This window comes from Chlorocebus sabaeus, chromosome 25 (genome assembly GCF_047675955.1).
Source record: "Chlorocebus sabaeus isolate Y175 chromosome 25, mChlSab1.0.hap1, whole genome shotgun sequence".
NCBI lineage: Eukaryota > Metazoa > Chordata > Mammalia > Primates > Cercopithecidae > Chlorocebus > Chlorocebus sabaeus.
In genome coordinates, this window is record NC_132928.1 from 8,549,908 (window position 1) to 8,621,996 (window position 72,089).

At 43.9% G+C, this 72,089-nt stretch overlaps 1 protein-coding gene and 1 long non-coding RNA gene across 2 annotated transcripts; one reads left to right on the forward strand and one right to left on the reverse strand.

Annotated features, from left to right (window-relative positions):
• Positions 1–32,912: 32,912 nt before the first annotated feature.
• On the reverse strand, positions 32,913–38,597 carry HLX (H2.0 like homeobox). The gene is made up of 4 exons (XM_007988390.3): positions 37,488–38,597; positions 36,563–36,742; positions 35,602–35,786; positions 32,913–33,785 (listed from the first exon to the last, which is right to left on the reverse strand). The coding sequence occupies exons 1-4, from the start codon at positions 38,095–38,097 to the stop codon at positions 33,270–33,272; spliced, it is 1,491 nt and encodes a 496-aa protein (XP_007986581.1). The 5' UTR covers positions 38,098–38,597; the 3' UTR covers positions 32,913–33,269.
• Positions 36,651–39,737, forward strand: LOC103230053 (uncharacterized). Its single transcript, XR_005236065.2, has 2 exons — positions 36,651–36,959; positions 39,015–39,737. It is a non-coding gene; the product is annotated as an uncharacterized lncRNA (long non-coding RNA).
• The last annotated feature ends 32,352 nt before the right edge of the window (positions 39,738–72,089 follow it).

Genomic DNA, 72,089 nt, shown 5'->3' on the forward strand with positions numbered 1-72,089 from the left:
CATTTGATTTAATATTTCCTAATAATAGTTTAGGGGAAATTACCCTGGATGGTGGATTGATCCCCCCTAGAAATAAACACTTTGGGAGTCAGGGGTGGGGCAGGGAGGGGGTGATTGATGGGGTTTTTGTATATCCCTGTTGCCCGAAGACCTCATAAACTCAGGAAAGCTGCCCAGGCATCAGTCTGTTTACCTTTTCACGACTTTAAAGGTGATTTATTTGACCTTTGAAAACTGGGATCATACTTCTTGCTGAAAACAGTGCACATTTCAACATAAATGGTGACTGTCAAGATGGTGAAGTTTCCAGTTTGAAGTCTTTTATGACTTTTTTTCCCCTGTTCTAATCAGAATTGGGAGTGTCTTCTGGATTCTTAGTACAAACATATTTGAGGGACATTGTCTAAATACAATGAGATAAGTGTGTGTTTATGTGCCATCTGTACGTATAGTTTCCATAACGATTTTTAAAACTATTTATAAATGCCCCGGATATTGGGTCAAGAAGAAGTAGCACAAGTAGAGAAATAGCTTGAGATTTGAGCTAGGATCTGAGTCTCTCTCTTACCATCTGGTTCACCCTAATTATATAATTTAGCCTCTTACAAGTGAGAACTCTGGAGCCACACCACCTGCATTGGATTCCCAGCTCTGCCCTTTACTTACCGTATAATCTTGGGCACGACACTTACCCTCTCTGTGCCTTGATGTCCTTATCTATAAAATTGAATCAAAATAGTACCTATACCTCAAAAGTTTGATGTGAAGATTAAATGGGTTGAAATGTAGATTGTTTCAACTAATGCTTGACATTTAGAAAAAACAAAAGTTATTACATAAAGGGGGTAAAAGAATCATACATACAACAAATAGGTAATGTCAGAACTAACATAAGACAATGCATATTAACCACTTTGTACAAGGCAACCTGCTATTCAAATGCTATGAAACCCCTGAACTAAAGACAGCTCCTCAAAATCTCCATGTATCCCACTAGTACTGGATGCTGTGACTAGATAGGATTTCACAACTTTTTTAACCGAACTGTGAAGCAATATGGCAGGTCTTCCTATCTTCACTTAACATATGAAGACACTAAAGGTCAAAAATAAAACAAAGTTACTTATTCAGTGTCACATAGCTCCTCAGAATATAGTATTAAGAACATAGTGCCCCAGAATACAGTTATTAGGAACATTCTAATTAAAGTTCTATAGCATAATATTATTTATTTGTTGATGAGTACGGGATAAAGTAATAGCTAGTTGTTCTTCAGTTTTGTAACTAAACGTTGCTTCCCTGCAGGAACAAGTTTTCCCTTCAGAGAGATTCAACCAGCAGAGGAAATGGTTCCCAGAACAGAGAGCATGTCATTAGCCAAGGTCAGTGCTTCCCTGAGATTTAACAATCAAGAGAGGAAACGAGGAAAAGCATTCAACTGCACAAACTGAATTAAGAGAATTGCTTTACCAACTGGTTTTACTTAGGGACATCAGAAAGGATATTTGGTATCAATAAGATTTCTATTTTAAAACGTTTTACGTCTTTTTAGAACTCCATCCATCAAGAGAAGAATGGACCACTGCAAAGCAAATCCATTCTGTTAAAATAGAAGTGGCTTTATTTCCACTGATGACTTTACAAGCTTTCCCAACAACTGGTCAGAAGGAGAGGGTGGGGATAGGTGAGTGTCTGGGGGACACTGACATTGGGATCACCACACATTTTGCAAGCCCAGTTAGGAGCTTGTGGTATGGCGATTCTTTGGAAAACTCCTGGGAGTCTCACAGGTGCTAGGTGGGGACTCAGGATTCAATGAATTGGTAGGATCAAGAAAGCCACATTTAAAGGGCAGAGGGAGGAAGCCTTCTAGGGAATCAGAAGACAAGTCCCTGGGAGAGGTGAAACCATGCTTTCCCAATCACTGGAATAGGTAGTAGCAATGAGTAGCTGTTCCCTAGAAACCAGTTAGTGGTCATCCTTTATGGGAATCTACCTACCTGCCTCCAATTCCCCTAGAGCCTTGTTGTTAGAAACTGCTTACAGTCTACACCCTTCCTATGGATACAATATCCCAGTGTCTCCTGCACCTCTCAGAGGTATCAACATTCATGGGTACTGCAACAAAGTGCCCATCTTTGACCCTGCACATGCCTAGCTCAAAACCCCGTGAACTGAGAAGGACTCTGGGGTTGCCCACCAGCCTCTATGATGACAGCACATAATTTATTAGCCCCTGCATTTCTCTTCAGGACGTGACAATTGCATATGTTCTAAGGGGACAGCTGAAGGCCCATTAATCTTCACCCTGCTGGGGAAGAGACTGATGGTAATTTAATTTAACTGGATGGGTAAGGTAGATATAAGAGACCACAAGGTAAAAATGACAAGATTATTAACTGCACCCAGGGCCGTCTGTTTACCAAGCTGCCTCAGTAAATGGAAGCGGGTTGGTTAAACGTGAACCAAGGTTCAAGCAAGGTTTACAGAGGGGAGTTTCTGGCAGATGTGGGTAATGGCAGGGCTCCACATTTCCAGGGAGAAAGCAAAGGACTTTTGTGGTTAGAAGAGGAACTTGGGCTTCAACAAGCTTAGCAAGCAGGCTAAAGTTTAAAAGGTCAGGGCAAATTCAGAAATACTTCTCTCCTACACCCACAAAAAGGAAACGGTTGAACTTAATCACCAAGGTCCCCCTTTGAGTCCTCCCTTGACAGACCTCCCATTCCAACTAACTCGATTTTTCCTCCTGTCCAAGTTGTTTTTAAAGGTTGAGCTACAGCGCTTTGCCTGAGGGGAGGCGAGTCTTCTGCCACTACACTCACCAGCCTGCAGAAAGACTTGAGCAGGCTATCTATCTCTGGGGAACTTTCTATTCAGAAGCCCACACCCAGCAGAGAAAGCATCAAGTAAATGCCTGCGAATTCACCATTCCTCATTGTCAACATCCACAGACCATTGCCAGCAAGGAAAACCACTTTCCCAATTCCTGATCTGGTTCAGGATTTGTGCACAGAAATGTAATGACCAGCTTCCAGCTCTTCCCAATGTCCCAGTGTTGTGCCTAAACTGACCCTGGTCCCAGCCCTGTTGAGGCCCTGCCCTTTGCCCCACTTCCATGCCCAAATTCACCATGCCAAACTTCAGATCAGCAGGACGACATAGGTTGTCCCATAAGGGACAGTGTTTACATTAAGACACTAACAGGAATAAGTGTTTAACACCTTAGGATTTACAAAGCACTCATCTAAAATGATTCCTATTTAGCCCTGTATCTGGGCAAAGTTACTAATTTCTCCAGTTCACAGGTGAGAAAACTGAGACTCAGAGGGTTTAGGTGTACTAAGGCAGCAGGAAGCACAACAGATATTAGAATCCCTCTGTAAGTACTTATTTTACTTTTTTGTGGATAGAGAGAGAGAGAGATTTGTATATGTGTATATCTCTCTGTGGCAGACACTATTACTTGCCTCTTCAAAAGTCATTAGCCTCCTTAGTCACAGAACTAGAATTTTATTTAGTATGGCCAGAGATTCATTGGTGTCTGGAAGTGGACCCAACTTCTGGTCTAAGAATGGGCATATGATCCATTTCTGATCTATGAGATGAGAGAGGAAGTCAGCTAGAGGGTTTCTGGAAAGATTTTCCTCTATGATAAGAGGGAAGCACCATGAGGGGAAACTTTCCTGCTACACATTGCTCATTGTCCCGTGCTTTCCATCATGGATTAATGAGGGTGTGATGACCAGAGCAGCAGCAACTTTTTTGCAATAAAGAGAAAGAAGGCCAAAAACATCCAAAAGACGACAAGCCAGAGCCCTGTGATCTTTAGCTGATAAGCTAGCATCAGCGACTGCATTCCACCACACTTCTAGTTGAAGCCATTTTTAGTTGGGCATTTTGTTTACTGGGGGTAAAAGCCCTCCAAGATAATATGCTTCCCCACCAATTGATGAGAAACTCAAGGACAGAGATGATATTTTATTTATGTTTCGGACCCCTCTGGAATTTAGTCCAGAAGTAGTCACTAAATATATGTTTGCTAGAATAAGGGCAACAAGGAACTAAATAGTGTATTTCTAATAGATAGACCTTATTGTGATGAACTTCTCAGAACCAGTGAAGTAGAATTTTGGGTCTTTGCTGAGATTTCAGTTGGTTCTGTGTTAACATTATTATTACTGCTACCATTACTCTGCCTTCCTTCCTAGAACTGTTCTCACTATTTCCATATATCCCAACAACTAAAAACATGTTTTTTATAACATTGAAAAAGTAATATGCTTCTGCAATGAAGATTTTTTTCTCATTTAAAAATAGAATCACTTAAAGATGACATTCAAAATCAGTAAAAGAGAGATAAATTATTCAATAAGTGATGAAATAATCTAATAACTACTTGAAAAAATCCAGTAAGATTCAGTACTACACACCAAAATAAATTCCAGATAAATTTATATTATATTATATTATATTATATTCATTATATTATAAGGCAAATATAATATTTGTTCATTATATTATAAGGCAAATTATTACTGGATTCCATTTAAAAATCTGAAGAACCTATTAATAAATATTTATATAATGTCAGCTTTGGAAGAACTTTGTATAGCAGAAATCATAAAGAAAAAGTTGAAATATTGACTACATAAAAAGTTACATTTTCTGAATATTAAAAAACATCATAAACAAAATTAAAGGAGAAACAACACTGGAAAAAGTATTAGCATATGAAGAGTTAATGTCTTAATTTATATAGGAATCTTACAAGAAATCATAAAAGAAACAACACCCCAATCACAAATGTGCAGAAGACATTAGCTCAAAATTGATTCAAATAAAATAAAAATACCAATAATTAATACACATATGAAAATATAGAACCTCACTGGTAACAAAAGACATTCGAATTAAAATGAGATCTCCTTCACCATTTTTGCCTATCATATTGGGAAAGATTTTTTCTCATTATTATATCAAGCATTTGGGAGAGGTTGGAAACATGTGCTATTCATAAGCTCATGCTAGAACCAGAAAACAGAAAATAAAAATTCACAGCAAACAAAATAGCAAAAAGAAAAGAAAACCTTTGGGCCATAATATTATTTTACAAATATATCCTAAGGTAATAATTGTAAGATGAATACAAAGATTTATTATAAATATACTTACTGCAGCATTATGCTTAAGAAGTTTAAAAGTTTGATAAACTTTTAAATGTTTGTTAAATGATAGCATAGCTGTTCAGTGTTGTTACAGGGCAAATACTGCTACAGGGAAAAGCTCCCCACCTCAATGGTAAGTGGAACAAGCAAAACGAGCAAGTCGTGAAATAGTACAAACACCTTCACATGAAAATGGAAGTTGGTAATGAGGTAATGGAAGCACAGAATTTTTTTGGTGGGGTCTATCCTAAGGTTTCTAAAGTTTTCTGTGAATTAAACCTATTATGTTTATAATCAAAAATTGTTGTTTTTGATAGGTACTAAAGGCAGGGAAGGGTAAGGTAGAGAGGAGGGGGGATAAAAAGAAGTATGGGTATGAACACACAGTTAGGTAAAACGTATAGGATCTATTGTTTGACAGCAGAGTGACTACAGTGAACAACAATGCTTTGTATATTTCAAAATAGAACAGAGTACTTGAATTGTTCTCAACATATAGAAATGGTAAATGCTCAAATTGAAGGACACCTCAAAATACTCTGACTTCATCATTACACATTCTATGTGTGTAACACAATATCACATATACCCCATAAATATGTAAAATATTGTATATCGATAAAAATGGTTATTTTTATGTAAGAAAAATAATCACAACCTCTCTTATTTGAATATCGCTAGCCAAGAAATGTGCTGCTCCCAATAATATTTCAAGTCATAGCACATTAGTTCCTAGTCACTTTACAAAATTGACCTAACAAAGATAGAGTGCTAATAAAAAGAAGTCGTACTGTATTAATAATAAGCTTTTTTGAACAAATACCATTAATAAAACTGACAAAATGTCCATCTCCACAACGGCTTACACGGACACTATTTTGTGTAACCCTACAAGAGCCCTCTAAGGTGGAAAATGAGCAAACTGAGGCTCAAGGTATCTAAGTGACTTGTCCAAGGGAAGAAATAATAACTGCCACGCCAGAGGACCAATGGTTTCACTGCACAGTTTGGCCTTCATGCAAGATTATAGATGAAGGAAGAATGGACCTGAGTGAATCCCATCAACTTCATGGTTTTCAAGTACTATGGCCCCAGGAACTGGAGGCCTGAGAGCCCATTCCAGTCTCTGCATAGCCCCCAGCTCCCGGCATTGCATATGCCCCTGAAGGGGCCTCCTGGATTCTCTTTCTGCCTCTGTTCCCCAGCTATAGGAAAATAGAGCTCAGACCTGCCCCTTCGTCTTAAAGAAGGGTGGGCCAGCTGAACAGCATCCATAGAGAGCCCAGAATGGGTCAGGGCTGAGCATGGTTAGACACAAAGCCTTCTGTATGAGTCAAGTCAAGCAGGAGGTCATAGCTCAGCCAGAACTGCCAAATTGATCTCGGTGTTTCATCACCTGAAGCCCTTCTCCTTAACATTATGCCAAGAACCAGCAAGGGAACCTAAAATACAGCTCATTTTCAGAATCAAACTCATAAAATTTCTTCTCTGACTGATACCTTAGTACAGACTGATCTGTACAGGATATCAGAATCTATGCAGGATGTAGGTTTTCTGAGTGTTAGCATCCTATCTTTGTTAGGTGCATGCATCAATTTTGTGAAGTAACTAGGAAGTAATGTGACAGGAAATATTACTGGGAGCAGAATGTTTCTTGGTTGTATTCAAATAAGAGAGGTTGTGATTATTTTTCTTACATAAAAGTAGCTATTTTTATTTTAATAATGTTTTACATATTAATGGGGTACATGTGACATTTTGTTACATATGTAGAATGTGTAATGATCAAGTCAGTATTTGAGGCATCCATCACTTTGAGTATCCCTCCTTTTGACAGAAAATAAAGCAAATTCATAATACAGATCTATTTTCGTCCCATCTACTCATATGACATAGAGACCCAGCCTAAGATGCAGGCTTTAATCAGATCTCCCAGGTGACTTAGAGCCATTCCACACTTTATCCACCTGGTCAGCAGTGCCTTGTATCCTCTGAGGCCCAGTGCCCATGTCGCCTCCCTGAAGCCACCATTGTCCTTTCCGCTTCTCCACAAGCCAAGCAGATTTCACTGAGTTCTCACTAGTGTCCCTGAGGGACACAGTCACTACACAACCCCCACGTGTTGTGGCATTCACTGATTGCGCTATGATCAGCTGTCTGCTCATCTCTCTTCTCCACTGTGCTCTGAGCCCTTGGAAAGCAAAAAGACACATCTAATTCCCACAGCACCTGGCACAGAGGCTGGTACATGGTCATTGTGACGCTTTATTGAGGAAGTTAACCCCTTTGGTAAGTTCAAGAATCCCTGCCAAAAAAAGCCAGAGGATAGGAACTCATAGCCAAATGACAGGGAAGAAATAAGAATTGCAGACATTCCTGCTGCAAAATAGACAACATAACTGTAAAGACTGAATGATGAATGAATGCATACATACATACTCTCCCTGGTCTGAGAATGACCAAAAACACAAGGAAGGTATTCACCGGAGAAGTGACACAATTTGATCACAGAAACAAAGTGCCAAAACTGAGGGTGGGGAGCCTGGGTAGGATATCCAGAAAATTATCTTCAGTTGTGAAACAAATTATATCAGAGGAAGCTTGATTATTTTGATTATTGAAGTACCACATGAACCAACCCCAGAAGAGGCAGTGCCTGATGGTGCCATGTCTTCATATTTTTGAGTGAGTTAAGTGGTGGCCATACAACAGCCAAATAATCAACCAGATACAGAAGAGGGTTGCAATGCTGTTATTAAAACCTCCATATTTCACAAATGGGGAGCTAAAACCCAGAGGAAAGAAGAGACATACTTCAAGAAATATTGTAAGTTATCTGGGTCTAGAACCCAAGTCTCCCAGCTCTCAACTCACTGGGAGAGGGAATTCCTTCCTCAAAGTGAAGCAAATGGCAAATTAGAAATTACAGAGAACTTGGTTGCAGGGAAACATACTTTTGGGATATAAGATGCTTTAAAGGCTTTTCTTCATCTTCCTCTTCCAAGAAGAGCTGTTCATGTCAGTTTTTCTGCCCACCTACAAATACCTGGATTATCACAATTCAAGAATTAGTGAAGAAGATACCAAATTATACCCAAGGTGTTGTTAGAACAGTCGCTCTGCAATGGTGATTGACTCCATTATTGTTTGTATAACCTCATAAAAAAGACATACATGTCTTCATCTTAAAACCAAAGCTGGAGGACCCAGACCCCAATACCAATTCCAACTTCACCATGAAGGATGGTGAGTTTGGGGAAGTTACTTTACTTCCCCCCACGAAGCCTAGTTTCCTTAACTTTGAAATGAAAATCTGCTTCATATAGACTATTTCTGAAGATTAAATCAACCATTGTGCAGAGGCCTGGCACATGAAAGCTACTTGATTAAAAATTAGCTCACCCCTTCCATTTTCCTCCTCTGCAAATTATTCAGAATGTACAATCAAAGCATGAGGAAACTACCACCACCTGGTGTACGGGTCTCCAAACTGCATAAGCAGCAGCAAAGGTGAAAATACAACTTACACTGAGGAAACTGCAAAATGAAACTTCACAAATGACTGAATGCATCATACAAAAAATACATCAATTATTCTGGGATAGAGGCCATTGGCCATTCCAGGATGATAGGTAGAATTAACCAGGGCAATCTTCCTGGAAGAGGTACACTTTATTTTAAAACGTAAATGTAGGAAAAAGGATGTGGACTGATTGGAAAGAAGGAAGAACAATTTTCTGCACAGTTGGAAAAAAATCTTGGAAGCAAAAGAGGAATGTCCTGGTGGCAAATAATGTCAACTGGAACATTTAGCCCAGCCATGCCTGTTAAGCCTTTAGGCTCTTTGATCACAGAAGAACAAGGAGGGAGAACTGGGTGTAAGTCACTCCCACTAGGAGGCTGCAACAGCCAGCTGGTAGTATTGGAAGCACAACAGCTCTAACTTAGCTGGTAGTATTGGAAGCACAAGAGCTCTAACTTGTGCATGTCAGCCTGTTGTTCAGGACTTGCTTTAATGGACAGAAGGTGTTGGAGGCAGGTAAGACCATTCTAACAAAGAGAGGTCCCTCCCTGTAGAGCCCCAGAAAGGGTGGAAATGTGTTTCTCCTCAGACATATGCGTAACGGGCAGAGCCCACTGAAGACAGCAGTTCTGTCTGACCCATCTTGGTGATCCTGACAATACCTAACTCAGAGCTCAGTACCTGGAAGAAGCTCCATACATGGCTAAGTTGATTTTCCCACCTGGTAGGGATCAGAGGTTGTATTATGCAGCAAAGTTTCTAACCCAGCTCTCTATTCTGCGTCCTTACTCTACATTCTGGGATGCGCCATGCCCTCTCTTTCTTCCAGATCTTTAAAGATGTTTCTCTTTGTGCCTGAAAAATATTCTAAAGGTCCCAGTTGAGATATGGCATCTTCCAAAAAGTCTTCTCTGACTTCCTGCAGCATTCAGTAATTCTCTTACAATCCTAGCATGTATTACCACATCGTATTACGATTTGTTGTCCTCTTATCTGTATCTAGGTTTGACGCTAAGTTCCATGAAAGCAGAAACGATGATTCTCTTGTTGGTTGCTATTTCCCAAGAACCTAGCATAGTGCCTGGCACATTAGAGGTTCATAATGATTTAAGTTGAAAGTAGCAGGATGTCCAAAAAACCCTAGTCTGTGTAGCCTACATATGAAGGAACTCAGGAGGGAAGGTAGCTCCCCTAGAAGTGCCCACCTCAGCTCCCTGAAGCTTGCCTCTGATACTTCTTTGGTCCAGAGCAGTGCTGTCGTTGAGTCTAGCACCATCTTGGCAGGGCCGACTTTGGTCAAAATATCCCCACCTGCTGTAGGGTTATGGGGGTCCAAGTTACCCGACACCTTACACCACACTCTGAGCATGCTTCCATATGTTGAACAGCCTGGGTAACTGAACTGGGTATGGTGCCTCAAACACAAGGCTGACCAAAATAAATAAGGCCATGCACAATTGTTTACCAGGGAGTGCTCACCCTGATTCTCTAACTCCAACAAAAAGAAGAGAAAACCATGAAAGAATGAGGTAGGAAGGATTAACCCTCACAGGACCCAGAGTTCAGGGCCCTAGACAGTCACAATGGGCACTTCCACATGTTCCAGGTGACATCAGGTTAAAAGAGGCGTCCAGGATAGCCCCAGAATGGGAAAGAAGTCACCCGAGCAGCTTTTGGAGGAAAGGAAAGGATTAAAGCAGGGAGAGATGAGTACCCCACAATGGAAGGCCTGGCAGCACCAGCCAACTATTTGTACATGGCCCCAGGCATTTCTAGCACCAGTGGCCTGCCAAAGTAACTACCTCCTCCCTCACAGCAGCTTCTTCTTCCTCCTCCTATCAGCAACATGAAGAAAAGAAATCTATCTCCCCAAAGCTAGAGGATGCATAATGGGGCCTTCCAGAGGGGAGAGTCTATTCTGAGGTGCATGAGAGACATCACAGGCATGTGGCAACTCCCAGTAGCAGACTTCAAAATCAGCCTTGCTTCTGTAGTAATATTTTTCCCTCCTCCTTAAATTCAGCCCAGTTATTTAATAATATGAACTTACCCATCATGTGTTTCTCCACAGGACTTACCCTTCCCTGCAGCTAAGCATGACCTAGGTGGCCCATTTCTCCCAGGAAACCTCCAACACTGCTAGATCACTTGTATTTTGCAAGCACTGATGGTATTAGGCATCTCTGCTACTTACTACACCCAGGCATCTACACATGGTGGTGGAACTGTTGCAATAAGTGGATTTGGCAAGAGCTGGCTGCTATAACAGAGTTTGGTCCTTTTGAGTTCTTCACCCTTATACTCCCACCCCTTATAACAATCCCTCGATTCCAGATTTTGCCTTCAAAAGTGGACCATGGCCTTGGCTGGGTTCTGCCGCATAGACTTCTTATGACATAATTACTCTTGCCCTCTGACCGTGAGTCTAGCCAAGCCTGACCCTCATTCTATTGATTCGCCCTGAGTCATTTGTCAACAGAGTGGCTGATTCCCCTTGTCTAGGTAAGCACGGGAGGCATTTCATCAAGACATTTGACACCTTCCTTTGAAAGGTGAACGACAGAACATATGAATACCTCTGATTAACATCTAAAGGCAGCCTGGCCCCCCTGAAATTGCCCCTCCATGGAGTAGCTCTCAAGTAAATCCACTGTAGGGACCTCTACCATTTCAACTCATTTATCAGCAATTCCATCTGCTTCAATTTGGGGCACTCCATGTATCTGTGGTTCCATCATGTCTGCCTGGGGTTGCTCCCTCAAGGGTTTCTGGCCTCCATGCAAAGCCTAATCCAGGCTGTCATCTTTGCCTGTGATATAGCTGGGGCAGCTGTTGCTCCTTCCTCGATAGTAGAGAGGTGGTTGCCAGAAAGCCTGAGGGGCCCACCATCTAATTTCCATGCTTGGAGCTAAATATGTGTGTGCATGATCTTTCCTTGAAACTGTAGGAGGGGACTCAGTCCTACTACCTTTTACACCAAATTGATTTGATGTCTTCTTAAGGAGTGGTGAGCTCATCCCTGCTCCTATTCAACTTCAAAGGCCAACAGTCTCATTAGCCTAATTGCCTGACTTTGAGGAACTTGCTTAAATTACCAATTAATGGATGGCCATTTCTGTCCAAACAAAACATTTTAGAGCATTCCCACTGAAAAGAAATTGCTTCCAGCCATGACAAATGAGTGTCTCCCTGCTGATAATTGTAATAACTATCGTAGGTACGCTTCTAAGCCCTGAGAAATTTGTAAAAGAAAGGTACAAGTGGCAAATTTATATAGATTACAAACAGTGGAATCCTTTTTCAGTGATGGAATTTTGAAAAGTTTTTCGTTCAACCAAGCTACACTAAGAATAAAGGCAATTAAATGTCAGGGCTGTAGAGCATTTGTCCTTTGGAGAGGGGGAATCCCTTAGGAAAAAGAATACTGAAACTGTCAGTAGCCCCTGTTGGCTATATTAAAGCTAATAAAATTACTAATGATACATTCCTCGTCAATGAGGGGTCCCTGCTGGGCTGCTTCTGTCTGCTTTAGTCACAGTGAACAAGGCAGGAAGATTGAATTATTGGCTGGATTCATTTTATTGGTTTAAGCTTTAGGGGGAGGGAGTTATACGGGAGATTCTTTTCATGTTTTGCTTTTTTGCTCTCAAGAAGCAGCTGGTTTTGTCTTTAGTTTCAAATGTCTATTTAAAAAAAATCAGGGCAATCATTAGAAGGCAGGAATTTGGACATGGACACTTCCCAAAACACCTGATGTCAATCCCAGCCGGGTTTGCCAGGAATGGCCTCTCAAGTCTCAACTGGGAGAGATATGGGGGAGAAGGAGATAAAGGACTGAATTGATGGCTGCAGGCATGGCTGACAGGTGGCCCTAGGAGAGGAAGGGAGGGGGTACATGTTAGGAAGTGGCAGAGAGGAAGAAAAGCTGTGGACTCAGTGGACCAAAGCTTCAGGGCAGAGACTGGGCCTGCAGCCCTTGGACTCACTGGCACTACCACGGTTGGATCCCTGTCCCTTGCTGATGCAAGCTCCCTTTTAAAATTTCTATAGGGAGATGGCAGCTACGGCATGCAAGATATCACAATTCCACTTGCCTCAAGAACAGCATGGGCTTCCTGAAGACAAGATATGCAGTGTAATTTCCTGGGAATGGAAACTTCTGACAGAGAGAGCTGGTGCTGATTTCAGAGTGTAGTTTCCTGAAAGCCTGGGATCTTATTACTGCTCATTCCCTTTAGCATCAACCAAATAGCCTTTTTCCACCATAGACTGGGGCACTGGGGATAGCAAAGAGAAACTCAAAACCTGGACTGAAACTTGGCCTCCAATCTCTGGGACTGTCTCCTTCTAACTAGAAGGGCCTAGACCCAAGATGCCATGAAAACTCTGGAGCATGTGTCTGTGTACCGAGCAGCCAGCTCTAGCACTGGACGTTTCTCTGAGAACCACTGCTCAGAGCCCAGGACTGTGATCATGCCCACAGCTCGACAGTGGTCTGGTATTTATGCCCATCTGCATGCTGGCTTTCCTTTAGATCCATTCTCTGCTCTTTTCTGCCCTGTGCTATACCCATGGGGTTGACTTCAGTGGATCTCATCTTCTGGTTTAGCTGATGGGATGCACCGGCAGGAGATTGGGGCAGGTGGTGAGGGGTGGCTAAGGAAAGAGAGGTCAGCATATTTCTTCCTCCTGCTCCCTCCCTAAGGTGATAAGGGACACCATTATGACAGTGGCTCTGCCCTCTATCCACAGCCACAACTGGATGCTGTCTCTGCCTCAGCTCCAGGATTCAGCAGCAACATTCCTCATGTGGGAGGCTGAATAATGGCACCCAAAGATAGCTCCTGATCTCCAGTACCTGTGAATGTTGCCTTATATGGCAAAAGGGACTTGCAGATGTGATTCAGTTAAGGAGCTTGAGATGAGAGATTAATCTAGATTGTCTGGGTGGACACTAAATACTACCACACGTGTGCTTATGAGAGGAAGACAGAGGAACACTGGATGCAGAAGAGGAGTCTATGTGACCAGAGAAGCAGAGAATGTAGTGACACAAACACAAGAGAAGGAATGCCAGCAGCAACCAGAGGCTGAAGGAAGCAAAGATTCTGGAGACCTGGAATCTCCAGAAGGAACCAGCCGGGCCAACACCTTGACTTTAATCCAGGGAAACTCACCTTGGACTTCTGGTCTCCCAAGTTGTAAGAGAATACATTTCTGTTGTTTTAAGTCACTAAGTCTGTGTTAATTTGTGACAGCAGCTTAGGAAACTAGTAAACCTCTCCAGTCTGCTGTTGCTCATGGCAACATCTCTTGTTGGTTCCCACACCTCTGAAAATAGTCCTTTATGAAAGTCTATTCAAAAATCCCCACTGAGTGTGGCTTCTGTTTTCCGCCAGAATCTTATCTTATATATTCTACTTCTTTCCAAAAAAAATGTAAGATAGTATATTTTTTTATGAGACAATAAAATTTTGCCTAATGAGAAAATGCAGAAGAAAAAGAAAATAAAGATAAAAGAAATATGAAGCCAAAACTATCATTAGTATCCAAAATTCATGCTATACAGGCCTGAACACTTTTCAAGAATTAGTCTGCAGCTTCCACTCTAAGTTTCCCAGCAGCCAACACAAAGAGAATAAAAAGCATGATCAGTTATAGTTTACTATTTCCTAAACAATCTTGATAATACGGATCACCTGAATACCTTGCCAAACATCGAAATATCCAGTCACCACCTCATCCAAGACCTGTCAAATCAGAACCTACTAGGGAAGCAGTAAGAATCTGGATTCTAACAAATATCCAAGATGAATAAGACGAGTCACAAATTGTGTAAGATAAGAACACAACATGGGGGTTGTTCATAAGAGAAATAGTGTTACTGATATGAAAAAAAAGCCATCATCTCAGGATTAGAAAGATGTCTCCAATTGTGTGCCCTACCAGCTGTGGTCAAGCACTGTCTCCAGTGCCCATGCAGCATACAGCTTCATGATAAGGTGACAAAAGTAAGTGATCTAATCATGAAAAATAAAATTACACCTTAACTGTGCTCTAAATGAATACACATACTATAGCAGACTCCTGCATTGCGTCTTCAGCTTCCATTACCTGTTCTCCTTTCCAGATAACCTCCCAATGTCCTTCCAGGGATTTCTGTGGTCAGGAGTGAACAGGTAACTGAGATTACGGCAATCAAGGTGTTTTATTCCCCTGCCTGTAATGACTGCAGCAAGGAAAGGTAGTGAACAACACCAATCCAATCTGGCCTTTTTCTAGATATTCCAGGTTTACAGTCAGCTTTTTATTCTAGATGGTATAGTATGCACAGAAGTGAGACCTTGACACCAGGAGGGAGGTCAGGCTGAGAATAAAATAGATGCAGACAGCATTACAGGGGTAAGAACCCCACAGAAAACAGACAGAGCCTCGATCCAACCATGCATGAAACTTACTCCACCACTTCATTTTTTTCAATCATAAAATTCAATAATTTCCTGTATTGGGTAGGCCATCTTCTGTTGGGTTTTCTTTTACTCGCATCTGAAAGCATCGTATGCAGTATGCCTGTTGTATTTATTTAATAGTCTCCATTGAAAATCCACCTATAGGAAAAATTGCACGAAAATAAATCCTTGGAGAGGGATAAACTCTACCAAAAAGAAGCATTTAATGTTTTTTTTTTTTGTAGTGACTACTGTTATTTAGGGGATTATTTTTCTCTCCCCCTGCTTACCTCATGAAAAGAATTGTTAAGTGAGGAGCCTGGATGACTTGTTCTGATTTTTGTCCTCCTGATTGCTCACCATCACCAGGCCTTTCTATGCAACCAGACACTAATCTTGAGCTTATTTTTATCTGCTACTGTATCATCAACCTTTCAGACATTTCCCAGAAAACATCATTTCAAAGACTCAGTGACCTAACTCTCCAGCCATCATTGACTCTCTAGTCCCATAATCCACAACCATTTGGGGAATCCAAGGGTGTACTCACTGCTTGGTGAGGAGGAGCTATTAGGATCCACAGTGGGGAAAGAAGAGGAATACATGGAAATTGTATATTCATTGGGACCTGATTACATTTGGGGAATATTGGCTGTCCTTTCCCAACCACCTTAGCTATTTTGAATGACGAACACTGATTTCTTAGCTGAAATGGTTAATACTTTGTCAAATACTTACGAGCTAAAGCTTGGAGTCTGATTCACATCAACATAAAAATATTCCTGATGGGGGGAGTTGCTAAATGGGTAAAGAGTTTCAGTTTTGCAAAATGAAAGCAGCTCTGGATGTTAGTTACACAACAATACAACCAATGCTTAACAATACTGCACTGTAAACTTAAAACTTATTTAGCTGGTACATTTCATGTGATGTATACTTTACTACTATACATACTGATATGTATATAGATGTAGATATAGATTTTACTGAAAGGGGAGGGCAATTACATTTTATTGTTGCCCAGTAAGGTTTATACTTTAGATAATCATAATATCTAACACGTATAGTAGTAGTTACAATATGCCAGTTACTATTTCTTAAGTGTTTTTCACTTATTTAATTTACTCCTCATAACAAACCTGAGGGAGGTATTACAATTATTATTACTCTTATTATATTTCCAATTTACTGATAAGGTAGCAGAGCCATGGAGAGGTCGTTAAACTAGCCCAAAGTCATCTGGGCTGAGCTGAGATACAAGCTTATTCAATTTTGCTCCAAAGTTCATCCACTTCCCAAGCAGCTCTGTTGCCTCTCTCTAGTTTATGATCAGCAACCATTACACCCATTTTACAGAAGCAGGAACTGAAGTTCAGAGTTTAAAAAGTGGTCCAAGATTATGAAACTAGCAAGTACAGAGTCCAGACACATATTTAGCAAGTACAGAGTCCAGACACATATTTAGCCTCTCTAGTTCCAATGCCTTAGTCAAGAGCACAATCTAGAGAAAGTTCTAAGGCAAGAATCTCAGACAATCTTAAAAATTATTGAGGATGCTACGTCGCACTTATTCTACAATTGACCACATAATTGGAAGTAAAACACTCCTCAGTAAATGTAAAAGAACAGAAATCACAACAAACTGTCTCTCAGACCACAGTGCAATCAAATTAGAACTCAGAGTTAAGAATCTCACTCAAAACCGCACAACTAAGTGGATACTGAACAACCTGCTCCTGAATGACTATTGGGTAAATAACGAAATGAAAGCAGAAGTAAAGATGTTCTTTGAAACCAATGAGAACAAAGACACAACATACCAGAATCTCTGGGACACATTTAAAGCAGTGTGTAGAGGGAAATTTATAGCACTAAATGCCCGCAAGAGAAAGCAGAAGAGATCTAAAACTGACACCCTAACATCATAATTAAAAGAACTAGAGAAGCAAGAGCTAACAAATTCAACAGCTAGCAGAAGATAAGAAATAACTAAGATCCGAGCAGAACTGAAGGAGATAGAGACACAAAAAGCCCTTCAAAAAAATCAATGAAACCAAGGAGCTGGTTTTTTGAAAAGATCAACAAAATACACTGCTAGTGAGACTAATAAAGAAGAAAAGTGAGAAGAATCAAATAGATGCAATAAAAAATGTTAAAGGGGATATCATTACCGACCCCACAGAAATACAAACTACCATCAGAGAATATTATAAACACCACTACGCAAATAAACTGGAAAATCTAGAATAAATGGATAAATTCCTGGACACTTACACCCTCCCAAGACAAAACCAGGAATAAGTTGAATCTCCGAACAGACCAATAACAGGTTCTGGAATTGAGGCAATAATTAATAGCCTACCAACCAAAAAAAGTCCAGGACCAGATGGATTCACAGTCAAATTCTACCAGAGGTACAAAGACGAGCTGGTACCATTCCTTCTGAAACTATTCCGATCAATAGAAAAAGAAGGAATCCTCTCCCTAACTCATTTTATGAGGCCAGAATCATCCTGATACCAAAGCCCAGCAGACACACACACACACACACACACACACACACACACACAAGAAAGAAAGAGAGGGAGAGAATTTTAGGCCAATATCCCTGATGAACATCGATGCAAAAATCCTCAATAAAATACTGGCAAACCAAATCCAGCCCCACATCAAAAAGCTTATCCATCACTATCAAGTCAGCTTCATCCCTGGGACACAAGGCTGGTTCAACATATGCAAATCAATAAATGTAATCCATCACATAAACAGAACCAAAGACAAAAACCACATGATTATCTCAATAGATGCAGAAGAGGCCTTTGACAAAATTCAACAACCTTTCATACTAAAAACTCTGAATAAAGTAGGTATCGATGGAACATATCTCAACATAATAAGAGCTATTTATGACAAACCCACAGCCAATATCATACTTAATGGGCAAAAACTGGAAGCATTCCCTTTTAAAACTGGCACAAGACAAGGATGCCCTCTCTCACCACTCCTATTCAACATAGTATTGGAAGTTCTGGCCAGGGCAATTAGGCAAGAGAAGGCAATAAAGCATATTCACATAGGAAGAGAGGAAGTCAAATTGCTTGCAGATGACATGATTGTGTATTTAGAAAATCCCATCGTGTCAGCCCAAAATCTCCTTAAGCTGATAAGCAACTTCAGCACAGTCTCAGGATACAAAATCAATGTGCAAAAATCACAGAAATTCCTATACACCAATAATAGACAGAAAGCCAAATCATGAGTGAACTCCCATTCACAATTGCTACTAAGAGAATAAAATACCTAGGAATACAATTTACAAGGGATGTGAATGACCTCTTCAAGGAGAACTACAAACCACTGTTCAAGGAAATAACAGAGGACACAAACAAATGGAAAAACATTCCTTGCTCATGGATAAGAAGAATCAATATCGTGAAAATGACCTTACTGCCCAAAGTAATTTATAGATTCAATGCTATCCCTATCAAGCTACCACTGACTTTCTTCACAGAATTGGAAACAACTGCTTTAAACTTCATAGGGAACCAAAAAGAGCCTGCATTGCCAAGACAATCCTGGGCAAGAAGAACAAAGCTGGAAACATCGTGCTACTTGACTTCAAATTTTACTACAAGGCTACAGTAACCAAAACAGCCATGGTACTGGTACCAAAGCAAATATATAAACCAATGGAACAGAATGGAGGCCTCAGAATTAACACCACACATCTACCACCATCTGATCTTTGACAAACCTGACACACACAAGCAATGGGGAAAAGATTTCTTATATAATAAATAGTGTTGGGAGAACCGGCTAGCCATATTCAGAAAACAGAAACTGGACCCCTTACTTACACCTTATACAAAAATCAACTCAAGATGGATCAAAGACTTAAATGTAAGACCTAGGACAATAAAAATCCTAGAAGAAAATCTGGGCAATACCATTCAGAACATAGGGATGGGCAAAGACTTCATGTCTAAAACAGCAAAATCAATGGCAACAAAAGCAAAAATTGACAAATGAGGTCTAATTAAACTAAAGGACTTCTGCACAGCAAAAGAAACTATCATAAGAGCGAACAGGAAACCTACAGAATGGAAGAAAATTTTTGCAATCTATCCATCTGACAAAGGGCTAATATCCAAAATCTACAAAGAACTCAAACAAATTTACAAGAAAAAAGCAAACAACCCCATCAAAAAATGGTCAAAGGATATGAACAGACACTTCTCAAAAAAAGACATTTATGCAGCCAAGAGACATATGAAAAAATGCTCATCATCACTGGTCATTAGAGAAATGTGCATCAAAACCACAATGAGATACCATCTCACGCCAGTTAGAATGGCAATCATTAAAAAGTCAGGAAACAACAGGTGCTAGAGAGATTGTGGAAAAATAGGAACCCTTTTACACTGTTGGTGGGAGTGTAAATTAGTTCAACCATTGTGGAAGACAGTGTGGTGATTCCTCAAGTATTTAGAACTTGAAATACCATTTGACCTAGCAATCCCACTACTGAGCATATACCCAAAGAATTATAAATAATTATACAATAAAGACACATGCACATGTATGTTTATTGCAGCACTATTCACAATAGCAAAGACTTGGAACCAACCCAAATGTCCATCAGTGATAGACTGGATTAAGAAAATTTGGCACATATACCCCATGAACTATGCAGCCATAAAAAAGGATGAGTTCATGTCCTTTGCAGGGACATGGATGAGGCTGGAAACCATTGTTCTCAGCAAGCTATCACAAGATCAGAAAACTAAACACTGCATATTATCACTCATGAGTGGGAGTTGAACAATGAGAACACATGAACACAGGGAGGGTCTGTGGAGGTGGAGGTGGAGGTTAAGGGGCCAGGTAGCATTAGGAGAAATACCTAATGTAGGTGATGGGTTGACGGGGGTAGCAAACCACCATGGCAGGTGTATACCTATGTAACAAAACTGCATGTTCTGCACATGTAACCCAGAACTTAAAGTATACTAAAAAAAATTATTGAGGATGCTAAAGGTCGTTTGCATGATTATATCTATTTATATTTATGGCATGGATTAGTGCTGTTCAATAGAAGTTTCTGTGAGAATAGAAGTATTCTGTGTCTGCACTGTCCAATATGACAGCCACTAGCCACATGTGGCTATTGAACAATTGAAATGTGGCTGATGTGGCTGAGGAAATAACATTTTTCATTTTGTTTCATATTAATTAATTTACATGTGAATAACCAGATATGACAGGTAGAGCTATAAAACCAAAGGCATGTTTGGTTTTTTTTTTTTGAGATAGAGTCTGGTTCTTGTTGCCCAGGCTGGAGTACAGTGGCGTGATCTCAGCTCACTGCACCCTCTGCCTCCAGCATTCAAGTGATGTTCCTGCCTCAGCTTCCCAAGTAGCTGAGATTACGGGCTCCTGCCACCACACCCAACTATGTGTGTGCGTGTGTGTGTGTGTGTGTGTGTTTAGTAGAGATGGGGTTTCACTATGTTGGGCAGGCTGGTCTGAAACTCCTGACCTCAGATGATCCACCTGCTTCCCAAAGTGCTAGGATTACAGGCGTGAGCCACTGTGCCTGGCCCCAAAACACATTTTTAAAATGCGTTTTTGTTGTGGTAAAATACAAAACCAAATCATTTGTAAAACACTACTGTATGCACACACATTCCCTAAGCAATCAGAGTCCTGACATCACCACACACCCCAGGGACACTCCACTGGACACTTGTGAAAAAGTCAACAACCTTTTAGTATGAAAATAGTTTTGACCTCAGGGTCCCTCTGAAAGGACCCTTAAGGAACTCGGGACCACACTTTGAGTCCAGGACTAACAAGGGGAGCTCAGCTCCTATATGCTCAGGAAGGACAACTGGTGACCCTATTCTGGCACTGCTGCCTCCCACTTTGAGGGGCTTTCCCCTTTCCCTGCCCCAACTCTGCCCCCACCCTGGTAGTTTGTAGTCTTGTTAACAAACCAAAGGCCTTTGACGTGCTGGATCCTGCGAGAGGCCGAAGACCCAATCTCCAACGCAGCGGACCTGAGGGAAGGAGGGCAGTCACAGGGGCTCGGCTTGCTGGGGAGAAATTTCTCTCTGAGGTTCCAAGCCTCCAAGGCAGGCAGATCAAACCAAAAAGTAGAAGGAAACGTGCAAAGTGAAATTCAAGATTCTGGAAAAGATGGAAAGGCCTCTTCTCCCCGGAGTCTCCGGCTTCTCCCCTCCTTCCGGCAGTCAGGAAAGAGGAGGCCTTCGGAGGCGGAGAAGAGAAGGCTTCGCAGGGTCTTCTGGGGCAACTCAATCAAAGAAATTATTTTCCCACAGACGAAGCCAAGAATATCTTAATGGCTTTTTCCTGATTGAGAGATAAATCTTCTATTAATTTATGGCTTAGACCCAAGGCAGTTGTGTCAACTCCACTCGCCCTCTAAAACAATGTGAGAAATGTTTCAAAATGCCATTTATTTTGATGATTTCCCTCTTCCCGTTCCTATTTCTTCTTTTTTCACTCTGCTTTCATAGTCCATCCCGATCCTTTTCATCCTACCTCTTCTCTTATTTTCAAATCAATTGCCAACTCCTCAATGCCACATCCCTACCCCAGGGAAAAGTCTCTGGACATTCCCAGTTAGAGGAGCTAAAACCTTCTGAAGTGAGACTCCCCCGCACCCCCATGCAGAGTAAAGACCACGAGAAGAGTTGCATGGCGTCGCCGAGAAGCTGCACCCACGCTAGCGCCTCACCGCCGACCCTGGCAGCCCTGTGCATCCCGCAGCGTGCGTCTCAACCAAGCCTTGGTTGCCGCAGAGCGTCTGGGTGCAGAGACCCGACCGCCACAGTAAATCAAAAGACAGCAGACAGCGAGAAGCCGGTGTCACAGCGACTCACAGTCACTACTGCCCAGCGCAATTATCACGCCCTGGGGGGGGTCACTGCTAAATGGCCCGTGTTTATGGACTCGGTCACGTTGCTCGACTGACCCCTACGGCCAGCTACTCCCGGCGCCGGCGCCGGAGCAGGGGCGCACTCCCCCTCGGGAGAAGATCTGCGTGCGAGTGGGTAAACTGACCGGAGGTTCTTTGCGAATTCTGACCGCTCTCGCCTGAGGGACTCTTGATGCTCGAGACAGTGTGCTACAGATGATTTAGGTAATCTAGGCTGTGCAGACAAGATGCGAGTTATTCCCAAATCCACTTGCTAACTGCATGTCCTTAGGCAAGTTAATTTAACTCTCTTACCACAGTTTACTTATCTGTAAAATGGGGATAATGTAAGTAATGACCTAACTGGGATTTGGTAAAAGGCAAATGAGCTAATACAAATAAAGGTTTTAAAAACATGGGCACAACGGTTACTAAATATAGATAGAAAAGTCGTGACCGGTGTTAAAAATTAAGCTGTTATACAGTTATAGTGCATGACACCTGTTCTGGTGACAACGTGAGTAAAGGGACCTACGTAGCGCTGACCGCCCGGCTTAACTCACAGCTCCTTTGTGTGGGTGTAGCCCAGCTGGGGAAAACAGCGTGGACCTGCTTCGTGCTAACACCACGGGAATGAAGTGCGAGCAGCTAGACCTCTGGCCTCCACCCGAAATGGGCCTCCTGCCTCCGGACTGACTCCTGGGCCATCTTCCCGCTTCCTCTAGCACCGAAAGCCCACAGGGTCCAGCTTTTTAATGGGCCCTTTATCTGCTACAGACCGCCTCAGCGAACCGGAATCAAATCTGGGCGCTTGCGAGGATGAAGGCCAAAGTCTAGTTCCCGACGTAAGCCCAGTAGGAAGCGGCACGGTCCAGACACCCGAGGCCGGGTGACCTGTATGTACTCCGAGCCACGCGGAGCGTCACTGAGCTGAAATCCCACCTTGCATCCACCGCGCGGAATTCCAAACAGCCAGTATAAACAATCCCCTCACCCCACCACACCCGGGAAGGTGGCGGGACCCAGGCTTCGGTGCAGGTTTCCAGAATTGTCCCTCAGGGTCCCGGCGGCAAGGCCTGCACCCACCTCTCGCCCGGACTTTCGTTTACAGCCGCGCCCTCCAAAGGAAGGTTTATGACCACAGCGCGGCAGAACTGAGTCGGGTGGGCACCATACATGGCCGTGGCGCCTGAGGCCCCAGCTCGCGGCCTCGGGAGCGCTCGCAGGGCCCCATCCCTCTGTTGCGCTGGGCTCTGGAGCTAGAAAGTGTACACAGACCATAAATTTCCCGCCCTGCTCGGCGCAGTTCTCCGAGGTCAGGGGCCGCCCGCCTCCAACCGCCTCCGCCCGCCTACCCCTTAACTTGCGTCCGGGTAACTGCGGCCGACAGCAAAACGCAGCTGGCGCCCGCTGCAGCGCCTAGCCATACTGCAACGCCGCCTCCCCACTGCTAGAGCACCCTAGCCGCGTTGGGACTCCCGGCGCAGCCTGCGGGAGGCTCCCCACCGCTGCCTACGAGGCGGGAGTTGGGGAATGGAGCAAAGAGGGAAGAAGGCGAGGCCTGGGGGAGGCCAGGTGAGAATGGAAAGCGAAAGGGATGACTAGGAGCAAGGAGGAAGACGCTTCTGTGGCTTCTAGACCCATTTGTGTCTTTCTATACTGAGGTTTGGGGTGGGAGATACACAATAAGTGCACGTGGCGACCGACGTTCGCTTAAAGATGTTTTTGCACGGGGCCTTCCCTTCCTTCGATTGTGAACCGTACAGGGTATACCATACAGGGCATACCAAGAATGCGCTTTCCCTGGGGATGCAGCAAGATGACTTTTAAAAGATTTCCCTACGGTTGCGTCTACACTGACATTGTAAGGTGAATATTTGAAATAATGATCAGAATAATTCGTCAAAAAGAACAAATCATTTCTTTGAACTTTTTTTCTCCTTGACTATAGAGAATCGCCTCAGACCGGTAGCTCGGAGATTGGAGTAAGAAAGGCAGATTTCTGTCAGAGGTTCGGCCACGCCCCTTACCCGCCAAGTACCTTGATCAAATTACCCAACCCCTCTGCTTCTCAAAACGGCCATCCGTAAGAGAGGAAGGATAATATCTTCTGCCCTGTGTTGCTGTGATGGTTACGAGAGATACTGTTCAAAGAGTGGAAAAGACTTGGGTCTCTTTCCTCGGTTCTTTACTTGCACGCACCAATAGGTGATTTCAAACGAGTATAGACGCTCTCTCCAGCCAGAATGAACTCGCAGGTGTCATCGTAGTAATAGTTTAATAGCAATTTCCACTTACTGAGCGCCTTCTGTTTGCCAGAACTCTGACTCTGCCCCGTATCAGATACGTGCCCCTAACCTAAAAACCTAAAAATCTGGGTTGCTGAGCAAACTGACAAGAAGAAAGTGGGAAGGCATAATTAGAAAGCTGGCGAGGACACGGGGACGTGGGATGGTCTCCTCATCACCATTCCTCCGCGATGAGGAAAGCAAAAGAGAAGTAAGAGGAAAGAGGTGGGAAAGAAAGTTTCCGGTGGCTAAAACTTTTATCTAGGATGACATGTGTCAGAGCACCTTCAGATCGCTTCAGCTGGAGATGCTTGTCGGTCGCTAACCCAGAACCAGTCCAGCATGTAGTAGGGGCTCAAATGATGTGTACATATGTAGCTGAGTAATGTAGAGGTTGTGAGTGGCCCTTCCCTCCCCAGTCCCCAGCATGTCTCCCTTGGCTCTGAGCAATGCTTTTGAGGAAGATGGCACTTTGTGGGCTTTAAAAAAAAAAGATTAGCCGGGCACGGTGGCTCACGCCTGTAATCCCAGCACTTTGGGAGGCCGAGGCGGACGGATCACAAGGTCAGGAGATGGAGACCATCCTGGTGAACACGGTGAAACCCCGTTTCTGCTAAAAATACAAAAAAATTAGCCGGGCGTGGTGGCGGACTACAGGGTCGCAGCTATTCGAGAGGCTGAGGCAGGAGAATGGTGTGAACCTGGGAGGCATAGGTTGCAGTGAGCCGAGATCGCGCCACTGCACTCTAGCCTGGGCGACAGAACCAGATTTTGTCTCAAAAAAAAAAAAAAAAAAAAAAAAAAAAAGATTATGCAGATCTATTCTAATTTTTTTTAAAAAATCTGCCTTTCGTTACATTCTGGCTAATAGGCTGTCCCCCATCACCTCTGGAGCTGCCTGGCAGCCCTGTCATCCCTTGTCTCAGGCCACACACTCTGTCCTCCATGTCTTCCAGGGTGGTCATCTGGAACCAAGCCAGGAGAGTCCAGTTACTCTTAAAATTCTGAACGGAATCTTGAATGGTACCAGGAGGAAAGGAAAGCCAGGGCACAACGAGCAGAGAGGAAAAAATGAAAAGTGAGAAATGGTGAGGACATCCAAAGCAAGGGAGCATGAAGAACAATGGATATGGGAAAATTCAAATTACAGGTGACATTACATTTAAAATTGTGTGTCACAGAGCAAGCCTTTAGTTTGACTGTTTCTTTATAGCTTTTCACCCCCATTTTTTTTCAGCTACAAAACTGTGCTCTTGGCCTGGAAGGGTAGTCAGCACAGGCTGCAGGGACCCTGAGAGAGGCAAGAAAAAGGAGACCTGGCTTAGATCGCTGCAGCTGACCCCAAGTGTCCTCAAAGAGACATATCCTGGGCGCTCCCGACCGGCAACCGACTGACGTAGAGATCAGCTTGGGGGATGTCGGGGCCAAGGGGCCCGGACTGACCGTGGACTGAATGAATATTCGGCGGGCAGGTTGGGGATCCGAGACCGCTCAAGACCCAGGATCTTCCTCTGCTACATCCAAAGCCATTGCAAACGGGGCGAGACCCTGTGACCCCCGAAGATAGGAGGCTTTGGAGCGAGGTATGCGCCCCCGACCAGGAGAGCCAGGCTGCGTAGAGTCTCAGGGACACGTCTTTGGAGGGCGTGCGCGGCCCGCGATTCGCCACGTAGTGAAATTCAAAAATGGCCGGATTGAGCTGAAGGATGCAAGTCGGAACTGCCAGATAGAGGATCGTATTAGCTCAGTAGTTCATTCTTTTGATCTTTCGTTCACTTGCTCATTTCTTGAGCTTCTACCACGTGCTGGGTGCACTCGTCACCCGGATTCTGAGAAACAAAAATGAACGGCCCTGACAAATTAAAACGAGGCTAAAATTTGCAGACTGGGAAATCTCTGGTCGAGGAGAGTGGGGATTGAGGGTGGCTAGGGAACTCCGCGAAACAGGCACTTTTGCTCCGCAAAGAGAGGCGGCGAGGTGCAGATGCACTAAGACCAACTCGCCTAGCATTCTCACTCGCTCTGCGGTGCTCTTCCGTGTTCCAAGAGAGACTCGGGTAGATCTTAGCGCTCCGCACCGCCTCCTAAGTGAGGGACTGAAGAAAGCACAGAAAGCTTTGGACCTCTGTCCTGGTTCTTGACGTAGACCACTGGGGAAGTGACCTTGAGTGAGTCATTCAACCTCTCTACGAGTTCGTTTCCACCTACAACAATGCCCAAATGGTACGCAGTCCAGAGTTTCGGCCGCCTGTATCGAGTCCTGCTTGTGAACGCGTCCTCTTGTCCCTCTGTGATGACCTTAGTATCGGGGATCCTAATGCATCCTCAACCAGATGATTCGCAGCTCCAGGTCCACTCCCGGGGTTACCACCTGGTACTTTTGGGTCGTGTTGCACAGCCTCCTACTGTGTTTATAATGCTACCTACGTTTATTGATGTTATAAATAACCACAAGGGCCACAATAATTATGCTTGTCTTTTATTTAGTAAACAATTTTGGGGGTGCATTTCCTGCGCCAAGCACTGAGCTAGGTGCTAGAGTTTCTCCAACCATGCAGCAGAGTCCAGCCCTGCTCTCAAGAAGCCGAGGGTGCCTTTTTCCTCAAAGGAATCGTTGATGTCCTGTTTCCATTTCGAGGGCTCTCCCTCATTGTGATTAGTTAAAAACTTAATAAAACTCCCGAAGTGCTATTTGTTCCAACATAATCTCAACAGCTGGAACATAATTTTCCCTTCTGGGCCCCTAGACACTTGTTTAAGCTTCAGAAAACTAAGTATCAGAAAACTAACTTCTTCCTTTCTAACTCCCAGGAGTAAGTCCCGGCCACACCCACAAGCATTGTATCCAGTGCCTGCTGTGAAATTTGCAGACTGAGATGCTCCTGCGCAGTGTGCCAGGAGCATCAAGACGAAGAAGTACTCATGGGCTTCTAAAAGAAGCAACGCCTGACCTAGTCAGGCAGCACATCCTAACTCTCTGGGCTACTCCTTGAAGGATTTCCTGGTGACAAGGCATCCTCATTCTCATCGAATGATTTAATTACTTGGAGAGTAAAGGTTGTCTTGCATTCTTTTTTTCTCTACTGTGCAAACACTCACAAGGATCCCAATAAATACTGCAATGGAAAAAACGAATGGATGAAGGAATGCAGTAACATCTAAGGCTATAGCAGTAATTATATACCAGCCATTGTTCTCATTTTGCCTTTTTTTTTTTAACTGTCATGAAGTCTTGCAGCGATTTATGAGTTATGTACCTTTGATTATATCCCATTATACAGAGAAAACAAACCAAAGATTAGATGAATTTTCCAAGGTCATGTAGCTAGTTATTGGTGGTGAGTGAATGAATGAATGAATGCCTCTGGGGTTAGTTACGACCTCCTATGCTGGGCTGGGATCAGGCCCGCTTTTTCCTGCACACTCCACCTGACCATCTCCTTGAATAACCCCCGCAACCAAGAGAGTCGTTGAGGGTCTCCAGAGAGGCAAGTTTGGAGCGCACATCAGGCAATGCTGCCACTGCCACCTCCAAGGTCTCTGTCTGGTTCCTTATCTGCTGCACAGGGTGGACTGTGCTAGAGAGTGAGGCTTACTATTTGCCATGGCTCTAGCTGAGTCCGAGGCTAGAGGAAGAGAGAAGGATCCAGCGCAGGGGCTGCCACACAGCCATGAATGGGCCTCGATCTCCACATCCTGCCCAGAATTCTAAGTGTCAGCAATGATCAGTGGAAGTCAAAAAGTACCAGGGATGTCTCTTCCTTTTGCGAGCACAGTGTGACTGGGATCCTACACACTGTTAGCAAAGCTAATTCTGCTATTAGGTCAGTGCAGAGTGGAAGGCAGGGTATCAACCCAAAGGAGTCCCAGACCTGCAACTCCCAGAGGGACACCCCTCAGGAACCACCAAGGGGAAGAGAAGGAGCTAATGGGAGCCCAACATCACAGGCAGTGGTTGAACCTCATGATCTTTTTAAAAACCCGTCGTTTTTGGGCATCCTAGTCAGAATCTGGTTGCTCAGGTGTGTCTGGCACCAGCTTTCAAGTTCCTGTGTACTGTAGGAGGCCCTGACCCGAGGCCCATCCTGGTCCTGGCACTCACTCTCCAGGGCACCTTGGGCAAGTATTCTTAAATCTCTCAGCCTCTGTTACTTCACCCCAAAAACAAGGGAGTCGGGAACAACAGCACCTGTGGGGACTTCTATTCCTGATTTCTAAAATGACAGGGGGCAGGGACAGGGACGGGATTAAAGGACCAAAGGTTCTCTGACCTCAGCTGTCCGCAGGGCCCAGGGATCCTGGCAAAGGCTGCTGCTCTGTTAGAACCTGACTTGAAGGGAATCTTAGAAAGTGCTCCCCGCCCTGTGTAAGCAGTCTGGATTCCCCAAGAGTGGCTGCGGCAGGGGGTAGGCACTGTGGGTTGTAATATCACAGTGTGTGAAGGGAAGCTTCAGAGAAAGCCAACTAGTTTGTCTTTGGGATGCCAGCCAATCTCATCATGACCTCAAAAATGGAGGCCCTGAGCTAGATGAGTGCATGAGTTAAACCAAAATTTTGGATTTTAAAAAATCTTCCCTAGCCCAAACACCTGCAGTTAAAGTCCTCCTTAAAACTCACATCTTCACAAACACTTTGGAGTGTGCAATCAATCCTTTCCACCCCACAAGGCTGAAGAAGCGGAATGTGATGTCCCTCCGTGTTTAGGGTCCTCTTGGTCATCTTTAAAGCAGTGTCACTACATCACGTGGGAGAGGGCTGAGCTTGCCTACTTTTTCTTCTTAAGGGAGGAAGAAGCTGGAGAGGGGACTAGGATGCCTAAAAACAATGGGAGAGCGCATCAACCTCAGCCTCTGGCTTCTCTTCCCCCATTTCTTGCTCCATCCAGCCCACTGAGAGTCTTAGGTAGGCATGGGCTTGAGGAGAGGTGGGTTCAGATCTGTGGAAACAGATTAAAGCTCGACAGGTTAAAGCTCAACAGATCAAGTCAAGTCAAGGTGCCCGCAGAAAATCCACTGCTGCAAGCCCTGGTTTCTACCACACCCCTCCCCCGATTCCAAAGCTTTCGTTGGCAATTGCCTTCCTAGACAGGAGAAACCAGGTTTCACTCTCCTGTTTCTTCAGCCTCTGACACCTTGAAAAGAAGCCTGGGCGCTCTTACTGCCCGGCCCTGCTCTGGCCACGACCTAGTTCAAACCCTGCCAACGTCAAACTCCAGATCCTGGGTAGAGAGGGCAGCCAGAAAAAAGATTCCAGAGTGACTGGGATTCCTTTACGATTGCCTCTGAGGTGCAAAGGATGTCAGAGGGATTTGTGGCAAGCAGTCTGAGCTCGCCTACAATCCACACGACTCTGCAGGGTCTTGTAGAGTAGAGGGAGAAAAGCGGGAAATCTCCTTGGCTGGTATAATAACCTGAGCCTCCCTTGCAAGCAGGACCGTGCCTGGACCTGCCCCGGGGGCTGACGACTTTGGCCTTGGTGGGCACAGGAAGGCGAGGGAGACACAATGCTCGCTTGGCGGTCTCAGCCCACTGAAGCGGGCAAACGGGAGAGAAGCGCGGCGCCAGCGTTCAGGGGTTTAGTCCGCGGAACTTGGCGCTAGGCAACTTCTCTGTGGAAACCAGCGCCCTACCCACCCACACAGGCTGAATAAGGCGGCAGAGGCTCCTCTCTGCTTTGCCATATGGAGGAGAACGGGGAAATTTATTCGCGTGGTTTTATCCACAAAGTGCTGAAATAGCCAGTAGATTGCCTGTCTCTCCAGTGTCTATACGAGTCTGCAGGTCTGTGTGCGTCCACGTTGGAGGGGATGGGGGAAGGGTATTGAGTCCCCAGCCCCGCCCTCAAGGGAAACGCACCGTGGTCACCATCCCTCTGCGAACCTCTGTGCACCTTGGTAGCCTTTTTCGGAGGGCTCCGCGCCGCGGGGACTCCAGTAGTCTAGGCAAAGCTTTGCTCAGAGCAAAGAGCTATTGCTGGCTGGAGTTTCGGGTTGTGTGCAGGAGGGGCGGGGGCCGCGGCTCTGTTCTGCTCTGCTCTGGGGCCCGCGCGCTCTCTCTTCCTCCAAGCCTCAACCCTGGGCGGTTCTGGCTCCCCGCACGGTCCGCGCTGGGCCTTCTCTTCCGGGTCTGAAAACTCTCGGTCTTGGCTGAAGAATTTCTAGCTGCCTGGCCGCCCTTGCTAGCATTTTGCTCTGCCAAGAAGACCCCAGTACCCGGGGTCGAGCGAGCAGTCCCAGGATGGGCCTATCCGGCCAAATTTTAGCCTTTCCTCCCGGCCACCTGTGGCTACCCTTCTTCCAAATGAACTGTAACTTCTCCGGTGCTTGTGATATTCCGTTTCTGATGAAACGTGGAAGAACTCCACTGTTACGGTAAAGCCCCGCAAGAACGTCACGTGATAACTGTCCACGAACTGGGGGTGGGGGTGGGGGTGGCGGAGGCAGGGGTGCCCCCTGCGAGCACTAGGGGGGGCATTCGTCCTTCTGACTCCCGCCCTCAGGTGCTTGCCACCCGGCTCACTTCGTTTCCGGGACCCCCAACTCCGCCATGCCCCCTGGCCTGACGAAAGTTGGCCTAAGTAAAGCAGAATTCTACCAGAAATCATATCATGACATCCCCGGATGATGATTTTCTTCACTTTCAAAGCCCCGGAGCCCGGGCGAGGACTAACGGTCTGGGTTTGGCCTGGTGAGGAGCAGGGATAGGTGCGGTTTGTATAAAGCACACTCCCCACCATTCTTCCCTAGGCTCCGTTCCTCAGCTAAGTGTGTGTGTCGGCGCGTTATTCTCCTTAACGCCAGAGCTGGATTGAAGTGCCTCAAAATTCGATGTGCTTGGGATATCCTGGTCCCAGAATTTCAATACTTGGGGTCAGGGGAAATGGATATCGGTAATGCAGGCAAAACTGAGGTACAGAGGGAATTCTGAAGTTTGGTAGCCGAGCCTGTGGAAGGTTTGAAGAAACTATCCCAGCCCTGGCCCGCAGCCAGGGCAGGTGGGGTGGCTGCCCTGGCCTGGAAACTCTTGCGGCACAATTAGGGATAACAGCTAGTTCATGTTACTATTGAAGATGGGGTCCCTTGTGGTATGCTCTTTCTTTTCTCTTGACTAAATTGTACAACTCTGATCACTCTGCCCCCACTCCATTCTCACTACTCTTGAATCATCTCGATTTGGGGACTTAGGAGGTTGGCTGGGTCAGTAAATGATCATCTTTGCATCCATGTGTTGGCTTTGGGACTTGCTATCTGTATCTTGTATCTGGCTATGCAAGTGAAAGAAACCTCAATCTGCTGCCTCTACTTCACCCCTGGATGGAAAAGTCTAGAACAGAGATCCTGGAATGAGCTCCAGGGGGATGCCTAAAAGTGGAGGAGATAAGCAAGACCGAGGACCATTGAGGACTTTCCCACTCTGGCCAGGGGACTGAGGTGTGTCCTAGGCTCTCTGATTTCAGCACCTCTCCTCAACTCATTCTGAGAATTGGCCACCCCACTTGGATGCTGGGTCTGCAAGAGACCTTGTGTCCTTCACATGCTCAGTGCCAGAGATTGGCACTGAGACTGATCAGGATTTCCCAAGGAAATCTATTTGCTATAAAATCTCCCCAAACAGCTTTTAGCAACTGCAGACATTTCACAGCGGGAGCACAGGTCTTGGAGAGAGGTTTAACTCTTCAGCTTTAAAAGAAACAAACAAACAAAAAACCTTTGAATTGCCCATCCTAGTAACAGTGTCAAGGTTTACTATGTATTTTCCAGCTGCAGCGGGATGGGGAAACTGCCTCAAGACTCTCAGCGGCTTTGGGAAGAAAGAGCTCAGCTAGGCGCCTCCAGTGGCCAAATTGCAACGGAAAATTTTTGTGTGGATGAGGGAATGGGGGATGCAATTTCATAGTTTCTTCCGTGGCCACATGTAGGCCAGGAAGTCCAAGCTCTGATCTGGGCTGTGCCTCTGCTTAACCTTGAAGAAGTGACCCCTTTGTTTGGCATCTTTACAACCAGGGTCCTGGCATTCTAAGACCCAAGCTTCCAGCCCGAACCACTGTGGAATGTCTGTTCCTTCCTCAGCAACATTACAAACCTGTCCTCTACTCCATCCCAGAGCAAGGGCAAGTTTGTGCAGGGCTCTGGACCCATGCTTCACGTCCACCTACTGAGTACAGCTGTGTCTAGATTGACCCCGCCTGGCACTACTGCCTTCTCCATTCCAACTCTTCGTACTCTAGGAACTCATTTAGTCCATACTCTGGATAGGGAAAGCATCTGTTGCACTGGTCTAACAGTTTCTAAGGCCTGCTCCACTCTCAGGCTACTCAGGGTCTCAGAGGGTGTTTTCACCGGCAGTTGGCACTGGAAATCTCTTAATTAGAAGCCTCTAAGCCCAGACGCCCATCTCTGATGTCTGTAGCAAGATGGCTCTGAGGTTGAGCCACTCCCCCTGAACCTCCAGCCTCCCACCTTCAGCTGCTGCATTCTGCAGTGCCCCGGGTACTAAGGTCCGGTTGTAGATTTCTGGCCTTAACAACCCCCAGCAAAGTCAAGCTGCCTTTACAAACCGTAGTAAACATTTTATTTACAAATTTAAGGCGTCTTAAGTGCCTTAGGGCTATGACCCCTGGGGCGAGTCAGAGAAACAGTTTAGTCAAACACTTCACAGTCGAACCAGCTTGCTTCCGAGAGAAGTGTTCGGCTGGTTAGCAGGACACTGAGACTCCCCTCTGCTCTGGGCAGTGTCCGCTGCAGCCAGCCGGAGCAGCGTGGGCCGAAGCGTGAATGTCGGGAGGTAGGCTCCACGCTGCGTCTCCTGTCCTGCCAAGTCGCCAACATACAGTAAGCACAAAACCCAGCCCATGGTGGCTGGGAGGCTGCACGCAAGGCCCGGATCCCCTCCGCGCTAGTACAGTCTATACGCCGCCAAGCGCGCCTTTGGGTGGCTCGGGGCTTTTGGGAGCGCTGCTGGCTGTGGGCTGTGGCACAGGGAGAAGCTCCGAGGCGGAGGCGCCGCCGCCGCCGAGGCTGCTGGCGCAACCCGCACTGGTGTTGCTGCTACTAAGACTGCTGGCGCTGCTGAAGCTGAAACTACTGCCGCCGCCGCCGCTGCTCCCACCACTCCCAGCACTGCTGGCGCTGATGAGAGCGCCAGTGACCGGGGCCTTAATAACGGTTGTTTGGTGCAGAGAACGCTCAGCCCCCTCTGTCCGCTCCGTGTCGCTGGGGGCCATGTCCAGTGACTCGGAGTCGCTGCTCTCGCTCTCAGCCTCGCCTTCGGAGCGGCTGGGGCTCCTCTCGTCCTGCTCGCCATCCGCAGCCGGGCCTCCACCTGACGGTTTCTCGCCAGCCTCCTTGTCCTTGTCTTTTTGGGCCTGGGCCTCCTTGGAGTGCCGCCACTTCATCCGCCGGTTCTGGAACCACACCTTCACCTGCGCCGCGCCACACAGGGAGACAAGAAGAGACACTGAGATGAGACCCAGGTTTGCTTCTATCCGACTCGCGTGCACCCGCAAGTCACCTCCCTGAGTGAGAAAGCAACGCTTACCTGGCGACTCTACCAAGGACCAGGCACTGTGGTAGGCGCAGGAGCCAAGGGGCAGCCAGGAATCCTGGTCTAGGGAGCCCACTAAGACCGTTTTCAAAATGCAACCCTCAGGCCCCAGGATTAAAATGACCTGGGTGACTATTGGAAAGGCAGATTCGTGCACCCGACCCCCAACATACTCTCTCTCTACTCTAAATCCATGCATTTTTTTTTCTGGACCCCAATGAGAATCTGATTAAAGTTATGGACTCCTAGCCCAGAAAAATACACATGTACCCAAGATATGGCTTACAACGTCAAGGGTTTGGTGAGCCAGTGTTAAGAATTCCTGCTCTAAATTGGCCCTCTCCTCTACTGCCACTACCCAAAGCCAGTCCCTACAAAAGCAACACTTTTTTAAAAAAAGGAAACATGAGGAGCAGAAAGGGAAAAGGGGTTTTAAACTGTTAATCACAGTAGGGTGGGGGCACTGTTGGGCTTTCAGTAAGACAGCATTTCTTTGGTGTGTTTGTACGCAAGAGCTGATAAGGACCCTGCCCTTGTTAAGGATAAACAAATTCTCCTGGGGGCTCAGAAAACACTGGAATTAAATGTGTGCAAAGTGAAGGAAGGGCACAGAGATGGGGCAGAGAATCTATATAAATATATACGATCCCCTGGGGGACCCAGTGCGTTCACACAAGTTCCAGCTTCCATTTTAAAAATAACATCCACAGCTGGTGGAAAACGGCTGGGCTCCTCCAGTGTGTGTGTGTGTGTGTGTGTGTGTGTGTGTGTACTGGGGAGGAGAGTTGTGTAATGGAGGACAGAAAGAAACAGAGACAGTAGTTGGGGGACCAAGGAGCTAAGGAAAAGAAGCCTGCCTCTGGCTTCTGCCCTGCTGGGGACAATCAGCACCCCAGAGCTAGAGCCAGTGCTACGGGGTGCACAAGAGTGACTCTTCCACAGTCAAAACTCGGGGGAAAAAAAAAAAGTCCAGTTCTTAAATATAAGAAAAAAAATTTAATTCCGGCACAATACATTTCCTATTGTCTTGAAAAAAATCAGATAGGCAGAACCTGCTGAAATGCTCTTGGGTATTCCAAGAAAATAATTTTTCTTTCTTTCCCTCACCTCTCCCATTCCTTCAGATTTTCTTCAGAGCCTAAGCCTTGGAATATGTGGCCTCTCCAAGCGGACTCCTTGCCCTCCTGGAGCTAAGTAATTCCGTTTGAAATTATATTTTCACTTCCTCACAACTGGGGATTTCACAATCCAGCAGAAGCAGAAGGAGGAGGAGGAAAGACGGAGGGTGAGAGGGGAAAAAAACCAACAACAACCTCTTGTCTTTGGGTTTTTATCTTTTCTGAAACAAACTGCCTCCTACAGCGAATTGCACTACAGTTGAGTACATCAATGTTATTTCCAGCGGCTCTTTTGCTTTCTCCGTGGTTCTTTAGCCTGCTGGCCAAAATAAACATGCAGTGCTTGTTGACACACATCTTGGGGATGAGCTCTTCTCTCGGTCCTTCTCTCTCACCCCATCTCCACCCTCCTCTTCTCCTGCCTCAAGTTGCGTAGTCCACAAAGCCTCTTGAAAGTCAACATCTTGCGTTTCCACCGTAGGAGGCCAGTCGGCCGGGGTGGAGGGGCCTATTGGACTAGGCCGTGCGCTGCTGCCCGCCCGAGGGCGCTGTGCGCTGGAGCCGGAACTGCCTTACCTGTGCGTCTGTGAGGCCCAGCATCGCCGCCAGCTGCTTTCGGTCCGGCTTGGTCACATACTTCTGAATCTCAAACCTTTTCTCCAGGCCTTTCCTCTGCAGGTTGGAGAACACAGCGCGAGACCATGAGCGCTTCCTTTTGTACGTCTGCGGCATGGTGTCCTTCGTGAGCACAGCGTAGGGACCTGCCGCAGAGCGGGAGCCAGAGGGAAGAAAGACAAGAGGGCTGTTCAGTGCCCAGTCCTTGGCCTGCCGGCCTGGGGGTCCCCGTAAGGCTTGAAACCGTTTCCTGTTAACTGTCGATTCCACCCTCATTCAGAAAGCCCTTCGCGCATACACCGAATGGCCCCTCTAAGGAAGAATTTTACATGACAGTCGGAAGACCTAAAGCTAGCATGGAGTAGAGAAGCCTGGAGGCTTGTCCTTTAACTCCGAGGGAAAAACATAAACCTCATGCGTGGCCATCAGGCCTACAAAGAGTAGACAAAAATGTCCCTAGGGCCTGAATAATGACAGCCCTGAATCATCGTGTGTGTGTGTGTGTGTGTGTGTGTGTGTGTGTGTGTGTGTTATTCCCGCCTGTGCCCAGGCACCCAGACGTAAGCTCGCCAAGCACAAGTGTTTGAGGTCATCCCAAAATGTGTGTATGTTAATAAGTAACATCGATGCTGCATTTTTCAAGCCACCCTCTGGGGCGAAAGACTTTGAGAAAGCCCCCCACCCCACCGTCCACGCGCACACTTTCTGGGCTCTCCAGGCGCCCCTACCCCTTTTCAAGGGGAACCTTCCAAAGAGAGTGCTAGCTCGCTGAGAAATCTTTCGGTTTCTCTCTCCTGACTCTGTAGCCTCCCGCCCCAACTGTGAGATTGCGACACCGCAGCCACCCTGGAGGCGTCAGTACTGAGATTTCTGACTGTCAGTCGGCTTGCCCGTTAGGCAGTACTCTGGAGTTTTTCGGTACCTGGAAACGTGTCTTGAAACTGATGCTGAACTGAATTTCTTGGGTTCGAGCTTAAGGGACTCAGGATGGCAGAAGCCTCGTTAATGGGATCTAGAGATGCGAAGAACTGGCCAGCGGAGGGCTGCAGGCCTGAGAGGTGCACCCCCGCGGGCCGCCCACCGGTTAGCAGGGACGTGAGATCTGGGGACAAGGGAAAAGGATAGCAGGTTACATCTCAGGCACACTCACACTCTCCGCTGATTTGTTCCTCCCCTTCCCCTTGCCCTGGATTCACTTTTATTGAGCGAAGTCACGAGAGAACTCGTCTCGGCGCTGAAACCTCTCTCTCCCAACAGTTGCCAAGGAGCGACGCATGAAAAGTTCCTGTGTGTCCCTCACGTCCACATGCACGCATATAGTAAGTAAAGGCTTTACATAAATCGGCTTAGGGCCTTACTCTCACGTGCCTTCCAAGAATCCCACAAACCCAAAACCTCCGCCCCAAGGAGGCCCCATTCTGCCCGCTCATCTAGGTGGTTTTGTGTATTGTTTACATTTCCTGGGTGAATTTTTTACCAGAAATCAGATAAATGCGAAAGTGTTTCCCAAAAATGCTTTAACTGTCAGAAAATATAATTCTGTCTCTAGATATGTTATTAAAGAGATCAAAGTCATTTTAGCAGATAATTACACCAACCATTTTTATAAATATTGTTTCTAAGACGTGTTTTTAAAGAATCCCTGGAATAATTTTTTTGTTTGTTTTACATAGAACAGGTGAGTTTTATACCTAATGTTTTGTAGTTTTCTTACAATTCGTTTTCTTCTCTCCCATTTTACCCATTTGTCCTTAATTGTAAAAACACTCAAAGGCACCCCAAGCCTGCCCGGGGTCCCGGGAGTGGGTCAGTGGTCAGAGGCCTGCAGCCTCCAGTCCAAGACCTACCTCTCAGCGTGTTGCCTTCTTTGACTTTTGGGTCAAATTCTGCAGATAAAATGCGGTCAATTCCAAATTTGAGGTCTTTGCTGGAGGGGGCCGGGGCCGAGCCACTGTGGTGGGGGTTCGGGACCACTCGCGTCCCAGAGGCCGGGGGCTGCAGGGCGCCAGCCCGAGGCGGAGGCGGAGGCTGTGGCTGCGACGGCTGTTGCTGCTGCGGCTGTTGCTGTTGCTGTTGTTGTTGCTGCGGGTGATGGTGGTGGTAGGCGGCTGAGAGAGGAGACAGCCGCTGCGGGAAGCCAGCCGGGACTTCGGAGGGCGCCACCACTGGGGTGGGTCGAAGCGGGGATCTGGCCGCCGCTTGGAAAGAGGCGTGCGGGTGAACCGAGCCCAAGTGCGCGGTGAGGGCGGCGGCCGAGGCCCCTGCCAGGCCCTCCGGGGCCGCCCCCAGGTCCCCCACGCCGGCATGCAGAATGTCTGCGATGCAGAAGGAGGGCTTCTTGACCGCGGCGGGGTCCAAGGGGAAGGAGCAGCCGCCTGGGCCGGTCGAGGAGCAGTAAGCGGCCGACCAGAGGCTGAAGTTGGAGGCGTAGAAGGGAGCCAGCCCGGCTGCGAACATCCTGCCGGGGTGAGCCGCGCCGCTGCCGCAGTCCAGCTGGACCGGGTGGGTGGGCGCGCGGGGAGCGGCACGCGAGTCCCGGAGAGGGCGGCCGCAGCCGAGGACGATCCGCTTTCGCTTCTCCGCCCGCACTGAAGAAGAGAGGCCGGGAGCCCTAGCGCCACCGAAGGAGGAGGCGAGGGCCGGATCTCGGCCGGTCACCGCCTCGCTCCCTGGCCTCGCTTTAAAGGCGGCGCGGCGCCCGCACTCCTAGAGGGCTGGAGGCGAATGAGGGGCGCTGGGGCCGCGGGGCGGGCGGGGGAGCCAGGGAGACGGGAGCCGGACACAGCAAGAAAACCCAAACAGCTAAGCCCTAAGAGCTAAATTTAAAACAACAACAATAATAATCCGTTAGTTAGGGGGAAAAAAAAGTAATAGAAAAAAAAAAAAAAAACTCGTCTCTAAAAACTCCCAAAGTTTTGGCAGGAGCTTTAGAGTCAGGCCCTGGGTAGGACCTCGATCCGAGCGCTCATTGGTCATCCTCATGACCAATGGGAGCGGGGAGTGGAGGGGAATTAGGAACGAGGGGGCGTGGCCGGGCCCGAGCCCCGCCCCGGCCACGCCGAAGTGTTTGCTGCGGCCGCGTGGGCTTAGTAATGCACTTCGCAGTGAGTCTTGCTACTCTCCATAGAGGCCAGGCAGCCGCTCGGGAGGGCTCTCTCTTCTAACTTCTGCAGCTCCGAACCGCCACGGGGCAAGGAGGATTGGTCACAGGAGCTTTCCTGAAGCGCTTATCACCCGGGGCGAGTTGGGGGAGTGGGGAAGGGACGGTTATCTCACTCTTTAGGGCTATGCAAAGCCCGCCTTCCGGTGGAGAGCAGAGAGCGGTTTGGACCCTTTGCTTCCCTTCTCTTGACCTCATTCTGCTTTTATTCCAGGAGTCCGTGTCCTCGGCAAAGCCCCTCATCTTTCTTGGACCCTTGCCCAAATGTTGCCACCCTGAGTACCGGCCCAACTCAGCACCACGTCTGCCCTGTGCCTCCCTGGAGATCCTCGGGGAAGCGAGAAGGAGGGGCGACCGCAAATTAGTTTTATTCTGAGCTGTCACACAGTGACAACTTGAACGAGTGACTTTTCAAACAAAATAAGACGGATGGCTCCAAACGTCTTCCTTAGACGCAGCCAAACCTTTCCCCGGAGCCTCAGAGGCTACAAAACAGGCTGCCTCCAGAAACCTGGGAGCGGCACGCGCGTCCCTCCTTTGCAGGAGATTGTAGGAAATGTTAGCCTCCCTCCTCCACCACATCTCCGGATCATGTGGGGTTCGTTGTTTTGCAAGTGCCCACAAGAGCAGATTTCCGTGGGGTTCAATATTGCTTTCAATTCTGTGACAGCTTCCCCAGGAACCCCTTGGGCCTGGTCGCAGGAGGAGCTGCAGTGGTGGTCAACGTCTTCCATTCATGCCTTGGGTCTTTAGAACGCAGGGTGGTGGTAGTGGGGGTTTTGTGCAACATCAACATCTCTATTTTAAGAATTTGTTCTCTTTTAAATTATAGTCAGAATGGATTTCCCCACCCCTCTCCCAGACAAACCACAGGCCACCCAGATAAGCTGTTCTTGCACATTTTCAGGAAGAAAATAAAATAATACGAATAATGAAACCACGAAATCTTTTGTTTTCGATTGCCCTAATAAGCATCTCCTAACAGAGATTCTGTGGCATTTTTATTTCCCTTCAGCACGAAGGCTCCTCACCAAATAAACCCAGAAAGGCAAGTGAACTTGCCATGCCTATCTCAAGTTCAGGGTTTGGACTTACAAAATTAATTTCTGGTGGCTTCTCTAGCCCCTTGATGCAGATGCTATCCTTTTAAGCTTTTGACTTTCTCCTGGAAAAATTCAATCACTTCTGATCAGCCAGCACTAAGATCTCTCCCTCTCCCTCTCTCTCCCTCCTCCCGCCCTCCAGCTCTCCCGCTCTCCCGCTCTCCATCTCTCTTTTATTGCAAGGTTTTCTTCCCCTGCTCCACGCAGCCAGGAGAGAGGTGCTATTTCCAGTGACAGATGGGTGTGTTTGGCTGAGGGTAAGGATACCTGGGGCGACAGACGTAATAAGACCAGTCTTTCGGTGTCAAGCTGAAGGTAAAGGAGCGACAAGTACAACATGGGCAATTGAGGCGCTGGCTGAGGGTTCTGGTGAGCCTTCGGTGTGAGTGTGCGTAGCGGAGGCCGTGAGTCCTCTCCTTTCTAGTGCCACTTCCAGTTTGTGATTCTAATTTGACTGCAAACATTTAGACCTCGGCCTAAGCCCAAACTCACGGTTGTGAAAGAGGTGCATTTACTCCTTACCGAGGCAGCGCCGCGCGCCCTCACCCTCTCTCTTAAGAAATAAGACTCCCCTATCCGCATTCATCCTTTCCAAGGTTTGCGACGCTCCGGGTTGGGCGCGGGATGCAGACCCCGGGGAATGCGGGCCCTCGCGGGTTCCCTGAGGTGCCCACAACTCGCATCTGCCGAGATTCAAGGTCCGGAGCGCTGGGCAGATGTGGCAAAAGCGAGGCCCCGAGGCCCGCCGACTCCTTGCCGCGCCGCGAGCCTTCCCTTTCTCCGCCAGGCCAGTGGCTGGATTGCAAGTTGCAACTTCGCCCGCGCGCCCCTTGCTCTCCCAGGCCTCGGCTTCCTTGCAATCGCATCGGCGCCATCCAAGGCCTTACTCCCAGCTCCCGGAGGCAAACGCGAAAAGCAAGTCTTTGAAGCGACCCCCGCCGCCCCCTCTACCGCTTCCCCAGGCCCAAGCCTGGCCCCTGCAGGCCCCTCGCCGAGTTCTGAGCCCGCAGTCTCCCGCCCTCCTTACTCCCCACTCTTCAGAACCAAGAAAGCACCAGGAAACCCTGGGCTCGCCGGAGTTCAGGTCATCTCCTGTTTTTTGATGGGCTCAAACTCGGACTAAATGAGCGGATGTGCCTGCGAGATTGGTCTCAAAATAGAAGCGGCCTTAGTATTTTAGGATACTGCAGAAATCCTTATTTCTTCCGGAGAAAAACTCTATAATGACTCCTAGCACTTCCCCTTTCAATATTTGTGCAACTTTATCTCCACCGGCAAGTTGCTCGGGTGACGCAAATCCGCCCTTGTGTATTACAACTACCAAAATAAATGCACGGAAATCAATTCCCTTCTAGCAATGAAAATATAAATATACAGCTGCGACTTTCCCCTTTAATCTTTGCTTTCCGAGCCACTCCAGGCTGTGGCGAAATGAACTGGCCCAGAGCTATTGAGCCGGGCAGGGAGGTCCTGAGGGCAGAGGCGAGGGCTCCCCAGGGCCTGGTAGCCATGGGGGTTGAGGATCTAACAGGAAAGAAAAGCGCCTGGCTAAACCGAATTAACTTGAGCTTGGTCTACGCAGCGGAGACCCTAACTGTGGCTTCATTTTTTGGGAAAATGTCGCATTGGCTGGGGTTTCTGATCATTCTGACTGCTGTCTTTAATGCTTTCAACTCATCACTTCACTTTTCCTAGTTAGACATAGCCAAAGACGATTTCACCATACTGGGAATGGATAAGATCAGAGAAGGTTCTTTTTATAATTTAACAATATAGCTTATGGGTATTTAGGGTTTAAAAGGGACCTGAATCAGGGGCTTATGCAATGACTGAGGCAAGAGATGGGTTTCACCATCCTTTGGTTCTCCCTGTCTTTGGAGCGTCCATATTTAAATTATCAGTGCAGATTTTTGTCCCAAAACCAGAGTCACAGATCCACAATGAGCATAGGTCAATTATAATGAATGCTGGGCCTTGTATATTACAGGACCATAACTCTGCAAGGGCTTGAACTGGCTATATCTGCTATCTGTTTTGCTTTTCTTGCACATTCTGAGCAAAATAATGTGCAAGGCAGATGCTCTGTGGACTTGGGAACCCCTCTCCTCTGAATTTCAAATATTCTTGCAAACATGGTACCTACTGGCTTCAAGAAAAGAGATGGAAATAATTAAATATTTACAATCAGAAAGAAAAAGAAACACAGCTTATCCAGCTACTTGAGAATTCAAGAAATTTACAGCAATGTAGGAATCTGTGTATACTGTGCCTGTCTTCCTGCCAGCTGGAGATTTATGGATCACTGGGCCCAGCAGTCATACTTAGTGGTGGATATGGGAGTTCTGTTCTTTGTGGGTGCCAGACACTAGAGATTAGGACCCTAATGACCCCCCACAGACATATCCCCTACCCACACACACATACTTTGGCCTATTCTAAGTGGGACACAACTTTCTTTTCTTGGAGACCTTAGAGTTATTCCAGAATTTCTGAGTTTTGAGAAAAGTTGGACTTTTCTATGGGGTGGGAAAAGCAAATAATGCATTAGAGCTACAAGCATCCATAGCTATTTGATTTATTCTTTTTCCTTTTCTCCATTTCCCAGATGTGGCAGATTTGCAGGTGGCCAGCTCTCTATTTGGCTGTGGCCCTGCCCTTGAACTTTAGCCATAGGTCTTGCTCTAAAGTTTCAGACAGCCTTTTGGCTCTGATTCCATTTGCCCTTTCCCCTCATAGGGCAATATCTCACATAGGAAATATGTGAGATATTTCCCTTCCCTCACTACTAAGATATACCACTTTACATATATGTACTTCTCTCTCTCTCACACACACACACACACAATTCTCTGGGAATCTTAGAAATGGCGGGGGATGGGGAAGGAAGGGCAGGCAGTTTGGGATTTGTTCCTGTTTCAAAGAGCGCTTCTCTGCCTCTCCAAGTCATCCTCTCACATCCAGCCAAGAAAGACCCCGAATCTCATAAAAACCTGCGGCAGAACCCATTTCAACATGGCACATTATAACAGACTCATATACTTTTGCAATGAAATCATAAGAGTAAAATATGAGAGCCTATCTGTATCATATATGAGCTTACATACTTCTTTGCACAGGCTTCTGTTTAGTAGCTGTAAATGGTGCTCTCCCACTCCCAATACATTAGCCACTCATCTTGGATTTGTTGCCTGAATTATTGAATCTGAATGGCTGGTTGTTAAGGTAAGAGAAGGAAGAGTAGGTGAAAATCATATATCCAAAACAGGGAGGGATGAAAGGCGTTCCAAAAGCAGTATTTCTCTAAACAAACAAATAAACCTTCTTCCCTTTGAGACAGGTTTTCAAGTTAGAGCACAGGTTCTAAGGCCAGAAGACGGACTCAGGCCCAGACTAAAAAGCAGTCATGGGAAGGGATCTTCTAAAGGGAAAGAATCCTGGAGTCAATGAGAGGGATTTTGCAGATAAAGCCAAATGGTTGTTGTCCCCATCTCAGTGGTCCTAATCTGCCCACGAGCACCCACCATAACTGGGACAGCCCTGGATTTAATGACAGACTCCCCCTAGCCCTGTCCCAGCCCACTACACCCAGGCATCTCCCTCCCTGGAGGAGCCCACCAAGTACTGAAAGTTGGTTCTCTGCTGACACCTGCTGGACCATCTCTACATTGTTTTCTGGCAGTAACCATCCTGTGCCAGCAACATTGTTATGATGAAAATTGACTCTTCCTTTTGCAAAAATGTAGGTTTCTAAAATTGGCTTTGACTAGCAGCTGTTTCCTTCCATATTGCAACAATATGGGAAGATCTTGTACTATGTGTTTAAAATCACTAGATCGGGGCGAGGGAAGCAGTCATGGTTCAGGAATAATACTGTGTACATTTTACAGATCTCAAGGTCAATTCACATTTATTGTCTCACTTCTTTAAAATAGCCAACTGTAGGATAACGATGAGGGATTATTATCCCATTTGACTTTAGGAAGTTGATCCTCAGAAAGGTTAAGTGGCTTGCCCAAGGTGACGTAGTTGGGAAATGGTGTTGGAGGGAACAGAGGCTAGGTTTTCTGGTTCATCAACCAGTACTATACCATTCAGCCAATTTCTTCAGGGAAAATGGTTTATTCAGAGGAAAAACTCTTTGCCCTCAATCAGAATGTGTATTGACTTCAAACAAGGAGCTAGAGAAAAGAAGTATGTCTAACCCAGACATACTACCCTACCCTGAAATTTCTTTCTCTCCTCAGCATTAAATGTGGAGACTTCCTTGCCTCCCAGTATCATGCCACTCGTTAAATTCTAATTTGGGCATCTACCCAAATGAGGTCCAAATTTGATTTGGGTAGATGCTCCAAATCAGAATTCAGGGAGTAGCATGATACTGTGTCCAATTCACATCTGCAAATGAAAATAAATCCCTCAGTTGATAATTCAGTTTTGTCTTTGCATTAATAAAAGTAAATCATTTTGACTATTTAAAATATCCAACCAACTAGATAGTTTGCCCAGGAAGGCATTTTTCTAAACCTTCTCACCCACCCTCCTTGCCCTCCATCATAACATCCTGGTCACCTTTTTCCATTGCAACTGGAAAGCAGTATATTTTGGTTGCCATCAAAGCCCTGACTTCAAACTCTATGACTCTCTGAATGTGAGAATGTCTCTCAGCTTCCAATGCTTCATCTCTCTCTCTAGTATTACCCTCATCTCCCCACCCTACTCTTTTTCCCACAGCAGCCACATGCAATGGAGATTTCTACAGGAAGCATGACATGTGAGGTGCTCAAGAGGCAGGAACTTAAGAAGCCTGTGAGCAGATTTTAAGAGGTTTCTATGCAGATCCCAGAAGCAGGCATCCTTGACAGCAGGGAGCCTCAAAGCAGATATAGTGTTCCCTGTTATTCTGGTCTGCTGGAAGATAAGAGGCTTTCAGTTGCTCTCCCCACTCCTTTGCTTCTTTTCCCTCCCCCATAACAAATATTATTTTAGTAATCAAGGTCATATAGAATCTTCTGAAATTTCTTAGAATTTTTCAAACTTACTGCCAACCCCCCTGGTTGAGAATTTCCTTTTGTCATGCCTAGATAGAGAGAAATGGTGAGTTCTAGGGCCATGCACTCCGCTAAGCACTCTACAGACATTATCTCATATGATTCTAATTTTTTTTATTTTTTATTTTTTTAGAGATGAGATCTCACTATGTTGCCCAGTCTGGTCTCAAACTCCTAGCATCAAACGATCCTCCCATCTTGGCATCCCAAAGTTCTGGGATTACAGGCGTGAGCCACTGGACCTGACCCTCTCTCACGTGCTTCTAAAAACAAGTTCAGGAAGGAGCTATCATTATTTCCATTTTACTTGGGGGTAAAGGAGGCCTAGAATGGTTAAGTAACTTACCTAAGGTCACAGTAAGTAGGGCACATTGAATTTGAAGCTGCATTTTTTAGCCACTAGGCTCCTTGCTCATTGTTAATGTTTAATTTTTATGTCAACTTGACTTGGCCATGGGATGCCCAGATAAACATGATTCTGGGTGTGTCCATGAGGGTGTTTCTGGATGACATTAACATTTGAGTTGGCAGACTGAGTAAAGCAGATTTCTCTCCCCAGTGTGGGTAGGCCTCATCCAATCCATTGGAGGCCTACATAGAACAAAAAGCTGAGTAAGGAGAAATTACTCTCTCTGCCTGTTTTCAAGCTGAGATATTGGTATTCTCCTGCACTGGGACTGGAATTTACACCATCAGTTCTCCTGATTCTCAGGCCTTCCATCTCAAACTGGAACTACACCATCAGCTCTCCTGGGTCTCCAGCGTGTAGGCAGTAGATCACGAAACTTCTCAGCCTCCATAATTGCTTGAGCAAACGCTATAGTTAGCAGGAGACCCCAGTTTCTGCATGCAGCGATGGACTGCTGTGTGCACATGACTACCTACCTTTCCTGAAAGCTGAGACCTCACTCTGCTTGGTTTCCTTTTCAGCTCTTCCCAGTTAACTCTCTCAAGCTCAAATAAATTAAAACTGTTAAAAAAAAAAAAAAAAATGGTGAGGTAGAGGCAGTGACACTTAGCCTCAATCAAATATCCATGGTTGATTCGATGATGAGCAGGAATTGATAATCACAACTCTTCATTATAGTTTGCCTTGAACTATATGTTTAATATGATAATAAGAATTTTTTTTTGAGTCAGGGTCTCGCTGTTGTCCGGGCTGGAGTGCAGTGGCATGCTCATGGCTCACTGCAGCCTTGACCTCCTGGGCTCAAGCAATCTGCCCACCTCAGCCTCCCAAGTAGCAGAGACTACAATTATGCACCACCACACCTGGCTAATTTTTTGTTATTTTTTTTATTTTTTATTTTTGTAGAGAAGGGGTTTCATCACATTGCCCAGGCTGGTCTCGAACTCCCGAGCTCAAGTGATCTGCACACCTCAGTCCTGCAAAGTGCTGGGAATGCAAGCATAAGCCACTGTGCCCAACTGAAACATGTTTAATATAATTATTTGATAAACTTGGTTGTAACGTTATTTTTACGTGTTCACTGTGTTATTTTCAATAAATTCCTCTTCTTAATGCTTTCAACATAGGTTCCATTGTGAAAGCAGTTTGGTGTTTGTTTATTTGTTTGTTTGTTTGTTTGTTGAGAAAGAGTCTTACTCCATCACCCAGGCTGTAGTGCAGTGGCATGATCTCGGCTCACTGCAACCTCTGCCTCCCAGGCTCAATCGATTCTCCTGCCTCAGCCTCCCGAGTAGCTGGGGTTACAGGCGCCTGCCAACATGCCCAGCTAATTTTTGTATTTTTAGTAGAGACAAGGTTTCACCATGTTGGCCAGGCTGGTCTTGAACTTCTGACCTCAAATAATCCACCCGCCTCGGCCTCCCAAAGTGCTGAGATTATAGGCACAAGCCACCGCACCCGACCAGCAGTTTGGTTTTTTAAAGCAGGAATACCTCTATAGATTTGTTAAGTTGGGTGTTACTTAAGAAAGAGAGAAAAATCTGGGTGTTTACAGAGCTATCATGTGAACGATGTAATTTTAATCCTATGACTGGAGACAGTAATGGGGAATAGGTCTTGGAGAGACTAGGGGAATCTCAAATCCAGACCTAACAACTGTATATAATCCCAGTGGAGAAGTGAGGCATCCAAAGAAGCCCATATGGCTGCACAGGGGGCTCTTCAGTAGGCTTCAATCTTTAAAAAAGCATATAGCAAAACAGGAGTTTACAAAGACAAAGTCCAAGAGAGTGGCAGTAACCTCTAAGTGCACTTGCAGAATGCCTGGAGTCCATGGTGAAGTTAGATTTGTAAAGTATGTGATTGGTAGTAAACAGGACTTTTAAATCTATGCCTACACAGAAGGATGAAAAAGTACCAGGTTTCAGTGAACATGATGCAATCGCTGATAACAGAGAGAAGCAAGAATTATCCAACTCTTAGTTTACTTAGATCTTCTTATTCAGAGAGAATGTTTTTGAAATTATAAATAAATTTAAAACAATGAAGGTAAATTTGAAGTTTCACTATAGTACATGCTTTTACTGTTCCCTCTTCCTTGAAAGTACTTTTTTGAAAAAGTAGTTGCTTAAAATTAGTTTGGTCTTTGAGAGTTCTGATTTACTACTTTTTAATCCCAAAGTACTAAAAAAACTTTCTGATGTGATCTTAGATTCACTGTTAACTATATCTTTGGGAATTTGTGAGGAATAAGAGAGATGCCAAAACCGACAGGCAAAAAATAGGCCAAATTTTAAAGGGGTTTTAAACTTCAGATTAGTAAATATATTGTTCCCTGGAAATTTTGGCCTGGAGTATCAAGCACATGAATTGTCTGCTTTTTGAAAGGCTTGGAGGATTCCACTGAAGCAATACGGACTGTTTATAAATAACAAGTTATGTTAAACTAATAACTTTTTTTCTAAAAAGGTTATTAAGTTGATTAATTCATTCATTACATTCACAAATAATTTAATGAGCCAGGTACTACATGCCAGGAGTTCATCTAGACACTGGCAACTGAGTAAAACAAAATAAAACAAAATTTCTGGCTTTCAAGAAGCATGCATTGTAGTGGTGAAGCAGGCAAAAAGTGACTAGATATATGTTAATAGGGAAAAACGCTGGGAGAAAAATAAAGCAGGATAATGGAATTAAGAATTAAGAGTAATAACACTGGAAAACTGCATTTTGACATAAGCGAAACACTTAACAGTGGCTGCATATTAGACTTTAGGACAAGATGATGAAATATGGATTAATGATGTGATGCTCATTGATTGAATTCTTCAACCTTGACACCCAGTAACTGACATGGACCCAGAGGGGTTGGTTCAGTCTGAGGAATATGCCTCAAACTGTTGCTGGTCCACTCTTGGGCAACACTGGTGTCTGTGATTTAGATGGAGATGTAGAAGGTATTAATATCATACCAAGTATGCAGTGCAACAAAGCTAGGAAGAATAATGGGACAAAGCCGATGGACAAAACAAATCCAGTCCTCTACAAAAGCAACAAGAACACTGGAAATAGAGTCAGCAAACAACTTTTTCAGAACTCTGGAAATTAACCAAAACCTCGTAACAATTTGAAAAGTGTTTGTTCAAGAAAAATGGCAGAATCTTGGTAAGAGTGACAAGATTTATAGCATTTTCACTTACTGTATTCTGATCTCTGTCTCCTCAGTTTTTGTGATAGCTCTGAAAGCCAACAGCTTCACCATCATGGTATCATGAAAATCTGAAAGCCAACAGCTTCACCATCATGGTATCATGAAAACCAGAAGCCTAGCAGTAACTAGAGCTGGGAGGCAGGGATGGGGGGAATACTTTTGGAGGTACCCAAAAGTCTCATCACCAGAGAACTGTCCCCCTCTTTGATCTCTCTGGCAGTTCTCTGAAGACCCTCACTTGCAGAACTGACCTTTATTTCACCTAACTCAGAGCCCAGGGGCATTGGTCAAAATAATGAGCAACAATTTTCACATTGCAGCTGCCTGTGGCTGCTACAACAGTTGAGGGCAAACAAGAAGTTGACAAAAAAGTTAAAAAGATAGACTGGAGAATAAACTGTCCCAAGGAGGCTTTGTAAAATTCTGACATATTCCTGGGAATTTAGAAGACCATGTACATATGCAGGGCTGTGCAGTTGCCACCCAAAACCTAAGGAGGTCCTAATCACTCACCTCTGACTGAAATTGAGGCTATGCAAAGACACACAATAAAGGCTAACATTTAGTTGTAACCTGCTTGCAAGACCATTAAAGTTGCACTCCTAATACATACACAGAGTCTCTTGACAAAGGTGGTAAGAGTTATTAATGCAAGACATAAGGAAATATCTGTCCAATAATTAGTTGAATGGTAAGCTAACCAAACAGAGACTTCAGTGGCTGCATGTGAAAAAGAACAGTGACTTTACACAGCTAGCTCAGAAAAGTCACTAAACAACTATAATAACAAATAAAAAATATAACAAACCCTACTGATGGGTGGGATCTGCTTTCCAGAGTTGTCACGTTATATTGTTTAAAATGTTGAGTTAAACACACACACACACACACACACACAGGGCATGGTGAAGTGTGCCTGCAGTCCCAGCTACTTGGGAGACTGAGGTGAGAGGGAGGATCCCTTGAACTCAGGAGTTTGAGACTAGCCTGGGCAACACAACAAGACACCATCTCTAAAACAAACAAATACTGTAAGACAAAGAGGCCGGGTGCGGTGGCTCACGCGGTAATCCCAACACTTTGGGAGGCCAAGGCAGAGGGATCACGAGGTCAGGAGATCCAGACCATCATGGCTAACACGGTGAAACCCCGTCTCTACTAAAAATACAACAACAACAAAAAAATTAGCAGGGCGTGGTGACAGACGCCTGTACTCCCAGCTACTCAGGAGGCTGAGGCAGGAGAATCGCTTCAAGACGGGAGGCGGAGCTTACAATGAGCCGAGATCGCACCACAGCACTCCAGCCTGGGAGAGAGAGTGAGACTCCCTCTCAAAACAACAACAGCAGCAGCAACAAAAATGCCCCATACTCAAGCAAATAAAGTAGTCAATAGAAACTGTCCCAAAGAAAGTCCACACATTGAACTTACTATGAAAAGTCTTAAAATCAGTTATTACAAATATGTTCAAAGAACTAAAGGAAAATGTAAGAATGATGTATCACCAAATAAAGAATGTCAATAAAGAAATAGGATTTAAAAGAACAAAATAGAGATTCTGGAGTCAAAAAGTACAATGACTAAAATAAAATATTCATTAGAGGAGCTCAACAGCAGATTTAAGCTGGCAGATTAATAATAATAATAAAGTAGATTTATAGATAGGTCAATAGATGTTATCCAGTTTGCAGAACAGAAATAAAAATGAATGAAGGGAAATGAGCAGGAACTCAAAGACTTATGGGACATCACCAATTGCACCAACATGTGCATAATGGGGGTCTGAGAAGGAAAGAAATGGCAGAAAGAATATTTGAAGACAAATGACTGAAAACTTCTCAAATTTGATTTTAGTAAAAAAACATTTATCCACACAGCCAATGTAGCTGAAGCTCAGTGAAGTACAAGAGACCTGTACCTAAGCATATCATAATTAAACTGTTGAGAGACAAAGACATTCTTGAAGACAGCAAGTAAGAACCAACTTATCACATAAGAAGAATTCTCAAGCAGATAAACAGCAAATTTCTCATTTCTCTTAGAAACCATGGAAGCCAGAAGACAGTGGGATGGCATATTTAATGTGTAGAAAGAAAAAAAAGTAAAAAAATCATACCATAGACACCAAAAATATCCCTCAAAAACAAAATGGAAATTAAAACATTCCTAAGTCAACAAAAACTGAGAGAATCATCACTAGCAGACATGTCCTACAAAAAGAAAAAAAATAGTAAAGGGAGTTCTTCAAGCTGAAATACAAGGACACTAGATGGTAACTTGAATTCACATGAAAAAATAAAATGCTCTGGTAAAGGCAACCACATAAGTAAAAATAAAAGACAATATAAATGTAAATTTGGTTTGTAATTTTTCTATATTACTTAAAAGATTACTGCATAAAACAATAATTATAAAAGTGTGTTGAGGAGCTTATGATGTATAAAGATGTAATTTGTGGGGTGGAACAAGACGGCTGAATAGGAACAGTTCCAGTCTCCAATTCCCAGCGCCACGCGACACAGAAGACAGGTGATTTCTGCATTTTCAACTGAGGTACTGGGTTCATCTCATTAGGGAGTGCCGGACAATCGGTGCTGGTCAGCTGCTGCAGCCCGACCAGGGAGAGCTGAAGCAGGGCAAGGCATCACCTCACCTGTGAAGTGCAAGGGGGAAGGGAATCCCTTTTCCTAGCCAGGGGAACTGAGACACACAACACCTGGAAAATCGGGTAACTCCCACCCCAATACTGCGCTTTACCAAGTGTCCTAGCAAACGGGCACACCAGGAGATTATATCCCACACCTGGCCGGGAGGGTCCCATGCCCACGGAGCCTCCCTCATTGCTAGCACAGCAGTCTGCGATCTAATGGCAAGGCAGCAGCGAGGCTGGGGGAGGGTTGCCAACCATTGCTGAGGCTTAAGTAGGTAAACAAAGCCACTGGGAAGCTCGAACTGGATGGAGCTCACAGCAGCTCAAGAAGGCCTGGCTGTCTCTGTAGCCTCCACCTCTGGGAACAGGGCACAGCTAAACAACAACAATAACAACAACAAAAGCAGTAGAAACCTCTGCAGACACAAACGACTCTGTTTGACAGCTTTGAAGAGAGCAGTGGACCTCCCAACATGGAGGTTGAGATCTGAGAAGGGACAGACTGCCTGCTCAAGTGGATACCCCTGAGTAGCCTAACTGGGAGACATCCCCCACTAGGGGCAGACCAACAGCCCACTCCTCACACGGTGGAGTACACCCCTGAGAGGAAGCTTCCAAAGCAAGAATCAGACAGGTACACTCGCCATTCAGCAATATTCTATCTTCTGCAGCCTCTGCTGCTGATACCCAGGCAAACAGGGTCTGCAGTGGACCTCAAGCAATCTCCAACAGACTTACAGCTGAGGGTCCTGACTGTTAGAAGGAAAACTAACAAACAGGAAGGACACCCACACCAAAACCCCATCAGTACGTCACCATCATCAAAGACTGGAGGCAGATAAAACCACAAAGATGGGGAAAAAGCAGGGCAGAAAAGCTGGAAATTCAAAAAATAAGAGTGCATCTCCCCCTGCAAAGGAACGCAGCTCATCGCCAGCAACGGATCAAAGCTGGACAGAGAATGACTCTGACGAGATGAGAGAGGAAGGCTTCAGTCCATCAAACTTCTCAGAGCTAAAGGAGGAATTGTGTACCCAGCGCAAAGAAACTGAAAATCTTGAAAAAAGAGTGGAAGAATTGGTAACTAGAATAATTAATGCAGAGAAGGCCATAAACGAATTGACAGAGATGAAAACCATGACACGAGGAATATGTGACAAATGCACAAGCTTCAGTAACTGACTCGATCAACTGGAAGAAAGAGTATCAGCGATTGAGGATCAAATTAATGAAATGAAGCGAGAAGAGAAATCTAAAGAAAAAAGAAGAAAAAGAAATGAACAAAGCCTGCAAGAAGTATGGGATTATGTAAAAAGACCAAATCTACGTCTGATTGGGGTGCCTGAAAACGAGGGGGAAAATGGAACCAAGTTGGAAAACACTCTTCAGGATATCAACCAGAAGAACTTCCCCAACCTAGTAGGGCAGGCCAACATTCAAATTCAGGAAATACAGAGAACGCCACAAAGATACTCCTCGAGAAGAGCAACTCCAAGACACATAACTGCCAGATTCACCAAAGTTGAAATGAAGGAAAAAGTCTTAAGGGCAGCCAGAGAGAAAGGTCGGGTTACACACAAAGGGAAGCCCATCAGACTAACAGGAGATCTCTCGGCAGAAACTCTACAAGCCAGAAGAGAGTGGGGGCCAATATTCAACATTCTTAAAGAAAAGAATTTTCAACCCAGAATTTCATATCCAGCCAAACAAAGTTTCATAAGTAAAGGAGAAATAAAATCCTTTACAGATAAGCAAATGCTTAGAGATTTTGTCACCACCAGGCCTGCCTTACAAGAGACCCTGAAGGAAGCACTAAACATGGAAAGGAACAAACGGTACCAGCCATTGCAAAAACATGCCAAAATGTAAAGACAATCGAGGCTAGGAATAAACTGCATCAACTAACGAGCAAAATAACCAGTTACTATCATAATGACAGGATCAAGTTCACACATAACAATATTAACCATAAATGTAAATGGACTAAATGGTCAAATTAAAAGACACAGACTGGCAAACTGGATAAAGAGTCAAGACCCATCAGTTTGCTGTATTCAGGAGACCCATCTCACATGCAGAGACATACATAGGCTCAAAATAAAGGGATGGAGGAAGATCTAACAAGCAAATGGAGAACAAAAAAAAGCAGGGGTTGCAATACTAGTCTCTGATAAAACAGACTTTAAACCATCAAAGATCAAAAGAGACAAAGAAGGCCATTACATAATGGTAAAGGGATCAATTCAACAAGACGAGCTAACTATCCTAAATATATATGCACGCAATACAGGAGCACCCAGATTCATAAAGCAAGTCCTTAGAGACTTACAAAGATACTTAGACTCCCATACAATAATAATGGGAGATTTCAACACCCCACTGTCAACATTAGATAGATCAACGTGACATAAAGTTAACAAGGATATCCAGAAATTGACTCATCTCTGCAGCAAGCAGACCTAATAGACATCTACAGAAATCTCCACCCCAAACCAACAGAAAATACATTCTTCTCAGCACCACATCACACTTATTCCAAAATTGACCACATAATTGGAAGTAAAGCACTCCTCAGCAAATGTACAAGAACAGAAATTATAACAAACTGTCTCTCAGACCACAGTGCAATCAAACTAGAACTCAAGACTAAGAAACTCAATCAAGGCCGGGCGCAGTGGCTCAAGTCTGTAATCCCAGCACTTTGGGAGACCGAGACAGATGGATCACAAGTTCAGGAGATCGAGACCATCCTGGCTAACCCAGTGAAACCCTGTCTCTACTAAAAAATACAAAAAACTAGCCAGGCAAGGTGGCGGGTGCCTGTAGTCCCAGCTACTCAGAAGGCTGAGGCAGAAGAATGGCATAAACCCGGGAGGCAGAGCTTGCAGTGAGCTGAGATCCGGCCACTGCACTCCAGCCTGGGTGACAGAGCAAGACTCTGTCTCAAAAAAAAAAAAAAAAAGAAAAAGAAAAAGAAACTCAATCAAAACTCTTCAACTACATGGAAACTGAATAACCTGCTCCTGAATGACTACTGGGTACATAACGAAATGAAGGCAGAAATAAAGATGTTCTTTGAAACCAATGAGAACAAAGAAACAACACCAGAATCTCTGGGACACATTTAAAGCAGTGTGTAGAGGGAAATTTATAGCACTAAATGCCCACAAGAGAAAGCAGGAAAGATCTAAAATTGACACTCTAACATCACAATTAGAAGAACTAGAGAAGCAAGAGCAAACACATTCAAAAGCTAGCAGAAGGCAAGAAATAACTAAGATCAGAGCTGAACTGAAGGAGACAGAGACATAAAAAAACCTCCAAAAAATCAATGAATCCAGGAGTTGGTTTTTTGAAAAGATCAACAAAATTGATAGACCACTAGCATGACTAATAAAGAAGAAAAGAGAGAAGAATCAAAGAGATGCAATAAAAAATGATAAAGGGGATATCACCACCGACCCCACAGAAATACAAACTACCATCAGAGAATACTATAAACACCTCTATGCAAATAAACTAGAAAATCTAGAAGAAATGTATAATTTCCTGGACACTTACACTCTCCCAAGACTAAACCAGGAAGAAGCTGAATTCCTGAATAGACCAATAGCAGGCTCTGAAATTGAGGCAATCATTAATAGCCTACCAACCAAAAAAAGTCCAGGACCAGATGGATTCACAGCTGAATTCTACCAGAGGTAGAAGGAGGAGCTGGTACCATTCCTTCTGAAACTATTCCAATCAATAGAAAAAGAGGGAATCCTCCCTAACTCATTTTATGAGGCCAACATCATCCTGATATCAAAGCCTGACAGAGACACAACAAAAAAAGAGAATTTTAGACCAATATCCCTGATGAACATCGATGCAAATATCCTCAATAAAATACTGGCAAACCGGATCCAGCAGCATATCAAAAAGCTTATCCACCATGATCAAGTGGGCTTCATCCCTGGGATGCAAGGCTGGTTCAACATACTCAAATCAATAAATGTAATCCAGCATATAAACAGAACCAAAGACAAAAACCACATGATTATCTCAATAGATGCAGAAAAGGCCTTTGACAAAATTCAACAGCCCTTCATGCTAAAAACTCTCAATAAGTTCGGTATTGATGGAACGTATCTCAAAATAATAAGAGCCATTTATGACAAACCCACAGCCAATATCATACTGAATGGGCAAAAACTGAAAAAATTCCCTTTGAAAACTGGCATAAGACAGGGATGCCCTCTCTCACCACTCCTATTCAACATAGTGTTGGAAGTTCTGGCTAGGGCAATCAGGCAAGAGAAAGAAATCAAGGGTATTCAGTTAGGAAAAGAAGAAGTCAAACTGTCCCTGTTTGCAGATGACATGATTGTATATTTAGAAAACCCCATTGTCTCAGCCCAAAATCTCCTTAAGCTGATAAGCAACTTCAGCAAAGTCTCAGGATATAAAATTAATGTGCAAATATCACAAGCATTCTTATACACCAGTAACAGACAAACAGAGAGCCAAATCAGGAATGAACTTCCATTCACAATTGCTTCAAAGAGAATAAAATACCTAGGAATCCAACTTACAAGGGATGTAAAGGACCTCTTCAAGGAGAACTACAAACCACTGCTCAGTGAAATAAAAGAGGGGACAAACAAATGGAAGAACATACCATGCTCATGGATAGGAAGAATCAATATCGTGAAAATGGCCATACTGCCCAAGGTAACTTATAGATTCAATGCCATCCCCATCAAGCTACCAATGAGTTTCTTCACAGAATTGGAAAAAACTACTTTAAAGCTCATATGGAACCAAAAAAGAGCCCACATTGCCAAGACAATCCTAAGACAAAAGAACAAAGCTGGAGGCATCACACTACCTGACTTCCAACTATACTACAAGGCTACAGTAACCAAAACAGCATGGTACTGGTACCAAAACACAGATATAGACCAATGGAACAGAACAGAGTCCTCAGAAGTAATACCACACATCTACAGCCATCTGATCTTTGACAAACCTGAGAGAAACAAGAAATGGGGAAAGGATTCCCTATTTAATAAATGGTGCTGGGAAAACTGGCTAGCCATAAGTAGAAAGCTGAAACTGGATCCTTTTCTTACTCGTTATACGAAAATTAATTCAAGATGGATTACAGACTTAAATGTTAGACCTAATACCATAAAAACCCTAGAAGAAAACCTAGGAAATACCATTCAGGACATAGGCATGGGCAAGGACTTTATGTCTAAAACACCAAAAGCAATGGCAACAAAAGCCAAAATTGACAAATGGGATCTAAATAAACTAAAGAGCTTCTGCACAGCAAAAGAAACTACCATCAGAGTGAATGGGCAACCTACAGAATGGGAGAACATTTTTGCAATCTATCCATCTGACAAAGGGCTAATATCCAGAACCTACAAAGAACTCCAACAAATTTACAAGAAAAAAACAAACAACCCCATCAAAAAGTGGGCAAAGTATATGAACAGACATTTCTCAAAAGAAGACATTCATACAGCCAACAGACACATGAAAAAATGCTCATCATCACTGGCCATCAGAAAAATGCAAATCAAAACCACAATGAGATACCATCTCACACCAGTTAGAATGGCGATCATTAAAAAGTCAGGAAACAACAGGTGCTGGAGAGGATGTGGAGAAATAGGAACACTTTTACACTGTTGGTGGGACTGTAAACTAGTTCAACCATTATGGAAAACAGTATGGCAATTCCTCAAGGATCTAGAACTAGAAGTACCATATGACCCAGCCATCCCATTACTGGGTATATACACAAAGGATTATAAATCATGCTGCTCTAAAGACACATGCAAACGTATGTTTATTGCTGCACTATTCACAATAGCAAAGACTTGGAATCAACCCAAATGTCCATCAGTGACAGACTGGATTAAGAAAATGTGTCACATATACACCATGGAATACTATGCAGCCATAAAAAAGAATGAGTTTGCGTCCTTTGTAGGGACATGGATGCAGCTGGAAACCATCATTCTCAGCAAACTATCACAGGAACAGAAAACCAAACACCGCATGTTCTCACTCATAGGTGGGAAGTGAAAAATGAGATCACTTGGACTCGGGAAGGGGAACATCACACACCAGGTCCTATCATGGGGAGGGGGAGGGGGCAGGGATTGCACTGGGAATTATACCTGATTTAAATGACGAGTTGATGGGTGCTGACAGGTTGATGGGTGCAGCACACCAACATGGCACAAGTATACATACGTAACAAACCTGCACGTTATGCACATGTACCCTAGAACTTAAAGTATAATAATAATAATAATAATAAAAGATGTAATTTGTATGATGATAATACCACAAAGGAGAGCTATATAGGAGCAAAGTTTTGGTACACTATTGAAAATTAAGTAAATTTGTAAAATTAAGTAATTAAGAAAATTATTTAATTGAATTAAGTAAATTCAAATGAGATTGTTACAAATTAAGATGCTAATTGTAAACAAATATACATATGAAAGACATGATAATATAACTAAGATGTTTTACTAGAAAATATCTAAAACAAAATAAGACACTAATGGAGGAATAGAGGAACAAAAACAACATGAGACATGTAGAAAACAACAAAATGCAGGTATAAATCTTACCTTATCTTAGTTACATTAAATGTAAATGGATTACATACTCCCATAAAGAAGTAAAAATTGGCACAATGGATTTTAAAAAATTGATCCAACTATGCTATCTACAAAAGACACACTTGAGTTTTAAAGACACAAAAAGATTGAAAGTAAAAACGAGAAAAGATATAGCATGAAAACAATATCGAAATGAACATCACACAAAATAGAAGTTAAAACAAAAATTATTACTAGAACCAAAGTGAAACAGTTTATTATGAGTAAGAGGTCAATTCATCAAGAAGATATAATTATAATCATATATGCACTTAACAACAGAGCTCCATACTACATGTAGCAAAAATTGGCAAAATTGCAAGAAGAAATAGATAATTAAACAATAACAGCTGGAGACTTCAATATCCCACCTTTAATAATGAATAGAACAGCTGGACCAAAGATCCATGAGAAAATTAAAGACTGGAATATTCCACACCATAATTTAATCAGACTCAACACATTTCTATGAAACACTTCACCCAACAACAGCAGAATATATGTGTGCTTCTCAAGTGCACATGAAATGCCCTCCAGACTAGATCACATGTTAAGCCATAAAATAAGTCTAGAAAATTTTGAAAGGATTTAAGTCATAAAAAGCATGCTCTCCAACCACATGAAATTAGAAATTAACAACAGAAAGAAGTTGGAAAATTCACTACTATGTGAAAATTAAACAATATACTCCTAAGTAATCAATGGGTCAAAAAAGTAATCACAAAGGAAACTAGATAATATTTTAAGGTGAATAAAAAATGTATACACAACAAACCAAAATTTCCAAAATTTAACCAAAGCACTGCTTAGATGGAAATGTATAGGTAAACACCTATTTTTTTTTAAAGAAATCTCTTAAAAGCAAATCTTTCACCTGAAGATCCTGAAGAATAAACGAGCAAAGCAAGCTAAATCCAAAGTAAGTAGAATGAAGAAAATAATAAACATTAGAGTACAAATAAGTAAATTAGGGGATAGAAAAACAATAGACAAAATTAATCAAACCGAGTTTGACTCTACAAAAAAATAAAGTTGATTAACCTTTAGCTACACTGACCAGGAAAAAAAGAGAAAAGACTCAAATTACTAATATCAGGAATGAGATATTACTGCTAACTTTACAGAAATAAAAAGAATTATGAATACAATGAACAACTGTATGCCAACAAATTAAACAAAATAGATGAAATGGGCAGATTTCTGGAAAAACACAACTAAGAAAACTGACTCAAGAAGAAACAGAATATTTGAGTAGACACATAATGCATAAAGAGTTTGAATTAGTAATTAAAACACTTCCCACAAAAAATCTTGCCACAAAGTTAAGGATCAGAGAGCTTCACGGGTGAATTCTGCCAAATGCTTAAAGAAGCATTAACACTAGTCCTTCACAAACTCTTAAAAAAATAAAAGAAGAGGTTATACTTCCCAGTTCATTCTATGAGGCCAGTATTTTTATATCAAAATCAGACAAAGATGTCACAATAAAAGAAAATTATACAATATTTCCTATGAATATAGATGCAAAAATCCTCAACAAAATACCAGCAAATTTAATCCAGCAACACATAAATGAGATTACACACTATTCCCAAGTGAGATGCCTCCCAGGAATGCAAGGTTGTTACCACATACTAAAATTAAACAAATAATACACCTCCTTAATAGAATAATGGAAAAAACCCACACAATTATTTCAATAGCTAGAACAGCCTTGAAAAACACAAAGTTAGAGTGCTCACACTTCCTGAATGATTTTAAATCTTACTGCAAAGCTACAGAAATCAAGACAGTGTGGAACTGGCATGAAGACAGACATATTAATGAATACAATAGAATTGAGAGTACAGAAATAGAACCTTACACTGATCAATAGATTTCTTACAATATTTGCAGGTCAATTTAATAAGGAAAGAATGATCCTTTTAATAAATGGTGTGTGATAACTGGATATTTACATGCAAAAGTATGAAGTTGTTGCCCTACCTCACACCATATATACAAATTAATTAAAAATGGATCATTGACCTAAATATAAGCAAAAAAAACTATAAAACTATTAGAAGAAAACATAGCAGTAAATCTTTGTGATTTTGTATTAGGCATTGATTTTTTTATACATTCATCAAAATGCAATAAAAAATAGACAAATTGGACTTTATCAAAATTAAAACTTCTGTGTTTCAAGAGATATCATTAATAAAAATGAAAGACAACCTATCATTGCTGTGAAGATAGCTGAATAGGAACAGCTCCAGTCTGCGGCTCCCAGCAAGACTGATGCAGAAGGCAGGTGATTTTTGCATTTCCAACTGAGGTACCTGGTTCATCTCATTGGGACTGGTAGGACAGTGGGTGCAGCCCCACGGAGGGCAAGCTGAAGCAGGGTGGGGTGTCGCCTCACCTGGGAAGCACAAGGGATCAGGGGCAAAGGGTCAGGGGATTTCCCGTTCCTAGCCAAGGGAAGCCATGAGAGACTATACTGAGAGAAACAGTGCACTCTGGCCCAGATACTGCACTTTTCCCACAGTCTTCACATGCAGCAGACCAGGAGATTCCCTCTGGTGCCTGGCTCGAGGGGTCCCATCCCCACAGAGACCAGCAAGCTAATATCCACTGGCTTGAAATTTTTGCTGCTAACACAGCATTCTGAGGTTGACCTGGGATGCTAAAGCTTGGTGTGGGGAGGGGTGTCTGCCACTGCTGAGGCTTGAGTAGGCAGTTTTACACTCACAGTGTAAACAAAGCTGCAAGGAATTTCAAACTGAGCAGAGCCCACTGCAGCTCAGCAAGTCCACTGCAGCCAGACTGCCTCTCTAGGCAGAGCATCTCTGAAAAAAAGGCAGCAGCCCCAGTCAGGGACTTATAGATAAAACACCCATCTCCCTGGGACAGAGAAACTGGGGAAAGGGGCGGCTGTGGGCACAGCTTCAGCAGACTTAAACGTCCCTGCCTGACAGTTCTTAAGAGAGCAGCAAATACCCTGGCACAGCATTCAAGCTCTAATAAGGGATAGGGTGCCTCCTCAAGTGGGTCCCTGACCCATGTGTGTCCTAACTGGGAGACACCTCCCAGTAGGGACGGACACACACCTCATACAAGAGAGCTCTCACTGGCATCTGGTGAGTGCCCTCTGGGACGAAGCTTCCAGAGGAAGGAACAGGCAGCAATCTTTGCTGTTCTGCAGCCTCCACTGGTGATACCCAGGCAATTGGTCTGGAGTGGACCTCCAGCAAACTCCAGCAGACCTACAGAAGAGGGGCCTGACTGTTAGAATGAAAACTAACAAACAGAAAGGAATAGTAGCAAAATCAGCAAAAAGGATGTCCACTCATAGACCTCATCCGAACGTCACCAACATCAAAAACCAAAGGTAAATAAATCCACAAAGAGGGGGAGAAATAAGCACAAAGGGCTCAAAACGCCAAAAACCTGAATGCCTCTTCTACTCCAAAGGAACACAACTCCTCACCAGCAAGGGAACAAACTGGATGGAGAATGAGTTTGACAAATTGACAAAAGTAGACTTCAGAAGGTGGGTAATAACAAACTCCTCTGAGCTAAAGGAGCATGTTCTAACCCAATGCAAGAAAGCTAAGAACCTTAAAAAATGGTTAGATGAATTGCTAACTAGAATAACCAGTTTAGAGAAGAACATAAATGATCTTATGGAGCTGAAAAACACAGCATGAGAACTTCGTGAAGCATACAAAAGTATCAATAGCCAAATCGATCAAGCAGAAGAAAGGATATCAGAGATTGAAGATCAACTCAATGAAATAAAGTGAGAAGACAAGATTAGAGAAAAAAGAGTGAAAAGAAATGAACAAAGCCTCCAAGAAATATGGGACTATCTGAAGAGACCAAATCTACATTTGATTGTTGTACCTGAAAGTAACAGGGAGAATAGAATCAAGTTGGAAAACACTCTTCAGAATATTATCCAAGAGAACTTCCCCAACCTAACAAGGCAGACCAAGATTCAAATTCAGGAAATACAGAGAACACCACAAAGATATTCCTCAAAAAGAGCAACCCCAAGACACATAATTGTCAGATGCACCAAGGTTAAAGTGAAGGAAAAAATGTTAAGGGCAGCTAGAAAGAAAGGTCAGGTTACCCACAAAGGGAAGTCCATCAGACTAACAACGGATCTCTCTGCAGAACCCCTACAAGTCAGAAGAGAGTGGGGGCCAATATTCAACATTCTTTAAAAAAAGAATTTTCAACCCAGAATTTCATATCCAGCCAAGCTGAGCTTCATAACAGAAGGAGAAATAAAATCCTTTACAGACAAGCAAATGCTGAGAGATTTTGTCACCACCAGGCCTGCCTTACAAGAGCTCCTGAAGGAAGCACTAAACATGGAAAGGAACAACCAGTATCAGCCACTGCAAAAACATACCAAATTGTAAAGACCATCGATGCTATGAAGAAACTGCATCAAGTAACTGGCAAAATAACCAGCTAGCATCATAATGACCGGATCAAATTCACACATAACAATATTAACCATGTAAATGGGCTAAATGCCCCAATTAAAAGACACAGATTGGAATATTGGATAGAGTCAAGACTCATCAGTATAATGTATTCAGGAGACCCATCCCATGTGCAGAGACACACAGAGGCTCAAAATAAAGGGATGGAGGAATATTTGCTAAGCAAATGGAAAGCAAGAAAAGCAGAGGTTGCAATCCTAGTCTCTGATAAAACAGACTTTAATCCAACAAAGATCAAAAGAGACAAAGAAGGGCATTACATAATGGTAAAGGGATCAATGCAACAAGAAGAGCTAACTATCCTAAATAAACTATCCTAAATACATATTCACCCAATACAGGAGCACCCAGATTCATAAAGCAAGTTCTTAGAGACATACAGAGACTTAGACTCTCATACAATATTAGTGGGAGGATTTAACACCTCACTGTCAACACTAGACAGATCAACGCGATAGAAAATTAACAATGATATCCAGGACTTGAACTCAGCTCCAGACCAAGTGGACCTAATAGACATCTACAGACTCTCCACCCCAAATCAACAGAAAATACATTTTTCTCAGCACCATATCGCAGTTATTTTAAAATTGACCACATAATTGGAAGTCAAACACTCCTCAGCAAATACAAAAGAACGGAAATCATAACAAAGTCTCAGACCACAGTGCAATCAAATTAGAACTCAGGATTAAGAAACTCACTTAAAACCGCACAACTACATGGAAACTGAACAACTTGCTCCTGAATGACTATTGGGTAAATAACGAAATGAAGGCAGAAATAAAGATGTTCTTTGAAACCAATGAGAACAAAGACACAACGTACCAGAATCTCTGGGACACACTTAAAGCAGTGTGTAGAGGGAAATTTACAGCACTAAATGCCCACAAGAGAAAGCAGGAAATACCTAAAATCAACACCCTAACATCACAATTAAAAGAGCTAGAGAAGGAAGAGCAAACAAATTCAAAAGCTAGCAGAAGACAAGAAAAAACTAAGATCAGAGCAGAAATGAAGGAGATAGAGACACAAAAAAACCTTCAAAAAATCAATGAATCCAGGCTGGTTTTTTGAAAAGATCAACAAAATAGATGGCCAGCTAGCCAGACTAATGAAGAAAAGAGAGAAGAATCAAATAGATGCAATAAAAAATGAAAAAGGGTGTGTCACCACCAATTCCACAGATGTATAAACTACCACCCAGGAATACTATAAACACCTCTAAGCAAATAAACTAGAAAATCTAGAAGAAATGGATAAATTCCTGGACATATACACTCTCCCAAGACTAAACCAGGAATAAGTTGAATCACTGAATAGACCAAGAACACATTCTGAAATTGAGGCAGTAATTAAGAGCCTACCAACCAAAAAAAGTCTAGGACCAGATTCACAGCTGACTTCTACCAGATGTACAAAAAGATGCTGGTACCTTTCCTTCTGAAATTATTCCAATCAATAGAAAAAGAGGAAATCCTTCTTAACTCATTTTATGAGGCCAGCATCATCCTGATACCAAAACCTGGCAGAGACACAATAAAAAAATAAATAAATTTCAGACCAATATCCCTGATGAACATTGATGCGAAAATCCTAAATAAAATACTAGCAAACTGAATCCAGCAGCACATCAAAAAGCTTATCCACCACGATCAAGTTGGCTTCATCCCTGAGATTCAAGGCTGGTTCAACATATGCAAATCAATAAACGTAATTCATCACACAAACAGAACCAATGACAAAAACCAGATGATTATCTCAACAGATGCAGAAAAGGCCTTCAACAAAATTCTCATCAAGCTACCACTGACTTTCTTCACAGAATTGGAAATAACTACTCTAAATTTCATATGCAACCAAAAAAGAGCTCGCATTGTCATGACAATCGTAAGCAAAAAGAACAAAGCTGGAGGCATTATGTTACCTTACTTCAAACTATACTACAAGGCTACAGTAACCAAAACAGCATGGTACTGGTACCAAAACAGATATATAAACCAATGGAACAGAACAGAGGCCTCAGAAATACTGCCACACATCTGCAACCATCTCATCTTTGACAAACCTGACAAAAACAAGCAATGAGGAAAGGATACCCTATTTAGCAAATGGTGTTGGGGAAACTGGCTAGCCATATGCAGAAAACTGAAACTGGACCCTTTCCTTATACCTTATACAAAAATTAACTCAAGATGGATTAAAGATTTAAATGTAAGACCTAAAACCAGAAAACCTAGGCAATACCATTCAGGATATAGGCTTGGGCAAAGACTTCATGACTAAAGCAATAAAAGCAATGGAAACAAAAGCCAGAATTCACAAATGGGGTCTAATTAAACTAAAGAGCTTCTGCACAGCAAAAGAAACTATCATCAGAGTGAACACGAAACCTACAGAATGGAAGAAAATTTTTGCAATCTATCCATCTGACAAAGGACTAATATCCAGAATCTACAAAGAACTTAAATAAATTTACAAGAAAAAAACAAACAACTCCATCGAAAACTGGGTGAAGGATATGAACAGACAATTCTCAAAAGAAGACATTTATGCAGCCGAGAGACATATGAAAAAAATGCTCATCATCACTGGTCATTAGAGAAATGCACATCAAAACCACAATGAGATACATCTCACGCCAGTTAGAATGGTGATCATTAAAAAGTCAGGAAATAACAAATACTGGAGAGGTTGTGGAAAAATAGGAACTCTTTTACACTGTTGGTGGGAGAGTAAACTATTTCAACCATTGTGGAAGACAGTGTGGCGATTCCTCAAGGATCTAGAACTAGAAATACCATTTGACCTAGCAATCCCATTACTGGGTATATACCCAAAGGATTATAAATCATTCTACTATAAAGACACATGCACACGTATGTTTATTGTGGCACTGTTCATAATAGCAAAGACTTGGAACCAATCCAAATGCTCATCAATGATAGACTGGATAAAGAAATGTGGCATATATATATACCATGGAATACTATGCAGCCAAAAAAAGGATGAGTTCTTGTCCTTTGCAGGGACATGGATGAAGCTGGAAACCATCATTCTCAGCAAACTAACACCAGAACAGAAAACCAAACTAACACAAGAACAGAAAACCAAACACTCACTCATAAGTGGGAGCTGAACAATGAGAACACATGGACACAGGGAGGGGAACATCACATACCGGGTCCTGTCGTGGGGTTGGGGGGTTAGGGGAGGGATAGCATTAGGAGAAATACCTAATGTAGTTGACGGGTTGATGGGTGCAGCAGATCACCATGGCACCATCGCACATATATGTAGCAAACCTCCACATTTGCACATGTAACCCAGAACTTAAAGTATAATTAAAAAAAAAAAAGAAAAGAAAGACAACCTATGAAAGGAGAAAAAATATTTGCAAATTATATGTGAGACAAAGGACTTATATAAAAAATAAATAAAGACAGACTAAAAAAAAAAGAAAAGAACCACATAAAATCAGAGATGTAAAAGGAGACATTACAACTCATACCGCAGAAACTCAAAAAGATCATTAGTGACTACTATTAGTAAATACATGCCAATAACTGGAAAATCTAGGAGAAATGAATAAATTCCTAGACACATACAACTTACCAAGACTGAACCATGAAGAAATCCAAAACTTGAAAAAACGAATAACAAGACCAAAGTCATAATAAAAAGTCTCCCGGGAAAGAAATTCATGGGATCCAATGGCTTCACTCCTGAATTCTACCAAATATTTAAGGAAGACTTCCCACCAGTCTTACTCAAACTATTCTGAAAAATAAGTAAGAAGGGAATACTTCCAAACTCATTCTATGAGGCTGGTATTACCCTGATATCAAAACCAGATGAAGACATATCAATAAAAGAAAACTACAGGTCAATATATCAGATGAGTATTGATGCAAAAATTCTCAACAAAATATTTGCAAACTGATTTCAACAATACATTTAAAAGATCATTTATGATGACCAAGTGGTATTTATCCCTGGGATTCAAGAATGGTTCAACATATGTAAATCAGCCAATTTGATACATCAAAGCAATGGAACAAAGGAAAAAAACACATAATTACACTGGATGCTGAAAAAGCTTTTAATAAAATTCAACATCCCTTTATGATAAAAATTCTCAAAAAAAAAAAAAAAAGATATAGAAGGGACATACCTCAACATAATAAAAGCCATATAAGACCCATAGCTAGTGTCATACTGAATGAGGAAAAACTAAAAGTCTTTCCTCTAGGATCTGGAACATGACAAGGATAGACACTTTGACTAGTGTTATTCAACACAGTACTGGAAGTCCTAGCTAGAGCAATCAGACAAGAGAATAATACAGGGCATCAAAATTAGAAATGAAGAAGTTAAACTACTCTTGTTTGCAGATGATATGATATTATATTTGGAAAAACCTAAAGACTCCACCAAAAAACTATGAGAACTGATAAATTCAGTAAATTTTCAGAATCAACAAAATCAACATACAAAAATCAGTAGCTTTTCTATATGCCAACAGTGAACAATCTGAAAAAAAAATTTAAAGTAATCCCATTTACAATAGGCACATATAAAATTAAATACCTAGGAATTAACTTAAAGAAGTGAAAGATCTCTATAATAAAAACTTTTAAAATACTGATGAAAGAAATTGAAGAAGACACCAAAAACTGGAAAGATTTTCCATATTCATGGATTGGAAGAAACAATACTAATAAAATGTCCATACTACCCAGAGCAATCTACAGATTCAATGCAGTCCCTATCAAAATACCAATGAAATTCTTCACAGAAATAGAAAAAACAAAGAACAAAACTGATGGAATCAGAGAACCTAATTTCAAATTATACTACAGAGCTATAATAACCAATGCGGCCTGGTATTGGCATAGAGATAGACACATAGATCAATGGAACAGAATAAAGAATTCAGAAACAAATCTATTCACCTACAGTGAACTCATTTTCAAAAAAGGTGCCAAGAGCATACACCGGAAAAAAGACATTCTCTTCAATAAATGGTGCTGCAAAAACTGGATATCCATATGCAGAAGAATAAAACTAGACCCCTTGCTCTCACCATAGACACAAATCAAATCAAAATGGATTAAAGACTTCAATCTAAGACCTTACACTATGAAACTATTACAAGAAAACATTGAGGAAGCTCTCCAGGACATTGGTCTGGGCAAAAATTTCTTTGAGTAATATCCCATAATCACAGGCAACCAAAGCCAAAATGGACAAATGGTATCACATCAAGTTAAAAAGCTTCTGCACAGCAAAGGAAATGATCAACAAAGTGAAGAGACAACCCATAGAATGGGAGAAGATATTTGCAAACTACCCATCTGACAAGGGATCAATAACCAGAATACATAAGGAGCTCAGACAACTCTACAGGAAAAAAAAAATCTAATATCTGATTTAAAATGGACAAAAGATCTGAATATGTATTTCCCAAAAGAAGAGATATAAATGCCAAACAGGCATATAAAAGGGTGCTTAACATCACTGATCATCAGAGAAATGCAAATCAAAACTACAGTGAGATATCATCTCACCCTAGTTAAAATGGCTTTTTTCAAAAGACAGGCAATAACCAGTAAGAAATGGGGGTGCCCCTGTGTAAAGAAAGCTACCGAAGCCTTACATTTGCACCTTAGCCTCAATAGCTAGTAACCCTAGAGAAGCAGCTTGTTGGAGCTCATCTGCAACTCCTGACTCTCAGGAGAAAGGTGGGTTTTAACCCAAAATTATGAGTGAGCTGTTGACTCCAAAATGTACTTGGGAGAAAGGCCAAGCAAGAGGTCATGGGTCAACTAAGCATTACCAAGCAGAAAACACAGTGTACTGCTTTTCTTTTAGTTTTTGTCTTTTCTTTGCTATACCTTTTACTATTTCCTTTTGGCTTAGAATGTAAAATTGATTGTTAAAATTTTGTTCTGAATAAATATTTATTTTTTGTATTGCTAAAAAAATGACAGGCAGTAACAATGCTGGCAAGGATGTGGAGAAAAGGGAACCCTCCTACACCACTGGTGGGAATGTAAATTAGTACAACCACTATGGAGAACAGTTTGGAGGTCCCTCAAATAACTAAAAATAGAACTATCATTTGATCCAGCAATTCCACTGCTGGTTATATACTCACAAAAAGACATCAGTATACCAGAAAGATATCTGCACTCCCTTGTTTGTTGCAGCACTGTTCACAATAGCTACAATTTGGAAGCAACCTAAGTGTCCATCAACAGATGAATGAATAAAAAAAATGTGGTACTTACACACAATGGAGTACTATTCAGTCATCACAAAGAATGAGATTCTATCATTTGTAGCAACGTGGATGGAACTGGAGGTGATTGTGCTAAGTGAAATAAGCCAGGCACAGAAAGCAAATGTCACAAGTTCTCACTTATATGTGGGATCTAAAAACCAAAACAATTGAACTCATTGACACAGAGGGTAGAAAGATGGTTACCAGAGGCTGGAAAGGGTAGCAGGAGGGTGAGTGGGAGATGAGGATGGTTAATGGGTATTTAAAAAATTGAGGCCGGGCATGGTGGCTCATGCCTGTAATCTCCGCACTTTGGGAGGCCGAGGCAGGTGAGGATCACCTGAGGTCGAGAGTTCAAGACCAGCCTGACCAACATGGAGAAACCCCGTCTCTACTAAAAATACAAAATTAGCCGGGTGTGGAGGCACACGCCTGTAATCCCAGCAACTCCGGAGGTTGAGGCAGGAGAATCGCTTGAACCCAGGAGGTGGAGGTTGCGGTGAGCTGAGATTGCGCCATTGCACTCCAGCCTGGGCAACAAGAGTGAAACTCCGTCTCAAAAGAAAAAATTGAAAGAAAGAATTAGACACAGTATTTGATAGCACAACAGGGTAACTATAGACAATAATAATTTAATTGTACATTTAAAAAAACTAAAAGGTTATAATTACATTGTTTGTAACACAAAGGATACGTGCTTGGTAAATGGATACCTCATTTTACTTGATGTGATGGTTATGCATTGCACGTCTGTACATGTCAGGTACTCCATAAATACATACACCTATTATGTACCCACAGAAATTAAAAATTAGAAAAAGATTACATAAAGAACTCTTACAACTCAACAATAAAAAGGTAAACAATCAAATTTAAAAATGAACAAAGGATTATTTTCTCCAAAGACCATTTCTCCAAAGATATACATATAACCAATAATTACACAAAAATGTGTTCAACATCATTAGTCACTAGGGAAATATAAATCAAAACCACAGTGAGTCAACTGCGTGACATCCCTGAAAGCATAATGTTTCTTTCTCCTCATTTTGTTGCATTTGTACATATTGTATTCACTGTTTAGAGCATCCTTCACCTCACCCCATACTCTGTGTTCCTTGCTATATCCTGCTTGTCTTCAGAATTCATCCCACATGACATCTCCTTATGGAAGCCTTCCCTGACTCACTCTTCATTTAATTTATACTGGCATAGTTCCTCTGAAGTCCCAGAGAAATCTGTATTTACCTTGGTCACATCCCCTAGGATACTATGTTGTTGTTGCCCTAACTTACACACTCCTAGGTAAGAGTCCTTTCCAGCAGAGGCTCTTATGCTGTAGGAGATTTGTTCCATAAGCGTCCTGGGCACAAACCCCTAACCAGCCTTCCCACACTACTGGGATATACCATTTGATACTGCAATTCAGCACTGGCAGTACTCTGCTTATTTACTAAAACTCAGGCAAACTGGGTTTAAGGCACCATGACTGGTGCCAGAAAAGAGGCAGTGACCTAGAATTAAATAAAGGAAGGGGAAAAAGAGGAAGGAAGGAAGGGAGGAAGGGAGAGAGGGACGGAGGGAGGGAGGGAGGGAGGGAATTGACAGAAAAATTGCAAAGAATCTCTATGCAAATGTATCTCATAAAAACCAGAACAAGGTGAGAGGTGACAATGTGCTAGCAGCCCTCACTCTCAGCACCCCCTCCGCCTCAGTGTCCACTCTGATGGCGCTTGAGAAGCCCTTCAGCCCGCCATGGCACCCTGGGAGACCCTCTCTGGGCTGGCTGAGGCCGGAGCCCCCTCCCTCTGTTTGCCAGGTGTGGAGGGAGAGGCGCCGGCGGGAACCGGGGTGACAATGTGCTAGCAGCCCTCACTCTCAGCGCCCCCTTGGCCTCAGCGTCCACTCTGGCGGCGCCTGAGGAGCCCTTCAGCCCGCCACCGCCATGGCACCATGGCAGCCCCTCTCTGGGCTGGCTGAGGCCGGAGCCCCCTCCCTCTGCTTGCCCGGAGGTGTGGAGGGAGAGGCGCGGGCGGGAACGGGGCCTGGGGGCTGCGTGCTGCGCTCGCCGGCCGGTGTGAGTTCCGGCGGGCGCGGGCGTGGGCTCGGCGGGCCCCGCACACAGAGCGGCCGGCGGTGCCGCTTAGGACCCGGGCCAGCAGCTGCGGAGGTTGTGCCGGGTACCCCAGCAGTGCCGGCCTGCCGGCGCCGCACTCAAAGTCTCGCTGGGCCCTAGCTGCCTCCCTGCCTGTGGGCCAGGGCTCGGGACCTGCAGCCCGCCATGTCTGAGCTCCTTCAGCTCCGGCGCAGCCTGACCCTCCTCGACAGGCGCCGCCCCCTGCTCCGTGGCACCCGGTCCCATCCACAGCCCATGGGCTGAGGAGAGCAGGCGTGGCTGGGGACTGGCAGGCAGCTCCGCCTGCAACCCCCCGTGTAGGATCCACTGGGTCCAGATGGGGACTTGGAGAACTTTTGTATCTAGCTGGAGGATTGTATGTGCATCAATCAGCACTCTGTGACTATGTGTCTAGTTCAAGGATTGTAAATGCACCAATCAGCACTCTGTGTCTACCTCAGGGTTTGTAAACACACCAATCAGCACTCTGTGTCTAGCCCAAGATTTGTGAATGTACCAATTGGTACTCTGTATCTAGCTAACCTAGTGGAGACTTGGAGAACTAGCACTCTGTGACTCTGTGTCTAGCTCCAGGATTGTAAATGCACCAATCAGCACTCTGAGTCTAGCTCAAGGTTTGTAAATACACCAACTGGTACTCTGTATCTAGCTAACTAGCACTCTGTGACTCTGTGTCTAGCTCAAAGATTGTAAACGCACCAGTCAGCACTCTGTCAAAACGGACCAATCAACTCTCTGTAAAGTGGACCAATCAATTCTCTGTAAAATGGACCAATCAGCGGGATGTGGGTAGGGCCAGATAAGGGAATAAAAGCAGGCTGCCCCAACCAGCCAGTGGCAACCCACTAGGGTGGCCTTCCACATTGTGGAAGCTTTGTTCTTTTGCTCTGCAATAAATCTTGCTGCTGCTCACTCTTTGGGTCCACGCTGCCTTTGTGAGCTGTAACACTCACCGCAAAGGTCTGCAGCTTCACTCCTGAAGCCAGCGAGACCATGAACCCACCGGGAAGAACAAACAACTCCAGACATGTTGCTTTTAAGAGCTATAACTCTCACCAGCAGCTTCACTCCTGACAGGGAGATCACGAACCCACCAGAAGGAATAAGCTCCAGACACATCTGAACATCTGAAGGAACAAACTCTGGACATACCATCTTTAATGGACAGACAGTTCTCAAAAGAAGACATTTATGCAGACAACAGACACATGAAAAATGCTCATCATCACTCGCCACCAGAGAAATACAAATCAAAACCACAATGAGATACCATCT

Excerpts from the sequence above, each read along its gene's own strand:
- HLX (XM_007988390.3), bottom strand. The coding sequence starts at position 38,097 with ATGTTCGCAGCCGGGCTGGCTCCCTTCTACGCCTCCAACTTCAGCCTC. Across the intron at positions 36,743-37,487 it reads AGAAGGCAACACGCTGAGAG|ATCTCACGTCCCTGCTAACC; the intron begins GTAGGTCTTGGA and ends CCTTGTCCCCAG. Across the intron at positions 35,787-36,562 it reads GTTTCAAGACACGTTTCCAG|GTCCCTACGCTGTGCTCACG; the intron begins GTACCGAAAAAC and ends GCTCTGCGGCAG.